The sequence below is a fragment of the Argentina silus genome (assembly GCF_951799395.1).
Source record: "Argentina silus genome assembly, chromosome: 7".
In the NCBI taxonomy this organism is placed as follows: domain Eukaryota; kingdom Metazoa; phylum Chordata; class Actinopteri; order Argentiniformes; family Argentinidae; genus Argentina; species Argentina silus.
The window spans coordinates 10,450,878-10,522,544 of record NC_139661.1 but is presented as its reverse complement, the minus strand read 5'-3'; the positions used below and the strand labels follow the sequence as shown (position 1 = coordinate 10,522,544).

The 71,667-nt window shown below is 42.3% G+C and overlaps 5 protein-coding genes across 7 annotated transcripts in view; 2 read left to right on the top strand and 3 right to left on the bottom strand.

Annotated features, from left to right (window-relative positions):
• adgra2 (adhesion G protein-coupled receptor A2) overlaps positions 1-9,526 on the top strand; it is a gene marked incomplete at its 5' end in the record, with an annotated part of 34,397 nt that extends 24,871 nt beyond the window's left edge. Inside the window, 16 exons of the mRNA XM_083674208.1 lie at positions 481-552; positions 639-710; positions 1,094-1,257; positions 1,778-1,991; positions 2,240-2,404; positions 2,492-2,690; positions 2,860-3,009; positions 3,117-3,278; positions 3,524-3,724; positions 3,843-4,032; positions 4,266-4,474; positions 4,630-4,754; positions 4,866-4,989; positions 5,073-5,221; positions 6,046-6,135; positions 6,281-9,526. Coding sequence (XP_083530334.1) covers positions 481-552; positions 639-710; positions 1,094-1,257; positions 1,778-1,991; positions 2,240-2,404; positions 2,492-2,690; positions 2,860-3,009; positions 3,117-3,278; positions 3,524-3,724; positions 3,843-4,032; positions 4,266-4,474; positions 4,630-4,754; positions 4,866-4,989; positions 5,073-5,221; positions 6,046-6,135; positions 6,281-7,700 — 3,706 coding nt within the window. The 3' untranslated portion in view covers positions 7,701-9,526. The remainder of the gene's footprint in view (positions 1-480; positions 553-638; positions 711-1,093; positions 1,258-1,777; positions 1,992-2,239; positions 2,405-2,491; positions 2,691-2,859; positions 3,010-3,116; positions 3,279-3,523; positions 3,725-3,842; positions 4,033-4,265; positions 4,475-4,629; positions 4,755-4,865; positions 4,990-5,072; positions 5,222-6,045; positions 6,136-6,280) is intronic.
• An 821-nt stretch (positions 9,527-10,347) lies between these two features.
• Positions 10,348-21,910, top strand: rab11fip1a (RAB11 family interacting protein 1 (class I) a). 2 transcript variants are annotated; one of them, XM_083673671.1, is made up of 6 exons: positions 10,348-11,224; positions 14,068-14,495; positions 14,605-15,517; positions 17,198-19,138; positions 19,641-19,746; positions 19,941-21,910. In XM_083673671.1, exons 1-6 carry the CDS (start codon positions 10,875-10,877, stop codon positions 20,148-20,150), a joined length of 3,948 nt encoding a protein of 1,315 aa, XP_083529797.1. In that variant the 5' UTR covers positions 10,348-10,874; the 3' UTR covers positions 20,151-21,910. The 2 variants fall into 2 exon arrangements, with proteins under 2 accessions (XP_083529797.1, XP_083529798.1); XM_083673672.1 differs by lacking the exon at positions 17,198-19,138.
• A 1,795-nt stretch (positions 21,911-23,705) lies between these two features.
• prlhr2a (prolactin releasing hormone receptor 2a) lies at positions 23,706-25,279 on the bottom strand (the record flags this gene model as incomplete). Its single annotated transcript, XM_083672711.1, has 2 exons — positions 23,706-24,342; positions 24,822-25,279. The coding sequence occupies 2 exons, from the start codon at positions 25,277-25,279 to the stop codon at positions 23,706-23,708; spliced, it is 1,095 nt and encodes a 364-aa protein (XP_083528837.1).
• A 10,949-nt stretch (positions 25,280-36,228) lies between these two features.
• got1l1 (glutamic-oxaloacetic transaminase 1 like 1) lies at positions 36,229-39,729 on the bottom strand (the record flags this gene model as incomplete). Its single annotated transcript, XM_083673300.1, has 8 exons — positions 36,229-36,368; positions 36,463-36,605; positions 36,689-36,854; positions 36,997-37,147; positions 37,266-37,483; positions 38,564-38,687; positions 39,054-39,235; positions 39,543-39,729. The coding sequence occupies 8 exons, from the start codon at positions 39,727-39,729 to the stop codon at positions 36,229-36,231; spliced, it is 1,311 nt and encodes a 436-aa protein (XP_083529426.1).
• Positions 39,730-44,174: 4,445 nt separating this feature from the next.
• Positions 44,175-56,859, bottom strand: adrb3a (adrenoceptor beta 3a). Of its 2 annotated transcripts, none has more exons than XM_083674149.1 (2): positions 54,987-56,859; positions 44,175-46,273 (listed from the first exon to the last, which is right to left on the bottom strand). In XM_083674149.1, the coding sequence occupies exons 1-2, from the start codon at positions 56,248-56,250 to the stop codon at positions 46,227-46,229; spliced, it is 1,311 nt and encodes a 436-aa protein (XP_083530275.1). In that variant the 5' UTR covers positions 56,251-56,859; the 3' UTR covers positions 44,175-46,226. The 2 variants fall into 2 exon arrangements, with proteins under 2 accessions (XP_083530275.1, XP_083530274.1); XM_083674148.1 differs by having other exon boundaries at positions 54,908-56,856.
• Between the last annotated feature and the right edge of the window lie 14,808 nt (positions 56,860-71,667).

The window sequence follows — 71,667 nt, the reverse complement described above, 5'->3', positions numbered from 1 at the left end:
TCAGAGGGGCATTAGGGCAGGGACCTCTTTGACAGTGTCCTTACATGCAGACAGAGCATGCCTGGGTCTTAGAGTGCTTTTACTCCTTCTTTGGTGATAAGCCTCTCCAGGGGTCTGCATGGCTTAGTGATAAGGTAAATTGACAGGCGACCAGAGCATTGCATAGCCAATTGTGTAGCTTTTTACTGTCTTAAGTTTTGCTTTGGATAGCGAAATGAATGGAAACTACTGGGAAAGATGCAGTCCAAGCCACTTACGTCACTATAAACAAATCACAATAACAAGCAGAAGTCTATTTTAACTTTTTGGCAAATGTGCTGCAGTAGCATTTTTTGTCTGTTCCAGTGAAATCACCGAAATAAAACATATGCTGATTTTAGTGCAACATATGTTGATGAACTAAATACGAAACAAATGTATCTTGATGACCACCAAAATGACAAATATTCAATGTTATACCCCTATTTTTATCTTTCCTAGCGACCTGTCCAACAACCGTATTGGCTGCTTGACTCCAGACATGTTCCAGGGACTCACCAACCTCACTAAACTGTAAGGCACAAAGCAAGTCCAATAACAGTTGGTCTATGCCTACTGTACCTATGGATTGATTGTTGCATTGTGTATCTGTCTATTAGGAACCTATCTGGAAACATCTTATCTACCTTGGACCCAGGAGTCTTCCAGGAGCTTCCTTCTCTCAAGCTGGTGTGAGTACTGGTCACTGCCCCTCTCTCACAACTCTCTCTCAAACATACCTCTAATACTCTAAGAATATCACTGAAATCACTTTTTAGGTGTTTGCTTCAGACAGTGTTTATAATAAATATGAACGCAAACCAGGCAATGTGAGCACAGTATTCTCCCTACACAAAGACTTAGTGAGGCTTTGGCTCGTGAAAAAACCCAGCAACAGACACCCTTTTGTCACATCTGACATGTTAATCCTATAATGGACCACCCGAGAATATACTCTTAAATATATCATCTTAAATGTTGTGCAACATGTGCCATTAGAGTGCAAGTGTGCAACCTCCTCAGAGTTATCTCCCATGATAAATTATGTTGTAAAACTCCCTCCTGTTTTAATCAGGAACTTCAACTCTGACTTCCTGTCATGTGACTGTGGGCTGCGCTGGGTGCCAGGGTTCTTCCGCACTAGTTCTGCCCGGCTGGGGGATGAGACCCTCTGTGCCTATCCCAGAAGCCTCCATGGAAAGCCCCTTCGTGGACTGAGGGAAAGTCAGCTGAGCTGTGGTCAGTGTCTGACAATAAACTAAATGCATATGAATGAGGTGGTTTACCGCTATCACTCCTCAGATACTTCAAAAGCTGGAGTATGTGAATGACAGACATATGGTGTCTCCTCAAAATGAGGAGTTTTTAGATGTCCCAAGTATGTTAGTTGCATATACAGTATATACAGTGTAAGAGACTCAATCGAACAGGAAAAGACCAATGTTTGTACGTGTTGTGTCTTCTGATGGCATCTCTGATCTACTGTATTCCTACCAAGAAGTCTAGTTCTTCTCCTTGGCTTCTTCACTCAGTGGGCTGTATTTCCAAGTGCATCATCTCACTGTGTTTGCCTGTGTTGACAACTCTGCTGTGGTTTGCCTGTATGAATTGGTGCTGTCTGCATCCAATATTCCGAAAGCAGCAGACTCATAATGGCTTCCTCGGAAACATTAGCTAAGGTTTAGCAATAAAAGAGAACCAGAAATAACCCAGAGTTATTTTTTTTGGTCTCATCTGCCTTTCCCTGTGGGTCCCTCAGACGGGCCTCTGGAGCTGCACACTCTGTCCCTCCTGCCCTCCCAACGCCAGGTGGTCTTCAAAGGGGACAGGCTGCCCTTCCACTGCACCGCCGCCCTGGTGGACAAAATCACTGCGCTGCACTGGCGCCACAATGGTCAGCTGGTGACCTCTGACCTTGAGCTGGGCGTCCAACTGGAGAGCAGTGTGGTACATGACTGCACCTTCATCACCAGGTACTACATCACTGAGTTGCACCTTTTCACCACTCTCATTGTTCCACTCACCCCACGCCTGTTCTTTATATCAGCTGTGGTATATGTTTATTGCACATATGAAATGTGTTTATGATTTGTTGGTGATTTATGAGGCCAGTATTTGGTTCATATAAATTTATGAAAATTAACATATTTTGTTTAGTTTTGCTGATAGGTCATGTGGTGTATGTGGTGATAGCAGTGACTGATCTGTCTCCTCTTTTCAGTGAGCTCATCCTGTTCAACGTGCATGTGGAGGCCAGTGGAGAGTGGGAATGTGTGGTAGCCACTGGGCGGGGCAACACCTCCCGCAGTGTTGAGATAGTAGTGCTGGAGAACAGCGCCTCCTTCTGTCCAGAGGAGAGAGTAACCAACAACCGGGGGGAGTTCAGGTAAGGAGGAAAGCACAAAATATCCACAAAAGTAACTGTCTCTTTGCTTGAATGCCCTTCATCATCCTACCTTGGCGTTGTTCCCAGGTGGCCAAGGACACTGGCAGGTATCACATCCTATCAGTACTGTCTCCAGCTGCGTTACCCATCCCTGTCCATGGGGGGCGGTGTAGAGCAGAAGAAGGCATCGCGCTACTGTGACCGCTCAGGGAAATGGGAGGAAGGAGACTACTCTAAATGTCTCTACACCAACGACATCACACGTGTCCTCCACACCTTCATCCTGGTAAGAGCCAGCCTTATTGTGCTGTCCCAAGTTTGTTTACTCCAGTGCCTCACCAACTTCAAACCAAATACTGTGCTTAGGATAAATACATAAACAGTTTAAATGAAAGTTAAAATGTATCCTCACATCCAGCATTTACTAACAAGGTACTTTCTCACTCTTTTTCCAGATGCCCATGAATGCCTCTAATGCAGTCACTCTGGCGCATCAGGTGCGCACGTACACCCTGGAAGCAGCAGGTTTCAGTGACACCGTGGATGTGCTCTACGTGGCCCAGATGATGGAGAAATTCATGGAATATGTCCGACAACTTCGAGAGGTGTGACGACTCTGCTCTGTAAAAGAGGTTGTTATAAATATATAGTATTGCATGTCACCTTTTATTCATATTTTCCTTGTTTGTGTGTGTGTGTGTGTGTGTGTCAGCTGTCTGAGGTGCTGGTAGAGATGGGCAGTAACCTGATGCAGGTGGATGATCAGATCCTGGCTCACGCCCAGAGAGAGGAGAGGGCCTGCAGCTCCATAGTCCGCTCTCTGGAGACCTTGGCCTGGCCTCAGCTCCACAGTCATGCCCAGGACCTCTCCATGGTAGGACAAAAACTCATACTGTACTGTACCCTCAAAACCGTTAACATACTAAGAAGAGGTACTAGAAGTCTAGGATCATGTCCTCCTCAATTTCAATCTATTGCCCTCTATCATGAGAATTGTCATGGATTTATTTCATGTATGTCTATGTGTATATACAGTAGGCTTCTGTAGCCATAACAGTGTAGGAAGAGAGGGTCTTGTAGCTTTCAGCTAACTTATTTCCAACTGATTTTTTTCCAAAGGTCTCCAGGAACATTGTGATGGAGGCCCATCTCATCCGACCTGCCCACTTCACTGGCATGAGTTGCACAGCCTACCAACGGCGTGAAAGCTTAGTGGGCAGTCTGGGCATGGAGGGGGCAGAGCCCACCCACGAACAGCAGCTCCGCTTCCGCTGCACCACAGGCACCCATAACACCTCCCTCAACTCCTTCCCACTGAAGGTGAGCAGCGTCCCCTTCACCCACACCTGAGCATCACCTCCAAATTCCATGTGACCAAATATCTTTGAAAACAGTTTGAAGAGTAATGGTCTCTCTCTTTCTCTCTCTCTCTCTCCAGAATTATGTGGCCCTGGCGTCTGTGTCTCTCCCTGCCACTCTGTTCCCTCCGGATTCCCCCTCAGACTGTAAGCTCCAGTTTGTAGCATTCCGTACAGGACGGTTCTTCCCCTTCACTGGGAACTCTAGCAGTCCTGGAGAACACGCCCGCCGACGCAGTGTCAACACCCCTGTCATCTATGTGGGCCTAGGTAAGGGAGCCGGCTGGTGGGAGCTGCTGGGGCACTCTTTCTACATGAATTGAATGTTTGCTCCACCAACATAGCCGCAGATATGGTATCATGTGTCATTTTTACATAATTCAATTCATTTTTTATAAACAAAGTGTCATTTTTACATAATTCAATTTATAATTCAAAAAGTGTTCTAAAACTAAGATTGTCAGCTGGTGACAGTGATGATCATTTCCTTCTTTGCCTGGCAGATGGGTGTAGCATGTGGAATCACTCAGAGCCCATCATCGTGTCCCTGCGCCACTCGTCCCCGGGAAGTGACCCCGTGGCAGCCCACTGGAGCCTGCAGGCCCTGGAGAAGCATGCCGGGTGGAGCCAGGAAGGCTGTCAGCTGGCCCACACTGACAGCACAGCCTCCACCCTGCGCTGCTCTCTGCTCAGCAACTACGCCGTGCTGCAGGTAGGAGAGGCATGCCCTGTTCAATCACTCACGAGATCCTGGCTGGATAACTTCATTGAAGGACTGTGTTCTTTTATCACTGTCCTCAGTAACCTGTTTAAGACCAATCCTATTTGTACTTTTATTTCATTACCCTTATTTGTTTTTCCTATAAGGTTCCTGATTTCCCAGACTCACTACCCATCCCAGGGAGGGTACTCCACCCTGTGGTTTACACCTGTACTGCAGTACTGCTCCTTTGCCTCTTCACAACCATCATCACACACATACTACACCACAGGTACTGTGTGTGTGTGTGTGTGTGTGTGTGTGTGTGTGTGTATACGTTCATGTGTGTTTGTTGTATTTGAATTTGAGTCCATCTAATGCACTTTGTTTTCTCCTTCTGCAGCTCTATTCGAATATCCAGAAAGAGCTGGCACACATTACTCAATACCTGCTTCCACATCGCTATGACCACAGCCATTTACGCAGGGGGCATCACCCTGACCAGCTACCCGGTGGTGTGCCAAGCAGTAAGCTCCTCCCCTCTCAGCCTATGTTTTCTACTATGTAATGTGTGTGGGTTCTCTCTAAGATCTGATGTGATTCGTGGCAGGTGGGCATCGCGCTCCACTACTCCTCCTTGTCGACTCTGCTATGGATTGGGGTTAGTGCCAGAGTCATCTACAAAGAGGCTGTCTGGAGAATGCCACGGCAACCAGATGGAGAGTCTCCTGTTCCACCTACTCAGCGGCCAATGCTCAGGTCAGTGATGTCATAAGGGTGAGACAGAACTTGCCAGAACACTCATTGTCAAACAGGTTTTTGCTTGAGATGGATGAGGGAGTTCTTTAAATGACTGGATTCATGTAAATAGACACCCAGACTGTGTCATATCAAAGACCACCATTGTGTGCAACAACCAAAGCCCTTCTGTTTTTTAAGAACCTTGGAGGAAGCTAAGCAGAATACTGCTAAGGCACAAAGGAGCTGTAGTGACAGATGCACAGAGCCCAGAGTGTGGTAGAAGTAGAATATATGAGCAAAGGATAACAGAGGTTGAGGAGAATATCATAAATCTGGGCAGGGTGATACAGGGGGCCCACTGTTCCTCATTAATGCCCCCCCCCCCTCTTACCCCTATCTGCCCTGGTGCTCCTCTGGTTGTTGCCTGGCCCTAGGATAAATCACCCCCCCCCCTACCCCCCCCCCCCCCCCCCCACACACACACACACACACATACAGTACATCCCCTGTGGCATTTTGCCCTTTGTTACACTGTCTCAGCTCAGAGAGGTAGCCCAACAAACAGCTCTGTTTAGATCACAGACAGCTATCTGCAGGGCCTTGGAATCACACCAGCTTTAAATAGTTCACATATCCTAGCCTACATGGAGAAAACAACAAAAATGACAAGAAATTGGAAACTTCTTTGTCATGCAGTCAAACATTTTCGATCGTTTTTACTGCATGACAAACCTATCCCATTACAATGCTACAGTAGATCGCTTAGTGAGTTTCGTTCTCAGTAACTTCCTGTTTGGTTTTTGGTCCCTCTCGTCTAATGTGTGTGTCTGTCCTGATTTCAGGTTCTATCTGATAGCTGGTGGCATTCCTCTGATTATATGTGGGATCACTGCAGCTGTCAACGTCAATAACTATGGGGACAACAGCCCTTAGTAAGTTCTGTTCATTTTACCCACTGGCACATTGACCCTTGACACTGTATCTTTTGAACTGGACATGTATTGGAGATATTTGAATAGACAGAGGTATGCTTGTATTGCTATGACCTTACTGACTTTTTTATTGCCTTTTTTATAGCTGCTGGCTGGTGTGGCGGCCTAGTTTGGGGGCCTTCTTTGTCCCTGCAGGCTTAGTGGTGTTGGTGACTTGGATCTATTTTCTGTGCACTGTGTTCCGCTTGAGGCACCGGGTTTCCAAAGAGTGCGCAGGATCCTCCCTGTCTGCCCCTCTGCCTGAAAGCCAGCCAGCTCTGGGTGGTAGCACTAGTGTCCTGTCAACAGACTCTGTGGTGGGAACCATGCACACAGGGATGGCTCCAGAGGACCAGTACTCCCTGAAAGTGCAGTTCCTGGTGCTGGTAGCCACCCATTTCCTGTTCCTGACACTGTGGGGCTGTGGAGCCATGGCCATGTGGTTTACAGAACAGAGGAGTCTGTTGTTCAGCTGTTTCTATGGAGTGGCTGCCATAGTGTTGGGAGTGTTTTTGGTGGTGCACCACTGCTTCCGACGCCTGGATGTGCAGGCCTCCTGGCTGAGCTGTTGCCCAGGGTATCGCCGCTCCCAGCCAATGGCAGTCTACACACACACCTGCACCACTGGAAGTGGGGTGCAGACCACTTCTGAACAGGGATCGCAACTTTTTATAGGCTGCCATCCTCCAGGCGATCCCCACAACTCCTCATCGGCCAGGTCGTCCTCCACCCCCAGTGGGATCAGTATTGTGGGCCCTGGGCCCTGCAAGCTCACCAACCTGCTGCAGGTGGCACAAGACAATACCAACAATGCTACACGTGCCCCTGCAGGCACCAACACCAGCACCAGTACTGAAAACAACACTAAGCCAGCAAACAATCTGCTGCCCACGATAAGCTCTGCAGCCCCTGTGCAGCCTCAGAGGAGGAAGGTCAGTGGCAGAACTAAGCAAGGGAGCAGCCAGTATCACCACCGGGGTGAAGGCAGAGGTCATTACCGTCTGAAAGCCCTGAGGTCTGGTGGGGGAGGGGGCAGTATGGGAGCACTAGGACCCACAGGTATAGAGCAGCACAACTCTGCCCATCCAAGTCACAAACAGGCCACTAGTGAGAACGGCAGCCTCCACCACAGCCACTCAGAGAGCCAGGCCAGCCCGCTAACCAATGGGAGGCGTGTAGGAGAGGTGGTGGCCACCAGTCCTTCTGAGGGTAGTGATGGGGGCAGTAGTGGCAGCCGTAAGCCCTTTCCCTTACTCCCATCTGTTGCCAGCAGGATGGCTATGCAAGGTGCTCAGAGGCGCAGTGCCAGCCGAGACAATCTGAAACTGGCAGCGGCTGCTGAGCGGGATGCCAAGCGGTGCTCCTACCCTCTCAACTGCGTCACCACCACTGTGCCAGGGACTGCCCCTAATGGCACAGTGAAAGGACCTGTGCTAGAGCTGGAGCATGACACAAGTGGCACTGACCAATCCCAGAACTCTGTGGGGATGAAAAGTGGCATGTGGAAGAGTGAAACTACAGTGTGACACGAACCCTCTCACAGCACCGCTCTACAGTGGACCTTGACAGACATTTGATATGATTGGATTACAGTATGTTGTAATGGTCTCTTACACCTGATTTGAGGTTGAAAAAAATCATAAAGGCAACCAGGACCTTAAACTTGTACTCTTGCCTCTGTCACATGAAAAATAAAAACGGTTTGGGTATGCCGCGAAATGCAAAAAAAATTAATAAGGCCTGTCTTTTGTTTGTCATATTTCAAATCTAAAATGCTCATTTATTGTACTACATTTCACAGGAATTCTTACAAGCTATAGTAAGTCTAAAATTGGCATAAGATGTTGATTTTGGATACCTTAAGGAAAAATTATTGTTTCATTTGTATTCTTTTTCTATGCATACCAACTATAGCACAAAATGGAGTCCAAGATTGTCCATTTCCACAGTACAACTATACGCATCTCCTCTGTGAAGTACCTTTTGCTCTTATATGTTTTCTTGTAGTTTGTGTAATTATGTATGCACTTGTGTGTGTGTGTGTGTGTGTGTGTGCGTGTGTGTGTGTGCGTGTGTGTGTGCTCGAACAATTGTGAATGTGTGGATCCAGAAAGCTAGAGAGAGAATATGCTTTTGAACATGTAAACCTTCATTTTTTACAACACATTGAGATACTCATCAGCACTGAGAGGGAACTCCCCATGCCTGATAAACTCATAAGCAGGACTGACAAATGTCATGGCCTAGTAGCATTGGGGAGTTTACAACTGCCCTATCCTTTTCTATCCTTTTTTGCTTTTTTGCTCTTCCCAAATGTACCTTGTCTCTGGAGTCTCAGAATTACATCTAAACATAGACTGCCCCCTCCTGGAACTTAAACAGCACTGCTTATGCACTGTAAGGGACTCCACCAGATGTGCATGTTTCAATGCTTTATCATCTAGTATTGTAATGGCATACAATTTTGCAATAATGCAGTTTTGATCTTCAGTATTGTCATGCAATACATTTTATGGTGTTTACAAAAAATTCCCAGCCCATCTTAGTGAAGCTTCTAAATTCAAACGTGTTCAGGGAAATGATTGTGCCAAAGAGTTAGAATTTAATGTGTTTAGCAAATGGAATGAATTCCATATAATGTTTATGCCATGAACATGTATCCTCATTCTAGACCAGAAAAATCCCTTTCGGTCAAGTAAAACATGAAGAATCTAAGCTCAGAGTTGTTGTAATGTTTCTACAAAGTAAAACAAAATAGATTGATGTGCCCTATATGTAGTTGAAAGAAAAAAACAGTGGTAGTGGCTGGCCACAACATGATAACATTACCTGTGTGATATGCCATTTCATTATGTATGAGTGCCTTTCAAATCAGAACCGTAGGTAAATGTTCAAACAAATAGTTTACTGTAACACCTGCAAGCCCTTGTACAATTAGTTGAAAATGTAACTAATGATATGTATGAAATGGCTTTCAGTGAAAATTTATATTTAGGGAAATGAAAAATAGAATTTGCAAAACAGAGTCCAAAACGTGCCAGAACACAATGGTAGAATGTGTCTGTTTTTATTTTCTGTCATGATTACCTTGATCATTAGCGTATTTCATTCATTTATTAACATTCATCCCATTGGTCCTTGAATGAAGTTATGTGTCCACTCTCATCTCGAAATGAAAAAGGGAGATTTCAAAATGTGTATGTATATTTATATTTTCATTTGTCACAATGATACCAGTAAGGAATATTTGTTACAAGAACCTGTTTTTAATTCAGTAATATATTGTTCAAGAAATTCAGACTGTGCCTTATAAGAAATTCTGATGCAACATGAAAATAAAAAATCAACTGAGTACCATGTCAGTTTATTTTTATACTACAAGGGATGGATTGTTTCTCTTATTATTCCTACATTCCTGAAATGTAGGCCTCTGAATGCATTAGCTGAGCTGAGCTCTCCCATGAAGTTTGGTTTGCCCTGCCACTTTATTTGGTAAACAGTTGAAGGATGGGGCTGGAGAAATGTAACCACTTTAAAATACATAGATGGAGGTAAATGCAAGGGCTTACCATCCATGAGATAAAAAATATATAGTTTTAACTATACATTGAAGCTGTACATTGTTTGTTTACAGCAAAACAAGCGTATATTTTGCGTTCTGCTTGGGTAAGGCAGTTGAACCAGAGTTGAACTAAGCTCGTGACTCATGAGGCATTTATAAGTTATATTCTTCAATACTCAATGGTTATATCAATCATTTTAAAGACAACACATTGATGTACCAATAATGTGTACCCCTAAATCATCATCAATTTAATTGTAGTCTGATCCCCCTTTCGGCAAGTATAGACCTTGCCAAGAAATACACCTGTAATCCACATTGTTATATTCTGCATGGCTTTCCCTTGAGGCGCAAATAAATGAACACCACCATAGAAATATAATTCATTCTATAGAATTCTGTTTATTTTTTTCTATGGCGATGTCTTGGCTTGCAACTGTCGTTACTTTGGCAACAGCGCCGCTGTCCAATAACAGAGGGCATTGAAGTTATTGACGCACATTATAGCCAATCAGAGAGGAATGTCTGTGGTTATGGGCAGGAACGACCCTTGTTGATGAGGAAGTTTATCGTTCAACAAAATCAGTAATCTGATCGGGTGGGAAGGGAAGCTTGGCAATAGCCCGATAGTATGCTATGAAAAAGGATGTAGTTATTTCACACATTTGTTATTAGCAAGTAGAGTATTATTTACGTTTATAGCAAAATAACTGATGATGATACTTTCAGATTTTTGTGGGAACGATATTTGAGCTAGCTAGCTAGAGAGCTACCTTGAATGCTAACATAACGCTAGTTAACCAAATATATTACTTGCACCTGTGGTAGTTAGCTAATTGATCTTATGAGAAAGTGTAGTCTGCTGCAAGCTGGTTTTCTATCGCTCGTGCTGGTTTGTCGGCGTGAAGGCCTACTAGTAGTGTAGTAGCTATTCGGCTAAAGAGTAAACTGGGGAGGAGTGTGTTACGACATCACGGACAGGCTAACGTTGCCACCCTGCCTGAGTCGTCAAACAGACGGCAAGCTAGAGATAGCAGTCTTGCTCAGTCGCTCGAAGTGGATATAAAGGCGTTGAGTTATAATTCTTAAACTATAATTGTAAAATCAGTCTGAGTAGCTGTTTGCCAAAGCTTTGAAAATGTCTTTGGCTGATCAAAGCCAGCAGTGGTATCCCACAAGTATACAGGTAACCGTGTTCCAAGCTCGGAATTTGCGGATTAAGGGCAAGAATGGAACCAATGATGCCTATGCCATCATGCAGGTGGCCAAAGACAAGTTTTCCACTTCTGTTGCCGAGAAATGTGTCGCACCGGTATGGAAGGAAGAGGCAACGTTTGACTTGCCACTCTTCCACCATGGCAATGCTGAACGCTGCACACTTCATATCATTGTAATGCACCGTGCTCAGGTCGGACTGGACAAGCTCCTAGGACAAGCTGTGATAAACCTTCTGGATCTACACGACAACAAATCCCGAAAAAAAACTGAGTGAGTAACTCGTTTTACATCGTCACCAGGGTCGAGGCGAATTCCTTTTCAATTCAATTCAGGAAGTGTTTTGAAACCCCAATTCCAAAGCTTTTTATTTTCAATTTACAGTAGAATGTAAAAAACACAGTTGAGTTGGTGACTATTGTCTGGTTATACAGTATAACCAGATATTCAGATGTGTCCAATGTATTAAAAGTAATTGAAAATGATTGCCCTTTTTTGAATTACCAAATTGCAATTCAATTAATTTCCGGAAAGGAATTCACACCAACCCTGATTGTAATGCTTATACTACCAAATTCTCAGGTAGGGTTATTATCTTGAATTTACAGTATAATGTTTTTTTGTCAGTGATGACTCTTACGGAAGAAATACTTTCGTCATTTTTACTTGGACTGATAAAAAAAAAAGTCAGTAGCCAAACCATTGTCAAAATCACAGGAGTGTTAATGCAGAGATGATTGTAGCTATAGGCAGTAAATACAGTATTTTCTCTTGAAACAAACAGCTCTGATTAGCAGACAGTATGGGGAATTCCACCTCATTAGTGAAGCCTATCTGGTCTTCCCAGCTGGACCGGCTCTATATCTCATAAGGACTGGAGGAATATCACTCACATTCCTGGCATTCCCCATTTTCTTCCAGGCCTAGGTTATTTAAAGCAGAGTTCTTAATCACACCCAACTCTGTGTTTAATGACTAGGGCTGGGACAGACACACAAACAATTATGTAATATAATGGGTGTAGCGAGCTAAAAACAAAACAAACTGTTTTTCAAGATGAATTGAAGCAAATTATACACACCCTCATTTGATTTGTCTCTCTGAATAGGTTGAGAGGGCATGCAGTGACTAGTCATGGTTGTAACCACTGTTGTCCAATGCTTTCTCACTATTGGCTGTTTCAAGGGCAGCCTTTGTACAGTACTTAAGTTACCTCATTCACATGTTGACTGTACTCTCTTATCTGGAATCTTATCTAGTGTTTACTCAGTCAGTTTGTACAACAGCTTTTATAACATGGTTCATACTGCCTTGTACCTTTCTCTCTTAACATGTCTCTTTTACCCTCTCCCCCTTGCACTTGCTCTTTCTAACTCCTTTTCTCTCACAGAGGAAAGGCTATCGGGTGTTGCTGTTTTCCCATTGTGTAGGTGTTAGATTACTGCCCTACTTCAGTGTAATACTGATATGTCAGGGTTTGACATTGAAGTTAGGTACTAGGTTCTCCTGCATTGGAGCACTTTGTCATCGCAATGGAGCTGAATGTTTTCTCAGCACGAGACGAAAAAAAACGTGTCTAGGTTTAAGTAGTAGATGTTTAGGCTATAGCCTATCAATATATAGAATAAAGCTTCTTCCTTCTCCCAAAGACACCAAACATCAACATGTTTAGCTGAATGAGTCATCACATGTTAATCATTATATTGCATGGGGAAGTGATTGCACCACTTTGCCTCACTGAGAGAGCTGGTCCAACAGGACCGTCCTTTACTCTCGTATCAGGGGCGAGGTTTTGTTTCTCTGTCAACACCATCGTGTGTGCCATGTTAACTCGTTGTTTCCTTTAACTTCTCCTTCGTGAACCCATGTTCAGACTAGTGCTACAGAAAGGAGGCCTACGTTTATATAGGAAACTTTCTCTTGAAAAATGGGACACACATGAACAATGTGCAGTTAATAGTTGCTGTTTGACTTGGCATAGCCCATATAGAGTGAGAGCTAAGGAATGCCTGAAGTGCAGCTTTAATTACACCTCTTAGAAGGCTTCCCTACTGGTCTGCTAGGCTTCATGGAATGCAGGTTTACTCCCATGCATATTTCCCGGAGGATCCTGTCTGGATTTTAGTTTTTACGCATTTGTGTGTTGTAGTGCAGAACTTTACATGATCTAGGCTAGGCCTACATAGCCTAATGTCTGATAAAGACCTAGGCCTGGAAGAGGGTAGGCAGAGCTGCTACAGGTCTAATGAGTAACATTTGAGCAGTCGCTCTTCATGCCCCGGGGCAGTTTATTTGTTCATGGTGGTTTTCTCAAGCCTTCATTTCTATGGAAGTATGAGGTCATCCAGGAGGAATGTGTGATATTAGATCCTGCTTATCTGTCACAATTCTGACCCTCTGGATATTCTCCTCCTTGTCCTAGTTGACTGTAAAACCTTAAACCTGAAATTCAATAATGACGTTATCTATTTAACCAGGTGGTTCACACCCGTACTAGTATCCTGAAGGTAAACACAGCCCCTCCTCAAAGCATAGTGTATCAATAAAGAGCTTGAGAGTTCAGCTCACAGTGAAGCTTGGCATAACGTTACTGGATCAACCTGTCTGCTAATCAACCGCCAGAGATGTGAGCAGCACTCTTTTGTTGTACAATGGCAGTCTCTACAATCACAGAAATGCACACAGTGTTACAGGGCATAATTGCTCGTTTTGTCATGATTATGCAAAGGGCTCTCCAGAACACTCTTACCTTTCCTTTGTGCAGAGTAATGCTGATTTTGTTGGACAGGGAGGAGATCAGAGCAGAGCCAGAACAAAGCTATAATTGTCTGCTTTATCTGTGGTTGACCTGATGTTCCCAGTGGGTGCTGGAACAAGCATCAGTACCTGTCAGGTAGCAGTCTCAGGTCTTAAGTAGGGCTGTGACGATCATGGAATGTAGGCTGTTGTTTTTGTCAATTTGTTTGACCACCTTTTCTATTCAAGGGAGTTTTCTTTAACAAAACGTAATGAACAGTCATTATTGGTTCACTGTCATTCAGCCAATTGATATGAAACTAAGTAGATAATACTGATAATTTTCTGACTTTATCCTATTGTCTTTTTGTCATTTTTAGTTGGTTCAAACTGCTGGATAAGAATGGGAAGGCGGACAAGGTCAGAGGAGAGGTGCTGTTGGATATACAGTTCATGAGGAACAACATAACAGCCAGCATGTTTGACCTTTCAATGCAGGATAAGCCACGCTCCCGTATCGCCAAGCTAAAGGACAAAGTCCGTGGGAAGAAAAAGGACAGCTTCTCTGACTCTGCCTCTGCAATTGTACCATCTGTCAGCCAAGTATTGACAGACAGTGAAGGTGAGGGGGACACCCACTCTGAATCAGGGGCCAAGAAGAAATCCAAGCTCAAGTCCCTCTTTGCGCCTAAATCTAACTTGCACCGTAACATCTCCCAGTCAATGTCCACACTGGGTTCTCTCCCTGAGAAGAACACCTCCCTCAGTAGCAGTCGCTCTTCTGGTCTCAATGTGGACTCTCCTGAAGGTAAGCTCCCTCCTATAAGCCCTTCACATTTGGCTTTTCTCCATTGTGTAGTTGAGTAATAATAATTGACATGGTTCCAATAACATCTTCCTCCACTCTTTCTCCACAGTTAAAAAGAAGTTCAAGTTCCTGACTCACAAGCGCACTGGCAGCAATGACAGCAAAGTGTCTCAGGGCCCTTTCTCCTTACTGGGCCGATCCAAGCAGAGTGCTAACGATCAGAACAGCCTGTGCATCAACGGGAGCCATGTTTATGCAGAGGAGGCAGAGCCCAAGACTGGATCCACTCTCAGCCTCAACAGCTCAGGCCAGGGTTCTGTGGAAGATGTGCGCAGGCACAACTCTGATGTCTCTGTAGACTCCCTCAAAGGCGCCTCTGTCCCCCTCTACAAGCGTGAGCCTGCAGATAGGGTTCTGCAGGAGCAGCAACGCCACCAGGAGGAGGAAGAGGGGAGACAGACTGAGGAGAGACGCAGGGCAGAGGCCAAAAGACTGCATGAAGAGGAGGAGGAAGAGGAACGCAAGCAACAGGAAGAGCAGGAGATGAGGAGAAGATTCCTGGAGGATGAAACTAGGAGGAGGAAGCAGAAGGAGGTGGAGGAAGAGCGGAGGAGACTAGAGGTGGAGGAGCGTCAGAGGCTCGAGGAGGACGAGCAGAGACAGCAGGAGGAGGCTAGGAGAGCAGAGGAGCTGAAACAACAGGAGGAGGCCTCAATGACTGACAGGCTGTCCTCTCTGTTTGGTATAATCAGAAAGAAGGATGAGAAGAAGGAGGAGGTGCAGCCGAGTAGCACTAAGGAAGAGGCACCCAAACCAGCCCCCCGTAGCTTTTCCAAAGATTTGGAGGTTGCCAGCCCTCACCACTCCACCAACCCATTTGAGGAGATCTCCCTCAGTCCAGACCCACCAAAGCCCTTTGAGGAGAGCAAGGCAGATCCCCAGAAGACCCTCCGCAGCCCCCAAAACCCCTCGGCCATGGTCTTCCTCAACCGTACTGCTAAAGTGTCTGCTGTCAAGCCCAGGTAGGTGTCTTATTGCCCTGTCTTCATATACTTGTCTAATATAAGGGCCTTGAGATCTCAGCCCACTGCTTTGATGAACCTTCTCACAGCACAACAGCTGGGGGGGTTAGAATACACAATGCACTTCATTACATATCTGGTAACATTAAACAAATGTGATTTTCTGTGTCATTTTGACAATGGGCTACATATTGTTCATGTAGATGTGGTTTCCACTCCTGTGAATTCAGCTGTAAGAGAATTGAGGCTCATTTAGTCACATTAACTGTCTTGTTATCCCTAGTCATTTAGCCATATTCATCATGCTACACCATTGCCTGAACTGCTGTACTGATCTACTCCTGATCCGTCTCTGCTTGTAACTCTCCTTAAATCTTAAAATCAATATTTGTCTTTCTTATTATCCAACACCAGCGCTTTAGGGGTTTATTATTTTCAGTTACATATGGTTGTTGAGGATTAGTGATTCATATGGTGGTATTTATTTAGGATTCACTGTCTGACCAGATTCACTGTCTGACCAGATCATCATGTCTGACCTGACCATGTCATGTCTCTCAATCTAAACTGGCAACAATTAGCCAACTGTTTCCTCTTTGTTCATCTTTTCTGTCTTAAAGCTCTTATAACATTGACTAACATGAGCTTCGATAGCCAGAATCTCGCATTACAACTGCCGCGTGATGGACCTGTCTGGCCAGTTTGGCCACTGTGCTGATTGGTCTACTGTGTGGAATCTGGGCGGGTGTGTATGACGGGGTGGTTGGTATGATGTAGGACAGGTTGTGGAATGATGAAGTGAGCTCACACAGGGTGACTAACTAGCATTGTGACAGTCTGCTTAGGCTGCTGAGGGCTTTGTTTTTCCACTCATCTATCTCTTGTTTTGGGTTATTTTTAATCATTGTATCCAAATGGTGAGTGATTCATGTTTTCCTTCTACGTCATCCACAGTATGATTCATTTTAAGAAAGGAAGATTGTTAGTTTTATTGACAGTCTATAAAGATTTATTGAGTATGCATTTTAGATATAAGTTTGATCCTTTTACCAGAGCATTGTAGTGTGGATAGTCGTGTGGTGAGTTTGCAGAGGAAAGATGCAAGCTGTATCCGATAGGCCTTGTGATACCTGCTAAAAATGGTTGGTTAACAGAACTTTACTGTGTTTAACATTTACATTTTAGACATTTAGAAGACGCCTTTATCCAAAGCGACTTACAACAAGTATAGTTTAAGCTGTGTCATTCAACTCTACTATATCTGTACAATCTACTTTGTGAGCATTCCCTTCATTCCATCATAAAGACCTTATCAGGTGTGATGACTTAACCCTTGCAGGAAAGAATGTCAGGGAATACCTTCTGTATGTTTTTAGAGGTTGACATTTTAAGTGTCTTAAGTTTGAAATAATGAAATAACATTTGAACATCAGAGAGAAAATTCTCTGGATTCATAACTCAGGGCTATCAGGAAGTTATGAGAATGACATGTTTATGAAGAAAGAATTGTTATTGACCAAAGGTCAACCTGATAAGATATTAATGGAATTAAATAGCCAAGTATTGTGAGTCTTCCAAGAGGTGTTGGTTAGTTCAGCTGTGGTGGACAGGCTCATAGTTTTGGGATGATGTGATGGTCAGACACTGACCCTTCAGGCTTTTGTTTTCACTCCCTGACAGATTGGTCGAATCTCTGAAGCCTGAAACCACTGACTCAGACTCCGATAGGCAGCAATCTCCCACTCTGTCCTCCACTGAATCCTCCCTCTGTAGTGTCCCCTCTGAGTCCCCTGGTATGTTCTCCAACCTTCACTCCTCCCTGGCTCCCCCTAAAACCAGGAGGAGCACTTCAGAGTCCCCCTATGGCAGTACTGAGAACCTGGATACCCAGGGATCCTTCACAACTGCTTCTGAAAAGAAGCGGAGAGCTCCTTTGCCACCTATCTACCCAGCTTCGACCAAGAGTGAAAACCGCCAACTTGCATATGGAGCACATCATGACATGCCCAACCAGATGCAACCACAAAGTCAGGCAGCTTCCAGAGGTGCTTCTGCTAAACCCGCTGCAAGTAGCTATCTGGTGCCTATTAGAGAGGTTGAGAACATAGAAGACACTGCAATGACTGGATCTGGCAAAAGACCTATTCTACCTCTTCCAGACTATGATTCCCTGTTCCCTCAGAAGAGGCATGGAGTACAAGGGCAGACTCGATGGGACCATATCATCGCAGAGGTGAATCAGAGACAGAGGGAGTACCCACCTCAACTTATTGGTGAAGAGATGTGTGTGGATTGTCCAAAAGAGCATCCACACATTGATAAACCCTCCCCCATGCAAGAGAGGGCTGCAGGGCGCCTAAATCAACAGCAGACACAACTTCAGGAAGCTAAAACTACCTCTTGGAAAAAAGTAGGGACCAGCAGCATGCAGGCTCCCACCCCCCCTAAACCAGTAGCTGCAGCTTCCCCTAGACTAGTGACAGTCTCCAACACAAGGCAAGATCGAAGCACTGTCCAGGTTAACCCACCTGTAGAGCAGCCCAATACCTTTGCCTTGGGTTCTACAGACCTTGTTGTTTCGAGCAAAAAATCTCCCTTAGCAAAACCCCTGGAGAATGCAAAGAAGGTGCTGCACACAGCTGTTACAGCCAATGATGGCAAATCTGTACTACCAACAGAAAAGCCGAAACCTGCATCACGAGTAGATAGGGATTCAAGTTATGCTGGTGACCACAAAGGAATGACAATCAACATTCCCAAAGAGATTCCCACAGCCAAACCAAGACAAAGAGTAGTCAGCAAAGAACCAGCGAGAGAAGCAGATCCAGTCAGAAATGAATCAGCGAGAGAAGCAGATCCTGTGCTGACATCACCAGGGTCTACCACTGAAGAGCAAGAGAACATACGAGTGATGGGGGCAGCCGTGACTGACACTTTAGACATGAGAAGGAGTGGTCCAGTGATGGCAGAGAACACTGAGAGCGACATTGACAAAAAACAAGAGACGTTTACTGAACCTGACCCTTTCTCCAGTGGTGAGGCCCTCTCCGAGGACTCATGGGCACAACCAGAACAAAGCCATAGTGGACCTGATGACCTGTTTACTGGGAGGATGCAGAAAGATGAGGAAGTTGAAGAACAGGGAATGACACCAGATGACTTGGATAAGGTTTTCATGCCAGAGAATCCAACAGACCCGTTCTCCAGATTTAACAACAATGACTCCGAAAAACAACTTGAGCAGAAAAAAACAGATTACTCAAACACGCACAGTCCCGCTTTACAAAGGAAGAAACGAGCTCCCCAGCCTCCCACCAATTCAGATAATTCACATATGTTAACAACTACTGGATCTCACAAGCTGGAACTACAACAGGATGCTACAAGGCAGAGTAATCTCTATGGTACAGCAAGGATGCAAATCCAAGCCAGGGAAGAACAGTTGGCAGCTGATCCTTTTGCCTTGTCCTCCTCCCCCATGTCAGTGTTGGCAGAACCCACCTCCCAGCCTGGGGTTCTGTCTGGGGGCAAGAGCCTACTACAGGCCTGGGTCTCACCTGAGGTACAGCCACACGCTGTGATAAGTAGCAATGGAGGTGGGCCAGCCTCAACTCCACGCAGGTGAGACTGAACCCCTCTGAGGCTACGTACGACCAACCTGTGGCAAATTGTATTACAGGACATGAGTGATTTTCCCCTGTTTGGAATGAAACAGTGAGTTGTGAAATTGCCATCATTCAAATGACTCAAATTTGTTTGAGGAATTAGACCTCACAATTCTAATACTTGTACAGCACAGTATGTGTTTTTTGAGTGTAAGATTTTTGTTGCAAAAAGTTAAAGGGTATAATGGTGCTTTTGGTTGAAAGTTGGTATGAAACGATAACTGTTGGGAAAAGAGTATTGTTTTTTCTGTGCACCCCTATATGATTCTAAATATATACTTGGCTTGCAGTGAGGATTGGCTGAAAAGGCAGCTAGCTTAAGAGTTTGAAGCACATAACAAATTAGTTTTCTCTGTTTTTCTCTTTCCTTCATTCCAACTAACCTGTTGTCTGCCATGACACATTTCTATGCTCCCCAAATGCAGTGTTGTATATGTAATATATGCTTCTTTTTACAGACCTCACCCAGTGAAGCCTATGAGCTCCACCGAGAGCCAGCCTCCCATCAGCACCCCTGCAGTGAGAGAGCTAAAGACTCATGAGAGCACACTGGGGAAGATGAAGGTACAGCATGTTGATACTGTATGTGTAACAGCTCTATGAAGCAGTTAGCCCAATCAGCCATGTTAGTTTAATCTCCAGATTTTCTATCCACTCTTTGTATAGTTTGATGGCTTCAATGTGTCTGCATGTAACCCTCATAACACCATGAAAGCAGAATGTGATATATGACACTGTGACTGTCCCAATTTCCTTAGCTGACAGGCACAGTAGTGGATAGTGGGCCATACACTCAGCTGACACAGGAGGAGCTGATCACACTGGTGGTGAAACAGCAGTCTGAGCTCTCCAAGAAAGACACCAAGATCGTCGAGCTGGAGGAGTACATAGACAACCTGCTGGTTCGTGTCATGGAGGAACAGCCCAGCATCCTGTCTAGCCTCGACTCTGCCAAGCAAGTCCTGTAGGGTGCAGGGAGTGGGCTAGGGATAGAGGGAGAGATTAAGGTTTCAACTCAAGCTCCAACTTCAGTTTGTGTAGTTTTCTATTGCTGTCACTGTGTGTTGGATAAAATAATCTCTGAAGGTCTTATTTCCTTCTAGCATATGCACTTTTTTTTTTCTCCAAGAGTCGGACTGAGACTCATTAACTAGGTTTGTTTCAGAATGCTGGAAATTGTTTCTAGAAATAATGAACTAATGATCTTGCATGGCTACATCATGTAAATGATTTGAAAAACTTTGGAACATAAATTACTTTTGTTCAAACACTAAGGTACTGGAATTGCTTTTGATACTAAATTACTGTATGTGACCTTTTTCTTGTTGTTGATTTGTGCTTTATTTATACAACTGGTTTAGCTTTCTTCATTATTCAGAATAGAACTGGAATATTGTTGGTGTCCATCTCATTTGATACACTGTTCCTTGCTTTGTAGTCATTCCATGCTGCCTACAATCCGGTGACCTTATATTTGTTATACTAAGGTATGTGCTCATTCCAAAGCCTTAGCACTTCAACTATAAGATTCTGGTTAGAAGTGTAGGAGTACAGTATACCTGATGTTCTTAACCACCTCCTTGGTTGTTTTTGGTAGGATTATGTTTGCCATTGTTTTTTATTTTATTCTCATAACGTGCCTTGGGGCTGCCGCTATTCTTGCTGTTGTCAATCAAGCACAACAGTTGATCAAATACCGAATGGGGTGTATAAAGATTAGGGCGGTGCATGGTACATGACATCTAGCATTACGTCCATGTTGCATAAAGCTGGTGACATCCTGGACACACAGTGGTCCTTTTTTGTTTGTTGAAGCATTATCGAACCTGTTAAATCTGGCCCAAGACGGGTTTGAAAGGAAATGCTTATCCTTCCACATTCCTTACTTGATCTTGATCTTACCTCAATTTAATGTATCCAATGTGCTGCCATCTCCCTTTATTGCTGCCATCTCCCTTTAGTTATTTGCTGAGAACCTGGCACTGTGTAAAAGGAGAAGGCCAACATTTTGTAAAACCAGTGATTGATCGAAAAGGTCAGCCATGTAGTCCAGGTTTGAGGTAATAGGGTGGATTTGCGTCACTAATATTTCTTTTATGTATTTATTATTGCTTTACGTACTACTATATAATGACTTTGTACTCACTTGTCTGTGCAGAGCACAATCTTTTTCTCGTCAAATATATGCAATTTACTAAATGCACATAATCATGTAAAATATTTATGCAAGTTTAACCAATAGTACGAAAGAAAGAGAATTTAGAAAAATCTCCCAATATTATGACATTAAGCATTATGAATGTGGTTTAGTACTGTTGCAAAAATGATCCTCACCATACCATGATAAATTTAATATTTGAATGTAATTTACTGTGTACGATGAAAGGATCCTGCTACTATGCCTTCAAGTAATGTCATAGCAATAAGACGTATACCTAGTAATATAAAATCCATTAGAATGTCCTGAATTGTGCCTTCAATGATTTTCACTTAAGAATGTACTTTTGTGATTGCTGTAAATCTGGATTTCTTGACAGTTGTACTTTTTTTACATTGGCTGGAGTTCAATCTTAATGGATCTGCTGAATGTATAATTTAATATCAGAAGATATGTATTTGTTGTGTCCCAAATTGATACTAGTTGTAAAATTGGAGAATTTCAAAAGAGGGTGCCAGTCTGCACATTTATCTTATATTTTCAATTGAAATAAAAGGACACGTCATGCAATCTGGTGTTTGTGAATTCTATTGAAATACTGCAGGGTAAAATGCATATGTAACCATGTAAAGATGGTAAGCTCACTCCTCAAGTTGCAATACCCCAACTTGTGCCAACGATTTGTTAGCTTTTCGACGGCATAGCTGGTTTCCATCAGGTATTTTGGTGACTGTCGTGTGTTAGCAGTACAGAGGACGCAGGTTAGAGAGAGCAAATCTCTGGCAATACTGTTTGTGTGAATGTTAAAGGAAAGACCAAAATGGGACTCATTGTAGACACATGGGATGATGATACTAAATATGACTCCCTAGAAATAGTAACTTAACATCTATTTCCATTGTTCTTATGCTGGGTCATTTTCAATAAATGCATCATTTTCCTCAAAGTTTGCTTGACACTGAAAGCACAGAAGAGTGTAATGAATGAATGGCTGAAAATGTATCTGTGATAAGTCTTGCCTGACCTCTAGAGGATATTGAAGGTATTTGTGTGCTATACAGAAATACCTATAATGTTACATACATAAATTAAATCAACACATTACAAAACCAATGAGAAGTCAACTATCCAGTTGTCACCAAATCCCATGAGAACTAAATTACATTTGAATCATTCAGGTTGCTCAAATAGTAATTCTCAGAATCTGCTGCTGGCTTTGTTCCATTTAATCTTCACTGATTCCATTTAATCTTCACTGATAAGAACATGTTCAAAATTGAATTTAACGAAACACAGTTGGAATATTTTGTGAAATAACTCATTAAGGGTCCCATTCTTCCTTGATTTTTTGTCTATCTTCACCATTGAACCCATAATGGAGAGGGACTATTTGTATCCATTGATTTGTGTTTGTGAATTTGTTTTCAACTCCATCTCTGGGTCATAGATCTTATTATCTGGGGTTACTCATTTAGTTGGTGCTCTTTGATGTGTCTCTAAGTACACTATTGAATACATCAAATCCACCCATACAGAAGGATGAGACAAAAACAGTACTGAATGTGTGTGACCATGGCAACAACTCTTCTTTTCACAAATCTTTTTATTTTTTTATGTTCTTTTGGAGTAAAAACTTGGAATAGACAGCTCCATACATTATTGATTACAATTCGATGTTTTTAATAGATATGAAGTGACATTTGAAAAGGGCATTAAAATCATGAACAATTAATTCACAGCTTTTTACAATAGAAGTCGGTGCATACATCTCCCCATATTGTTTTACAGTTGCCTTATTTTATGCATGATGTCCTAACAGGACCACATAACCAAAGAAAGTTAGTCTGCAAATGCTGTGTGTTTAACCTAGAAACGCTTAAAATGAAAACTATTTAATTTTTTACTCTTGAAATCAATTTCAATTATCTTTGTCATATCATCTTTGCTCAGAGAGCTTGGATGCTCTTCTTGTGTACATGTCAACCACTGTCTGAAGGTTCCAGAAAGGGCTTTAAGAATAAAGCACATACAAATCACCAAACAAAAATGATTATTCAACCATCACTGCACATGAGGAAACAGCATGATTACTGTACTGAACATGTCTATACCTTGTTACATACTGTACATTGACAAATCTTTATGAATCACAGGAAACATAGATGCTTTACAGAAGAAAGGGTCAGACACGAATCTTGAGTTATTAGGAGAATGAACATAGTACCATAATGTGTATTCTTATGCTTGAAACAAAGCTCAATAGTAATCTAACATACACCGTGATCTAAAGTACAGTACAGATGAGAGCGACCTTGCACCCCTGAGCTATTAGCTCAGGGCAAGTGTGTGGGTGGGTTGAGGGGCTTCACAATACCACACTGGCTGTGGCACAGTTGTTGGCAGGGATACCAATGCGGCGGTGGCAAGTGAACATCTTGCGCAGCTCGGCACGGAAGCGGTCGTGTAGCCAGGCATAGAGGAAGGGGTTACAGCAGGACGAGCTCATGGCACACAGGTGGCACAGCAGCTGGATAAGCAGGAAGTAGCGCTTGTGGATGAGGTCAATGTCGATGTCACGCAGCACATTGAACACACTGATGGGCATCCAACAGACCCCAAAGGCAGCCACCACCAGGGTCACCAGACGGAAGGTCTTGCGTTTGCGTGTGCGCTGGACCTCGGCCTGACTCTGGGTGCGGTGGCCGGGCACCACACAGTTACGCAGCTTGACAGAGATGCAGAGGTAAGAAATGCAGAGGGCAGACAGAGGCAGGACGTAGGTAATGAAGAGGGTGCTGTAGGCGTAAGCCAGCCTCTCCCTCTCTTTGCCCATCCAGAACTCCTCACAGATGGTGAAGCCCTCGTTCTTGAACTCCACATGGTAGGTGTGGGCCACGGCCGGGGCCACCAGCCCACAGGAGAGCAACCAGATCCCAGACAGGAGGTAGGTACACGCCAACACAGAGATGCGCTTCTTCAGAGGGTGCACTGTGGCATAGTATCTGAGGAGAAGTGGGAGAAGTTAGACAACAGTCGTTTCCAAGCCTGAAAATATGAAACTTGTAATTTCATACCTTCGGTTTTGAGTGCTCTTTTTCATCTAATCATAATAATTTCATGTGAATTTTCCTGCTGCAGATTTAGTCTGTTACTGACATACAGTACAGTACTGTATGAATCATCTCTGAGTTGTGCCCCATTATGAAAAGCAGTCACATTATGCTGCCTGAATACATTACGTTATTCTAAAGTGCCTCCTGTTGGAGTCCTTGATTACACCTGATTATTCCATAACTCATTACACAACTACCCAAACATCATCAAGGCATTTGTACTGTATATGCAAGCTAAATTATTAAGGGAACGGAAATGCAATCAAGTCAACCAATAGCTTTCACCAAAATGACCTTCTATGAGTGTAAATTAATGTGAATGAATGTGAATCAACCCCCAGGTTGAAGCTAAAGCCACCCTAGCTTACCTGTCTACACCAATAGCAGTGAGAGTGAAGACAGACACATAGACGGTCACCGGCTGGATGAGGTACACCAGGTAGCACATGAAGCGGCCAAAGACCCAGCCACGTGGGTTGAAGGCATACGCCAGTGTGAAGGGGACACAGGTGGCACACATCAGCATGTCAGAGAAGGCCAGGTTGCCAATGAAGAAATTGGTGACATTGTGCATCTTGCGGGTGTGGCAGATGACGTAGAGCAGTAGGTAGTTTCCAAACACGCCCACCAGCACCACCAGGGCATAGCAGGGGATGATGAGCAGCTTAAAGGACTGTAGTAGCTCCACCCCCACAAACTGAGGGCTGCGTTTGGAGGAGCCATTCTGCAACGCCACCTCAAAGACCGGCTCACTGCTGTTCCCCTCCGCACTGGCTACACACGGGAGGGCCATCTCTGCAGCCCACCCACTGCCACTGCCCTCCATCCCAGCAGGCAAAGCAAGTTGCACTGGAGAGTCAGAGAGGTGCCTAAATAGATAATACACAAATGAGACGATACAATATTATATCACTCCACATGGTTCCTGTAATCTTGTGTGGTCAGGTCAGGTCCATACAAATACCTCATTTTGGAGCCTTTACCCATGCTCTTATCCTTTCATGTCGCATAACTATTTCAGTAGCACATGAGAAGAACATTTATTTTTGAGCGGTCTGACATACAATGTCTGTATGCTGTTCAATTAGTATAATGTGTACATTGACTGTAGATCCACTAAACTCAGTATAAATACAATGTAATTTATAAGTTAAAGATGTGCACTGTAGAGTATGAAGTGAAAATCTGTCAAGAAAACACATTCACTTTTCACTAAACAAAGGCATGTTTGATTAGAAAATGTTCTGTATTAAGAGTGCATAACATGTATTGACACAGCACATACAGTAAATGTGTCTAGTCATTTGAATGGCTGTAATTAATCTAGAAATCCATTCAGTTTTTGCTTTGAATTGTGATGGAAATGAGTAATTCAGCACTCAGACAAAACTGTGCAGTGACACATCTGTGAGGCAGAGATGCTCTTTAATTCAACAAGCCTCCAAATGTATAATCATGCTTTGCTTAACAACAACAGATTTATTGTGCCCTGAACAGCCAAAAACCAACACATTGTGTCACAACCTCATTAGAGTAACGTTCTACATGACTGCATGTACCTCGAGGTATGATCATACTGTTAAAACAGAAACTCATTACGGTATTACAGTAAGAACAGAAATGCAGATGGTGTGAGTTTGAGGAGTAAAAAAAATAAAAAGGTGTATCTTTGTGACCAGCTTGTCAGGGAGCATTGTGCATTGTAATCCTGAAAGGCAATGATGCACTGAGGCAGAAACTGTAAACATGGTTTTTCCAATTAACATTGGGATGAATGAGGGTGGTAATATCGGCAAGTCTTTTCAATCTGCCTAATCCTCATTCAGTGTGTTCATAAGAGGGAAGCTGCCCAAGAGAGAGTTCAAACCACTAGAGCAGACAGACTCACTATTCCTTCTCACATTGTAAAGGATTACACTTACAATGCTGAGTTTTCCTCAAAGGCCTTGGCTTTAGTGACATGGATTAGTCATGCTTCAAGCACAAAGTGTCCAGTGACAAGTGATGTATGGATATGTCCTATTTTGAACTGAGTGTCCTTCTCTTGTTGAGGCACTCTTATGTACATTGATGGCTCTGCTGCAATGGTAACGAATACACACATTGTCGCTTGTTGGGCAGGAAGATACAGTATGTGGTATATGGATGTTTCCTCTCTGTCTCGTCATTACACCAAAGATCAACAGGTGGTCTAGACAGCCTCTTACTCTGAGATAGTCCAGGCTGGATCACTAGATGTTCTAAAATTTGGTCAAAGCAAACATAATGTATGATGCTTCAATAACTAAATTCAGGGCAGAACATTCCAACAAATGGTATTATATGATTCAATGTGATAACTCAATAGACGAAAACCATCTGCATCAATATAGGCACATTGTGAAATGTAAAAAACACAAACACAAATGTTTGTTAGTTATAATATACAGCATCGTTCCCTTTTCCTCAGATCAAAATCGGACACAGAAAATATAATAATAATTGTCTACACTCATGGTTAGAAAGGTCTAAAATCATGGTTCGTCCACTAACTATCATTGTACTGTATCGAGAGCTCTTATCTCTTATTTTGACACTGGGACATAGGATTATCTTATTTCTTTACAAGTCCAAATTGTGTTTTATTAAATAAAGATCCGAACTTTGTACGGGCACAAAGTAGACAGCATATTCAGGCACTGAATAGAGGGAAGTCTAGAGAAAGAGAACTTAATTTGGTCCTAATTGCCCAGACTACCCTAGTTTTTAAGGGATTCCCCTTTCGATTTCAGGCAACATACACGTCTAAAGCTTTTCGACTGTATTAATGTAAATGTCTGTAAACCTTACCTTTGCAGCTGCCGTAGTCAAATATCGGTGCGAGACAGTGATTGTCAACTTCAACACATTGACGTGAACAAGGTTCCACGCTTCCCGCGACTGAGGTGAGACAAGGATGCAGCATGAAAAAACAACAACATTGATACAGAATAACCTTTTGTCAATAGAACCTTATTCAATGGGTTTACATGATAGCTTGCATTGCTTCAAAGTATGTTTTAGCATAATACTGCCATTGTGTCTGAAAGGCATAACAATGTACAACATATACGCAGCGCTCTCTTGCAGTGTGCGTTGTTGGCAACAGGTATGCGACAGAGTTGATACTGTAGGTCCACTCAAGTTGAAAACCAGAGAATTAAAGGTCCAATTTCCAAAGCACTGAGCAACCATCTGTGCGGTGTCGGTCGACTGTCCCTCAACTGTATGAAGACAAAACGTACTACCAGCTCTTCTATAGTGTTTTTTTATAAGGAGTCTTGGTCCGGAGAATCCACCTGACTGTATTACAGTAGATTAAACATACAGCCTACATAACTATTTCAGGCTAACTATTCAAATAGTCTCAGATGTTTTCCTAATCAATTAGGTTATTTAAACAATACATATATTATCTTTTTAATCTACTTGTTTTACTTTGATTTACTTCAATAAGCAGTTCTATTACATTTGTAACATGTAAATGTATGCCCTATGCAGTGCACTTCTTCCAGTAGGCTTACCTTGCAAGGCTTCCCCTCAAAGACTTAGTCCAGCGATACAAATAAATTTCTGTATATGTTGGAGGGATTTACTATTGGTTGTGAATTAATGGACTACTGTGATTTCCGGACACCAGGACTAGCTGTGATGTCCTGGGTGACCAGGAGTGTATTCAATGTGACAGTTGCATTAATATCCTGCATTAACAGCATGTTTATGATCAATAGAGGTTAATTCTTTCTTCGCCTACGTGCTCAAACACACTGTCCCTGTCTATACCACCTGGAGTGGGGGCTAGTGAGAAGAACAGCGAGTGTGAGGTTTAAGTGTTGATTGAAAGTATATAGGCAGGAATCCATGTAGTGCTGCATAGCAACGGCCATTGCACAGTGAGGCTAGTGTCTGCTTTGTGTGTATGTATTTTGTGTGTTTTGTGACTTATGGTCCTCCTAAGAGTGAGAAGGCTGTACCATGCGGCTACCTTAACAATCCAGATCTGTGTTCTCCTAGATTATATTAATTAAAATGAGTAATCTGCAGTTGGCAGCCATGACATGCCGTTATTTTCTAACAAATAGTTGAATAGGTTAATTAAATTTACTTAGTTGTAATAATTAAAGTGCTTAGTTGTAAGATTTAGATGAATGTCTGTCAAGACATTTGTTGACCAAAGGGTACTCAATGATCCCACAAGCTCATGTCCTGTTTTTTCCTAGTGATGGATGTGGCTAGTGGTGGGGAGTCGACCCCAAAATAGTAAACCCTCGACTCTTTGGAGTCTACTCCAATTTTGAGAGGGAGTAGAATCGACTCCCGCTGGAGTGACTTCTAAGTCCACTGCTAATTCATGTCTGAGACGACAAAAACAGTAGATAATGTCTTGTAGAGAATGGCACTCTTCTCCCAACGCATCACTAGCCCAGTCAAATTGTTTTAAAGCACATACTGTGACATTGCAGTTTTAGTCATTTTTGGACAATTTGCAATTTTGGAGTCCGAGTCGAGAAAGAGTCAACTCCATCGACTCCTAAAGCACGAGTCTGAGTCGGGGCTGACTCCCAAAATCCTGGAGTTGTACACCACTAGATATGGCAGGGACAGCCACACAATCACATTGTTCTGACTGTGATGTCTCAGACATAGCCATAGGCATCAGATATAATGAACACCCCAGGCACAAAGGTGTGAGGAGAATAATTTACTAGCCCAGAGCAACAAACGTAGACAACAACACACAAGGGGTGAGAAACAGATTAGAATCTCAGTTATTCTAATATGCTCTAATAAAAAATGGAAGGATTGTCCTTGTTGTCCTCAATACACAGTGTGCATGTTTGCCCAGAAATATAGAACTTGTTGCTTCCGGAGCTTTATCACCATTAATGTTCTTTAATTGACATGGATTTTATTTGTCATCTTGCATTGTGGGAGCTTATAGTTCCTGCCTGAGGGCAAAACCTTGTATTCAAAATCAATGATATGGACAGTAATTACTGTAATTACTTTCTTAGCTTGGCTTGACATGTACGATGGTTTTTCAAACTTAGCCTGTGGGAATGGATAGTGTCTAACACCGATGTCTCACTGCAAATGTATCAGGTGGGCAATTTGAGGTGTCACACTTATTATCACTCTCATGCCTAGTCTACTAATGGTGTGATTTCCTCGTAAAAACATTGTAATGACATGTTGTTTCACAGTAATATAGTAAACATCTTCTATAGCCTGATATACACTCAGATCCTTGAAAGAACTGCCTTGTGCTAAGTTTTTGTTTGAACAACCACAGACTATTCGTCTCCTGTAGATGTATTTCAATATTCCTTCATAAGGGGTACCAGACAGGTATAGTTTATCAATGCATTCCCCTCTCTGAAACTGTACAACATGTGCACGTTACCTAAGCATAGATAGTCCAACCTCTTTCAGGATTTCCTTTCTTTCTCTCAAACATGTCACAGGTAAAGGCCATGGTTATAAATACTCTCCTCAGTCACAGGGGAGGAAATAGTGATTTCTTGTTGATTCCAATGCCCTTTGTATTAGAGTTCTATTTGATTGAAGGAGCAGGGCATAAGTCTGAAATCTACCACTTCTGGCCGCTGTGGCGAAATTCAGTTTGAAGTTCCAAACAACAACATCCTCCCTAATAATAATAATAATTCAAAGAGGCAACCACCAGAGACAAAAAAGCGAAAATCTGTGAGTCCACTCCCCTAAAATACCCTTGGCCAGTAACAACATGTTTGTATACAAACCGAATGTCATGTAGGACACTCCATTATAGAAAGCACTTTTCGGGATCAAAACAGTGATCATGTGTAAATGAAATATTTCTTTGAAGGGATCTCATTCTTTGATCGCTACCGATTAGTCATTACAACCATTAGGAAGCCTTTTAGAACACTTGAATACATATTGCACCGTTAAGATGTTGACATTCTTTCTGCTACATGGTGTGATCTAGCTTAATAATTTTTGCTCTGCCATGGATTTTTCAATGCAATCAATGGTATGCATGTATTGATTTATGAATGACAGACAGGGAGACCTTTCCATTCTCATATTGAGAGGTTAGTGTATAGTATTGTTACTGTAGATCCACAAAGCTCCAGAGACTTTTAGAGAAGGACTGCTAATGTGCTTTATGTTATTTTTTTATTGGATGATTAGTCTATTGAGTAGACGTGACAGGTGACAGTGTTATTCAATACAGTACCACTATTTACTAATACAGAAACCACAGAAATTCAAATCGTTTTCCAATTCGATTAAAAAGGGAACACATTTGAGTTTCTTTTGTGATTTTCATTTTATAGCATTTAGCAGACATTTTATTTTATGTACAGTATACACTCACTGAACACTTTATTAGGAACACTATACTAATACTGGGTAGGGCCTCCCTTTGCTCTCAAAACAGCCTCAATTCTTTGTGGCATTTATTCCACAAGATGTTGGAAACATTCCTTTGAGATTCTGGTCCATGATGACATGATTGCATCACGCAATTCCTGCAAATTTTTCAGGTGCACTTTCAAGCTGTGAATCTCCCGTTCTACTACATCCCAAAGGTGTTCTATTGGATTCAGATCCGGTGACTGGGAAGGCCACTGAAGAACACTGAACTCATTGTCATGTTCATGAAACCAGTTTGAGATGACTTTTGCTCATCATGCTGGAAGTAGCCATTAGAAGATGGGTAAATTGTGGCCATGAAGGGATGCACATGGTCAGCAACAATACTCAAATAGGCTGTGGCATTCAAGCGATGATTCATTGGTATTAACTGGCCCAAAGTGTGCCAAGAACACATTCCCCACACCATTACACCACCTCCACCATGAGAATGTGTACAGGATAAAGTGTTCGGTGAGTGTATGTTCAAAAGGAATGCCGAGGCTGACAGAGCTGAACTGTGAACTGTGAGAACAGATAACATACTACAAACAGAGTGCATGGGGAAAAGCCAGCATTGCCACTTGTGTGCTGATTAAATGGCCTCTGGACACGTTCTAGGGAACAGAGGCGAAGTATCCAGGATGCCTTGCTGCCGGTCATTGACTCTTTCATCTGTACCCCTGCAACAATCAGATCAAAGTACTGCTGTTTATCAGTCTAGAACAGCAAAATGGTCACTGTTGGTCCACCATCTGAGTACCTGCCCTCCCACATCTCTGCCTTCAAAGAGATGGAGTTTGGTTGTGGGTACTTGATGTAAGGAGGTCCCCTCAGTTGTCATTCTATGATCCATGGGCATAAAGGGGGGGATAAAGCTTCCAATATATTGAATATGTTCCCATATCAATCCTCAAAATCTGAACATGTATGTGATTAGTGCAGCTCCCTGGTGTTCAGTGTCTATTTCAAGTCTGGAGGTCTCCCAGGGTAAGTCACTACATGTGAGGTGAAGTTCTTTTCATTTTCTTCCCTGCATAGGCTCACTCAAAATCTCTTTCAAACCCAGTACCCAGTGTTACTGATCCACTCTCTGAATTGAGAGAAATACCCATTTGAGATCAAGCACAATGTTGCTGAATAAATCAAATGAATATCTCTTAGTTCAGTGTCTCTTGGTGCTATCACCTTCTATGACCAAAGAGAATGCCATTAGGCTACTATCGTTATTGATATAAGATGCCTTTACTTCAAACACAAATGTCACCAATAGGCAAAGACTTAATATTTGCACAGACAAATTATTTGGTTACAAATGTGACTGGCTATAAGCCTTTCCGTATTGATATAGTTTCGATATTAAATTATGCTGCATAACAGACTCACAAAACATTATTCCTAAATTCATTAGGCTATAGGCCTGCTGCATTAGGCTACAGTCCTACAGCTGAATTTGTAGCCAGACTGAAAATGTACCGGAACATGTAGTGCTTATTTGATTCATTATCAGCCTTGCTTCTTACTGATTTGCGTTGATTTCTCAAAATATTATTCTCAAATTCTTTAGGCTATAGGCCTACTGCATTAGGCTACACTCCTAGCTCTCCACATTGCCCGCTATTATGAAGTTTTTAATTATGAATTGGCGTCACAACTCCTAAACAATCCCCATGGCAAGACCCATCATTCACCCAAGTTTCATCAAAATAGCCTGTATCTCTGGCAACTATATATGTCAGAGGTAATTGCATTTTGTTCTCAAATTGTGTAATGGCTACTAATCATTGATCTCTGCACCACTGTCCATAAGCAACCCCACTCCTGAGGTCCCACTCTTAAGCTCTTGTTTAGTCTTCACCACTGCTGAGATAGGGAATGTGAGAGATAGACAACGTGGCAGGTACTCTGAATTACTTGCTTGGATACAGTGAGATGTCTGGCCCCATATATGACCTGCTCAAACTTTGACCAGCTGTGATCAGCCTGACCAAATACTGCTTAATTAACTCTACCTCAACCCCTCACCCTGATCCTCTCTCACTGTCCACTAAATGCACTTCAGTTAGTGTAGCCTCAGAGGAGAGTAGGTTTCCAGGGTACATGTATGCTTTTTGAGACGGTGCAGCAAACCAAAGTGCTCTTGGACAAATTGCTAATGGCCGGGATTATGGTAGATGTTAATTACGATCATTGTTCACCCTGTCATTGTTCACCCTGGCAAAAGTGGTCCATTGCTTCCATTATGGGTCCTCTCTTCACCTTTTTCTCAGGATGTTTTTGTGATAACAGCAGTGCATTTCATTTCATTGTAAATGTGGTTGAGATGGATCTCGTACTAGACATCAAAACAGCCTTTTTAATTCGGTACTGTAAAATGACAGACAGCAACAGTATCTAGCAGGTTTTTATAAATGTTATATCCATTATACAAAGTCAAGAAGAGGAATACAGTTTAAAGTGATATACAATAACATCTTATTTTCTAATAAAACTTGCCTGATTTATTAAACTTGCCTGATTTATTTAAGGGGATGCATCATCAACTGCACTTTTTATGTAGAATGACCTAAAGAATGACGTAAATACAAATACTGTACAAGCATCTTAAATAGATATGACTGTGCGTGAGTATTGTCAGTGTCAGGAAGCACAGACAGGTATGACGACATTTCTGAAGAAGCAATTCATTCAGTAAACCTTGTTGTCTTGTAATTGGGAGCTGTGATCTGCTATGTACACAAGGTCCTCTGTTGGGCACATATATCTTGGTTTTATATATGTTGGGTGATATTAATAGCTGCAGAGTTGCTGCCACAGGGCTGGAAAGCATCTTTACGTGTCTCAGTGAAAGATTAATGTGCACTAGCCAGAGGCTTATCAGCTCCTATTATTTTCCTCAGGTTGTTTTCATTCTCTTGATTTAACATATGATAGATTGTGTTTGATCTCTCAGTGTCTAGGGCCGCAGAACACTGCTGGCATACAAATGACATGACCAAACAAAGATAAAAAACTATACTGTCCTCTCTCTTGATTTCTACCGGTTTTATCTAACATTATTTTTCCTCTTTCAAAGTGCTCCTCCATGAATTATTGATTTAATAACATAGATTTTCCTACAATTACACGCAGGCAGACTAGACAAAAGCCACCACAAAAGTGTCAGAATTAGCTTTGTGTAGGAGTGAGGGGTGGTTTGATTTACGTTGGGCTGAAACCATGTTTTATTTGAGGCGTAGGCGTATGTTATATGTCTTGGTTGCTTCTTTTGTAAGTGACATGGTGTCTTCACGCTGTCACACTGCTCACAGAGTCATACTGAATTTATAGACATTGTGTTAAACAGATATGTCAGTTTTCAATATTAGGATCAAATAAAGCAGTAAGAAGGGAACAAGGAACAGGATCAAACAGGAAGGACTCCAGAGAATTAGGTCTCCTGTCAGTAGCAACCTTTCATGAGAAGGGCCTTCCTAGCATTTAATTGCCATCATAGACTACATTGTCCTGAGACTTCAACTTCATGTGGAATTGTCTCTTCCCTCCTGATATGGCTACTGGCATGCAGTATCATCTTTATATTAAACTAGAAATGTTTTGATGTATGTAATATTGCAATTCACCATTCACATCATCTGCTCTGCCCTGATTAGCTTGCAAATTAAATGTGTTCCTGATGGAGCTCATTTCATCTCACAATTCATTTAATCTAAATCGAATTTGTTCAGACCTAAGCAATGCCTCCTCTCAGCAATGGATGGGGTGTTGCTCAAGGGTACAATAACAGTATAGATTTTCATGTGCATAAATTGGGATTTGAACCTGCATCTCTCTAGTGACCATTTGGCAAAATTTGAAGAGGATGTATTCAGAATTATTCTAATAAAGCTGAGACAGACCATGGGAGGCATAGCCTTATCCTCAGGGGTGGTATAGTCATATGTTTCCAGTTTGTATGTGTCCAGTGTCATAACTGCTAGAAATGGGGAGATTTGGTTGGTTGTCTGAGTGGAATACAGAATTGAAAGAACTCACTATCCAGCCTCTCACCTAGCTTTATAAGACATGATATTACAATGTTGTTACTAGAGTTATTACAGCGTTACTACACAAGTACTGTATAGGGGTTACCGATATGTTGCATGTCACTGTTCTCTCATGTAATGTTTCTTAAAGCATCAAGCTTCAGTGGGGAATCATATTTTGGATGTAAAGATGTACTGGGATTTATGACTGTATAACACATCTAGTGTTTTATGTTTTAGATTGGGAAAAATTCCAGCATAAACAAAACACAACTAATATTCAGATAAATAACAATGTGCATTTATTTTCCTCAAGCCATGAGCACCACTTTAGTGTGAAAAAATACATAATCACAGTATATCTTGTAGATTTTGTCATATGGTCATGCATGTACTGTTTATTAGTTTCACCTTCTTTGCAATGTTTACTGCTGTTGCCAATAGCATCTCCAATAATAGGTATAGCCGGTATGCATTTCAAGGTACCACACACAACAGGCTATGGTACTGTATATACAACTTTCCTGTAAATACAGGAAATGACATTTGCAGAGTCATGCGGTATCAATTCATGGACGCAGGACAACATAGATACAAGAGAGTTTAGCATTAACACAAAAATACCCACAAAACAATAATTTCCAAAGGTATTCTAGTAGGCTACTGTACATGCTTGGAATGACAGTTGGGCAGTGTTTTGTTCAGCACACACCAGTTATGCAGTGGAGAGGATTAGTAGCTCAAGGGTAATTCAGTGGTAGATTAATATGATTCAGCCAGACTGGGAATTTTTCCCAGACACTCGGCTTAACATTCCTACTCTTTCCATGAGTGCCATCATAATAATCTGATAATAATCACAATCAACCAAGTCAGTGCCTCTGTTTCCCATTCCAACCAAAAGATGGCGCACTTTACAGTATGTGAACATGCCCCATTACTGGGGCATAGTATACATATACGTATACCATGGGGCATAAGGACTGGACCACAGAGGAGAGAATGCTCCCTTTTGAACCACCACACCAGCATTGTATTACTGTATATAGTACAGTATGCAAACTACTGTGCAGATAGAACAAGTCAGATATGGAGTCATAATCCATATTACCTGTGTATTACTGCGCATGTGTGAAAGCTTGATTTTACATTCTACATTCTATTGTTGTGTTGTTTCTTTGTTAAAATAATAACTAACAACTATGTAAATATACAGCACCAACTACTGTAGATTGATGTGATAGAATACAAAGGTGCTAAATCCATATGATTTAGTCAAGCTGAATAATGCTTTATGGAGACTGTGGATCTTACAGCTGGGACCCTGAGGTCAGAGAGGAGAGGTCAAAGCCAGGTGGATGGACTCAGCAATGTAGTCCAGGTTACGGCTATTGATTGCACTCACATTCAGACACCCATTCGGAAACAGGTAGATGTGTCTCCTCTTTGTTAGGAATTCTACTTGTTGGACTGAAGGAGAAGAGAAATTACAATTTTGTTTTTGATAAAAGAGTGAACATCTCCAATACTAACATCAATATTGCAACACAGATTGTATGCTCACCATTCAGTCCAGTGCAACAGTACAGTCCACCTTGCTGAATCAGGTGATCCCACCTTCCAGGAGATCCTTGAAGCCTTAGCTTCTCTCTCAACCTCTCCCTGATTAGCATACTCCTCTCCACTGTGGTCTTCACTCCCTCCTGCCTGGAACACAAGAGGGAGTTTAACAATTCAACTTACTGTACAATTCATCATTAATTTGTAAAAATACACTCGCCGTATCTTACCACTCTACGAAATGTGCTGGGTTACTGAGCACCATAGCAACCATGCGTGCGCCTCCCACAGATGGCCGGGACCACAGCGCCCTAACGAGCTTCTCTGCTTGAGACTGCACAGCTATCAGAGTGGAGTTCTGCTTCAGGACACACAGCAGATGTCCAACCCGCTCTCCTGCAGTAAGGACGAAAAGGAACAACATGAGGAGAGCATTGCATGTCAGCACATTACTGAGACATTTGATGAAAATGTGAGAGCTGTCTGTTGGTAATAGAGCAATACATAAAGTTAACACTTGAAGTTTGAACTATCATACCGTACAGTCCAAAGCTGTGGGAGAAGGACTGGGCACACAGAAGCTCCATCCCTAGAGATGCACAGTGTCGCACTGGCCAGGCATCTTGTTCAACGTCCCCATGACATAGGCCCTGTGCAGGCAGCAGGAAGAAGGGGAAAAACCTACGCCTCTGTGAGAGACAGAGGGAGAAAATAAGGGTTAGGCCTACTGTAGACAGCATCCACTCCAAAGAAACAAAATAAATTCTATATTTAAATGTTCAAACAGTGGGACCTTGTAGCACTTACCACCATAAGCTGTGTGATGAGTTTCCAGTGCTTTTGAGAGAGGTCTGCTCCAGTAGGGCAGTGAGCAGAAGCAGACAGAATGATGACACTCTGCTCTGGAGCCTTTTCTAGGTCTTCTAGAAGCTTCTGCACACACACACCTTGATGCTCCATATCCCAATACCGGTACTGACGGACATCCTGGATCCCTACTGCCTCAAAGATACCCACCAAGGAGTCTGCAGAAAATAACAAATGCAAATGCCTTGTAAATTATGCTTTTCTCCACAGTATATACCTGTGTGTGTGTGTGTGTGTGTGTGTGTGTGTGTGTGTGTGTGTGTGTGTGTGTGTGTGACACTCTGGTAGTCTCTGTTTTACAGTGCTGTGTCCTCGTTGCACACAGGGAGAACTTGGTGTGATCACCTTCTGTGATAAAAGAGAACAATTATTTGGCCGCCATTAGGCTACTATTATACTAAGTCTAAGGATATAAGACGCCTTTACTTCAAACACAAATTTCACCAATAGGCTAAGACAAAATATTTGCACAGCCAAATTATTTGGTTGCAAATCCGACTGGCTATAAACCTAGTTTACACAACTCTAGTTTTCGTATTTATATAGGCCAAGTGTCGGTATTAAATTATACTGAATTACTGACTTCAATCACAAAATATTATTCCCAAATTTGTTAGGCTATAGGCCTACTGCATTAGGCCACACTCCTACAGCTGCATTCATAGCCAGACTGAAAAGTCACCGGAACTAGTAGTGCTTATTTGATCAGTTTATCAGTCTTGCTTCTTAAAGCTTTGCGTATATTTATCAAAGTATGATTTCAAAATTCATAAGGATATATGCCTACTGCATTAGGCTACACTCCTAGCTCTGCACTTCGCACCCTATTATGACATTTTTAATGATGAATCAGTGTCACCTCGAAACTCCTAAACAATCTTTATGACAAGATGCATCTTTAACAATAGTTTTGTAAAAATTGGGCCAATCAGTGTAACTTTGTATAATAATTTTAATGTCGCATCTGTATGGCAAGAAACATCATTCATACAGGTTGTACTCTAGTTTTCAATGACAACAACCTATCACTTTAGCCGCTCCGTCACAAGATGAATCGGCGTCACTTCGAAACTCCTAACACCGGATCTTTATGGCAAGACGCATCATTCACTGCATTCGTCAAAATTGTCCCAGTGGTATCGGACATAAAGCATGTGACCTACAAACGAGGCAGATCCACAGTACAGTGGTCTGTTACAGTACATTTCCATATGGATCTAGTCACTACTAGTACTTACCATCACATGGGGAGGAAAGATAGACTGGTCCACACCAGGCAGTGCTCACATTGTACCAATATTTCAAGAGCTCAGCCCCCAGACGCACAGCCCCAGTGCATCCGACAGTCTGAACTCCCAACACCTACAACATATAGGTGTAAGCACAGGGCAACAACTTAGTTTAGTCACAGTCATCATTCTTTATCTGATGACTCTTCAGCCAAGCATATGGCTCTTGTTGATTGGTAATGCAAACAGTATAATGTATAGCCTACTGGGGGAATGGGCTGGCTGTGTAAATTAGGTAGGCCAATGTGTAATTACATGCACTGTAGGTAATTACAGCACTGTTGAATTTGTTATATCTGTGTGTGCAGCTGGTCTTGACTGATGGCAGGCTGGGTGATGTATACCTCAGGTTGAGGTAAACATCACTGAGTCATATATAGGCTATAGACAAACCATGATGGTCAAATATGAAGTCTTATTGAAAGTTTAGTCGCATTACCCTGTTCTCCACAATGGCATTGCAGTCCTTGCCCAGTGCCAACTCTGTTGCCCTCCTGGTGAATTCAGGAAAGCCAAAGGATGACTGATATTCTGGATAGAGAGTAGGGTCTTTACCAATCTGTTGCTTTATTTTCCCAATGAGAGGAAGCACAGATGTCTGGCCTTCCTCATTGAGATACTCTGGACATAAGTAAAGAAAAAAACATGACCATGTCAATATCTTTGACACCTGACATTCTTGGTGTCTTTTCACATTCCGAATGAAAAAACCCTAATTGGAAGGTAAATTGGCAAGCTGGAAGAAGTTGGCAACAGTGGTGGTTGTGCTATGTGCTGGCCAAGCCGCGTATGCAGGCTCAGAGGACAAGATTTCTATACTATATGATTTATATACTACATCTCTAGGCAAATTTGCGCAGTGCAACTGCAATGAAGACGACCTGCAATGAAGACGACAAACACCTTATAAAACGCAACTGAGACTCACCTCTTCCCGCCAGGTAAACCTTACTGACATGAGTATCTCTGTTAAAGTCAGAAAATAATTTTGTTTCAGGATTCGGTGCCGCAGTAGGAGTGTCAATAAATACGGAGAGAAAAGTTATTCCCTTCTCTTGTGGATTGTCGGTGGTCCCTCCCGTTGCACCGCTTTGTGCATTGCCGGTTTGCCTCATTTTGAATCATCTTGCTCTGTCATTAAGCTCCGAAGTCTTTTGTTTAGAGTTGTTGCTAAGCTACACAATAAGCAATCAGCATACTGTATCTTGGCAACGTTTGTGATGGATGGGGTCTTCTCTCATAAAAACGGCTTTTAGAGCGACAGGTCAATTCGAGACATTTGCTCCTTTAAAATCTAATTATGCAGTCCTGTATGATTTTTAAAAAAAAAAATATTTATTTATTTTTTACTATATTTATCAATAAAGAAAACAAATGACAATACATAAAGGCCACTTAAGCGTTTATTGATAACCATGAGAATTTGACAAATTTGAGACCTGAAGATAGTTTGTTACACAATGTTGCTTCCAAAAAGTCTTCAAAAAAATATGGTTGGAAAAAAACTGCTAACAATTAATTGGTTAATTCATGGCTAATCCTTTACTGGTTTGCCACTCACCAGAGGGAGTGGAAGTTGATGAACACCTGGCCTCCTCTTCCTCAAAACCCACTGTGTGGAAGCAGATTAGATATGCATTCAAACAAATGTAAGACATTGTATGTAGGACCTATTAGGCTATGCCACTGAAGTTACAGTTACATGCTGCCTAGAGATAAACAAGGGACCCTGTCCCGAACAAAGTTTGAAGATGACTGGTGGCATAAGTTTCTGAAACTGAACTAAAAAAAAAAACTTGAATTACCATACATCTTCCCTTGTCTAGTCGAACACATTGTGATATGGTTTAAATGCAGTAAACATCCATTTAGCAATATTGTTTCATCTTCAACATCTAGAGGTTTTCTGTGACTATAATGAGTCACCATTGGTTGGCATTGGTGGAGGGTAGCAATTTGCAGAGAGCACACTCCAATCCTATCCTGCATTTCCACCACATTCATCTCATCATTGGCCTCTGTTCCTAGACAAACTTGCACATCCAAGGGGCAAATGGAACTCATAGAGCACACAAAACAAAGTAACTTAAATTAAGTTTCAAATGCATTATTTACTTTAGTCTGAAAACTAGTCATTTAGTCTGATACTGTCATTTGGTGTTTGTCACTGCCATTCAGATGACAATTACATTCTCACCAATGTTGATCATATTGCATAATCTATCGGATCATCTAAAAAACTGACCGCTGGGATGAAGAATTGTTGCTCCATAAGGTCATCCTCCACTTCAAACACTGCTGTCCTCTTAACTCACAGCCTAGTGAAGTGGCAGAGAGCACATCACAGGCTTATGATACTGCACTGTGCACTTCTCAATGTTATTTGGCTTTGACAACTCCATGGCATGCTCATGCTTATGATTAAAAACAATATGGATTCCTCTCTCCAAATGTTTAATACATTATAAAATTAGCTGACATATTTAGCCCAGTAAAATAAGATAGCACTAGAAAATCTTACCCCAAAGCACACAGACTTAGATGTCAGATATTGATGATGAAGATGAGATATCCATGACAACCTCCAGAATGTGCTGTATCAACTTATACTGTATGTGAAACCATGGTCACTCAAACTGCAGTGTACTTTACCGTGCCAGTACCCAATGTAGTAATGGTTGCCAATCATTCCTTGTTGCAGGTGTTGGCTAATTGGGTAGCTGATTAAAGGACTTCAACAAATAATGAAGGTAGGTTATTATTATAGCCTGCCTTATAGTTATCATTAGTGCAGGACGGTCAGACCTAGATAGAAATGTAACAAGTCAATTGGCCACCATTGCCACCAAAAAACCCTCAACTAAACGTAAACCTACAATGAAGTGTGTTGGGTGAATTTTAATAAACTCAAGGCAGTGAATTAATTAACTTGATGAAGTCTTGCTGATTGTCCAGAGCTCTACTGTACGCTAGATGGCACTGCATAGTTGCTCTCTCCAGTTAGGCACTTAGTAGACTTGTGCCCCTGGTTCTTTGTAGAAGCCACTCCTTTCTGCCTATTCCAGTACACACAGGCATCCATTTGATCTCGGTGGGCAGTGTAAAGATGAAACCTATGTTTATTTTCCCTTAAAACTAGACCTCATTTAATCTAATTTTGATGCCCTTAGATTTAGGGATCTCAGTCTGGTAAGCTGCAAAGTCTCAGTTTTGTGCCAAAGAACATATTTTGTGTTTTCTCACATGCACAGTGCTTGTTCTGAATGACTCTCTCTGCTAAAGAGAAACCTGGTATTTGATGAGCACCACCTGTATATGTGCACAGAAAGGTATCGGTGAGAGCTAATACATTAATAACAACCAAACTACGGTAAATATATTAGTCTGTAATACACATATGTACTTCTAAATTATTACAATACCATTGAATGAGTGATTTGTAATTTGTAAGAGATGAGCACTATAGCCTCCTTAGTAGCCTGACATATATGCTACCTGACACTCACGTACTGTCATCATGTCCAAGGTCACTTGGCATGTATACTGTAGTCAACTGATTGACTTCACTTTTAGAATCCTTAATTACCTATCACTTGAGAGGTATCAACGTTGCAAAAGTTTGTTGGCCTAAAACTGAGGACTGTGGGTGGTCTAATGAGATAAGAAATCGATTAACATTAGGCTATCATGAACCATACAGTCAACATTTTAGCCCGAATTTGATGTAAAGAATTAGCGACAAAAATCCTATTGCATCTCTTAAAGAGATGGCTTTTTGAATACTCCTCCAGACCGATCAAGTTCAAGTTCAAGTTTGACTTTATTTATCCCACATGAGGCAATTAGTGTGAATAGATTATTTTTTGTGTATCACATTTTTCATCTGTCTGTTCTTAAGGTTTATTAGATACATTTAACATCACTGTATGACTTTCATCTGTTGTACATACATGTAACTATGCTGCGTCATCTGTGTCTTTGCAGGGCACACTGATCCCCTATGCTCATCATTGATATGTAGCAAAGTTGTACATTACAGTGCCATACCAGCCCCCTCTTTTTTAGATGCTATCTGCTATTTTGACAACACTTTCATGTTAAGAGGGGCTCAACCCTGACATTGAATGTGTACATCGTACTGTACATTGTCATGGGGTTACATCTACAGTGTATTCGGAAAGTATTCAGACCCCTTCGCTTTTTCCACATTCAATTCCTTTTTTCCCTCATCCATCTACACACAATACCCCATAATGACAAAGCCAAAACAGGTTTTTAGAAATGTTTGCTAATTTATGAAAAATAAAAAACTGAAAAATCACATTTACATAAGTATTCAGACCCATTGCTATGACACTTGAAATGAGCTCAGGTGCATCCTGTTTCCATTGATCATTGTTGAGATGTTTCTACGACTTGATTGGAGTCCACCTGTGGTAAATTCAATTGATTGGACATGATTTGGAACGGCCCACACCTGTCTATATAAGGTCCCACAGTTGACAGTGCATGTCAGAGCAAAAACCAGGCCATGAGGTCAAAAGAATTGTCCGTAGACATCTGACACAGAATTGTGTCGAGGCACAGATCTGGGGAAGGTACAAATGTTTGCAGTATTGAAGGTCCCCAAGAACACAGTAGCCTCCATCATTCTTAAATGGATGAAGTTCTGAAACTCTGATAGAGCTCCAGAGTTCCTCTGTGGAGATGGGAGAACCTTCCAGAATGACAACCATCTCTGCAGCACTCCACCAATCAGGCCTTTATGGTGGAGTGGCCAGACGGAAGCCACTTCTCAGTAAAAAGGACATGACAGCCTGCTTGGAGTTTGCACCTAAAGGACTCTCAGACCATGAGAAACAAGATTCTTTGGTCTGATGAAACCAAGATTGAACTCTTTGGCCTGAATGCCAAGTGTCACGTCTGGAGGAAACCAGGCACCACTCATCACCTGGCCAATACCATACCTACAGTGAAGCATGGTGGTGGCAGCATCATGCTGTGGGGATGTTGAGACTAGTCAGGATCGAGGGAAAGATGAACGGAGCAAAGTACAGAGAGATCCTTGATGAGAACCTGCTCCAGAGTGCTCAGGACCTCAGACTGGGGCGAAGGTTTCACCTTCCAACAGGACAACGACCCTAAGCACACAGCCAAGACAACGCAGGAGTGGCTTCGGAACAAGTCTCTGAATGTCCTTGAGTGGAGAAACTCCCCAAATACAGATGTGCCAAGATTGTAGCGCCATAATCAAGAAGACTTGAGGCTGTAATCGCTGCCAAAGGTGCTTCAACAAAGTACTGAGTAAAGGTTCTGAATACTTATGTGAATGTGATATTTCAGTTTTTTATTTTTAATAAATTAACAAACATTTCTAAAAACCTGTTTTGGCTTTGTCATTATGGGGCATTGATGAGGAAAAACATTTTTTAATCCATTTTAGAATAAGGCTGTAACATAACCAAATGTGGAAAAAGTGAAGGGGTCTGAATACTTTCCGAATGCACTGTACATCAGAGTGCCTTACTTTACTTTAGCTACCTTTCATAAGCTGTTAAAGGTTATTTCAGTAGGTTGTGTGAGATTGATATAGCTTTAACGGCCCCCCACTCTAAGAAAACCCTATTTGTAACAGGAATTACCTGATATGAATCGAGCTGAACTCTTGAATAATTGTTTCCATCCCAAGCAGTTGTGGAGATAAGGATGTTTTTTCAACAAGAGTGTTTCTAACCCCACACAGTAACTGTGACAAAGTGAGGGTTTTGCTGTCCAGGGCATGCTCCCTGGAGTAAAAGACTCTAGCCAAATTCTCTCTCTCTCTCTCTCTCTCTCTCTCTCTCTCTCTCTCTCTCTCTCTCTCCCTCTCTCTCACACACACACACACACACACACACACACTTACATACACATGTTCATGAAAACCCTGTCATTTATTTCTGTTGTACAGTCATATATTTAGTGAGAGGTCTATAGAGGTACCACTTGTCAAAATTCATAATGAATTGTAGTTCATAGTACTGAAGATTATTTTTGTGAATCATATTACTCTCATTTAATGCCTCGTCATATTCACCCTGCTGTATGAAAATAAACATGTTTTTGACTTGTACTGTACAGGTATGAAATTGTATAACACCTACAATGACACACAGTTGCACACAGTTGAATAAATATGGTAGGAGTGAGTATGCTGCACGATATGTAAGGAGAAAGTGTTACTTGATCACACAGGCATGCAGGCAGCATGTACACAGTATATCTTGTTTTCAGTGAATCAGGATGGAGAATATTCCAATCACAGGTAATAAGGTGAAAGGCACCATGTTTTATTTACAGCTACTTATCTGTATCTGTGTTGTTGCCATAAATCATGATTCATTCTACAACTTGGTCACAGAGTACAGGAACATCAGATTGTCTGGGATAGAGCTCAGAGGTAGAGCAGGGATGTAGACCTGCTCCAGGAGTATTGTAGGTAAATCAGATTTTTGTGCTGACCTTTTCTGCATTGAAAGACCTGGAAGACAGCTATCATTGATCCAGTGAGTATCTTTAACAGAGCATTAATAAGAGCACATGAAAACCAGTATATTAAACCCTATTGTAGGTAGATATTGAGCTCTTCAAGACAGCCACCATGCCACATGAGTCAATCAATAAAATGTAATTAGATGTAGTGGTACCCATAGTACTCCTGGACCAGGGTTGTTTGCTCCTAAAATATAATTAACTTTTCCTGCAGAAGGATTTTTTTTTATAGCAGCCAAATTAATTTGTTAACTAAAGGAAATTGAACATGATATATCCAAGTGTGTGTTGAGGGCTGTGTCTTAATCAACAGGTGTGTGTTTGATATGAGTAATATACAGACAATCTGGATAATGGAGTAAAAGCCTGAAGCCTGGATGTTTCTCCTGGACCAGGGTTATTTACCCCATTTCAGGCAGACCCCTTTCATTAGGTTGATTTGCAATGAAAGGCTTGATTATGTGAAAGTGAATAAAAACCAGTTACGGACATGACCGCACTGTAAATACATAGCATGATATTTATGTATTATTCCATTAACAATTCTTGCATTTACAGATAGAGTGGGGATATAATAAATAAATAATTTAGCATTAGATAATGTACAACATTTATTTTGCCAATTTAGACCATAAGTCACACACACATTGTGCTTGAAAGTCTTTCTACAGTGTATTACTGATGCACACCCTAGGAAGAAGAGTATATCCTATTGCACACTGCATGCTGTGAGCGTGTAGGTTGCAGAGTGGTGAGTTGATGATGACGGTTTAGTGCTGAGTTGCAGTGAACAAACATCCCCAGGCCTACCATTATGTGGCAGGGTGTTGACATAGTGCATCTTTAAGGTTGTCTGTCAGGACCTGGTGCTACACCCATATGTCCAGATCAGCCAGGCCATGCTGGATCTCAACTGCCCGGTCCTGTACTCCTCCTCAGGGGATCAACAGAAGCCAATCAGCCTTATCCATATTCACCAGGGCCAACGCATCTCCCATCCCTTTTAGTTGTCCTCTACGTCTCCTCTTGGCCATTCCAATCCCTGCTCAGTCAGCAATGATGTTGGAGTCTGTTGTTGTTTTCAATAGATTCCAAATCCCTCATCCGTCCTTTTCCTGTAATGTGAAACTGAGTGCATAAGGAGAAATTAGCATACTGTATGAGCACTGGTGAAATATGATTCAGCTCTACCTCCAAAAACACATTAATAAATATTACATTTCAAAAAGTAGATTCAAAGTACATCTTGTTTTGTTTTCCTTGAGAAGAGGGGTTGTCTCAATGGAAGATATTGTTACAATCAGGTAGAAGGCAACACTGATACAGTACAGTACAAAGCAAATACAACATTCATTTGTTTTAAAAGATTCTTTTTTGCAAATGATGGTAAGGAATTCTTAACACTGAGATCCAACTCTGAATACGTTCCAGCAGTCACATGTAATCCTGTCACTGTCATGTACATTTGCTTTGCAATATCAGACGTTCATCCCATTTCGCCCATGAAATCCCAAACACATGGTCCTTTTACTTCTTTTACTGTTGAAGCATCCCAACACTAAGGCCAACCTACTGTCTTATCAAGAGACCATTGTTTCCTTGACTTGGCAAGTGGCCGGTGTGAGAGGTGACCCTGACATGTTAGGCAGAGGTTGAAATATGCAGCCCCCCGGTGCATTACTGAATAAGAACCGTGTGTGATTGTTTTTACCCCACCAGGCACTAGCGCTCTAGCCAAGATTAGAGGTTCAGTGCTGACTAGAGAATGATAACAGTGGATTTTACTGCTTATTTGATTTGATTATTGCCCATCCTATTTCCCACCAATCACTGAATGGACGTGTGTTCTTCTGACAGGTTTCTTGCGCCCCTAACTGATTCCCTGCCTTACATATGCTTTCTTTCAAATTCCTGAAATTCTGATCCTGTCAACATAACTGTACATGTCTCCACAGGAAAATAAAAAATAAACAATGCCTACAAGTGCTGTGTTGGAGAAATCGGAAGAGAAAAAGGTGTGTGTGTGTGCGTGTGTGCCCGTGTGTGCATGCGTGCGTGCATGTGTGCGTGCGTGTGTGTGCGTGCGTGTGTGTGTGAAGGCTCAAATAGGTATTTGTGTGACAGGTTTGTATACAGTATGTCCGTGTTTTATATGGGGTTCAGTGACCGGGGAGAATTACGGGGGCATTACATTTGAAACACATCACAGAACCTGAATTGGAAAGAATGGAAAGAATGAACGGGACAGATTTAGCCTTCCTACTCCATCCCAAGCTGGCTCTAAACCACTTTTTAAACATCTGGTAGATAAGCAATTACCAAAGGCGACACTGATGGTATTTCTTTCATCTTCCATGTACTCCTTTTTTTTACCGAAATGAATGTCGTCTAGCACTAATCACATGATTGAAAAGGAGGGTGAGGTAAGTCCTGTAGAGAGAATTAAAAGGCTGTATGTTACACTACTGTGCTTGCTCGTATGCTGTAGTTGGATCATCCTAATATAAAGCCCAGAGAGTGAGTTCATGTCTCCATCTGAATGGATAGACTTTAGTTCAGCATGATTTTCAAAGCCCAAGCAGATCCATCCATCATTTGAGCTAAGTGTACCTGTCAACAGGATAAGGTGGACTTTGTGGTCAGTGATTGAGGTCGCACCCGTGGCAGATTTTAGGCCAAAGGTTTATTTATTAATTAATTCTCTCCAGTGGGATATCAAGTACAGTACAGGATGTTGATTTCAATGATTGATGGCACTAAACTATTTCAGTGAAATTTTTGGCGTTTCTTAAGAGCCATCTGGAACACATATGGTTTCTCCACATTATGACCCTTCTAAATCCTTAATTTTTCTCAAAAGGAAAGTAAAGGAACAATGAGATGCTAAATTATGTTACTTCTTTCTTCTTTACTCAGCTGCCCTTAGAGCTCATTTTAATGGCATTGTTCACCTGTCAAAATAATATTTTGAGTTTCTTGAATTCTTCTCATGAATCGTATTATACTATAATATAATATGTAATATAATACATGTATTCATGATTTCAAATTCACACCTCAGTTTGATCCTGTTTCTTACAAAGGTTTTGGCTGCTTAATTTATGAGGTGGAAAAATATGGCAAGTTATATGGCAAGTTATGGGTTAGTGCCTTTTATTATCTCTGAAATCTAATCGTATCCATTTGTCCCATACTGACCTACTTATCCAACTCCCAAAGCCCACCATTTTAAATCACTGATGCTGTAGGATTTGAGCAGATATTCAGCTCTCCTTTGAAAAGAAGTGTTAAAGATCGTTCTCATGTCATTACAGTGTTGCTCTGATCCTGCTCCTCATTTCATGCTCTCCAAGGCTTGATCTCCACTTAATCTAACAAAATACTAATATTGGAGAAGACAGCGTGTGGAGTTCAGTCAGTGGCAGTGTTTGCATATTTATGCTTAGTCCGTGATGGTGGACGGCACATGAAAAGAGTGCTTCTGCAATGGCCTCTCTTAGAGCGGCATCAAAACATGCCTCACCTCAACAGATTAGACTGGAAATTGGTAGCTTTGTGATTATAAAGAGGTACAGTATACTGTAAACTACCACATGGTTATGCTATGTGTAGATTTCCCTACGCAATTTACTGGTGCTGGTATTCATTGTGCAATTTTCACAGCATAAAATCACAGCCATATATTTGAAATACAATACTTGTCACTCACTGTAACCTGGGAAAGTTACCATTGTGTTAAAGCTTATACAACGCCGTTTAGTAGACTGCTGTGATTTATTAGAGACTGGAATTGAAAAGCTGCATTCATCTGTCAACATATCAATTTCCTGTTTCACTTGTTTGACAAATAGAACTTAATTGCTGAGTGTATTTTCTGTGGCCATCCTGTATGCATGTTATGCAACTTGAATGTGCAGTACAGTACAGTATGTATGTTAATGTGTTTCATGCATCATTAATTATTATTATCTAACTTTATGGTACTCCGACAATAATTTCCCAGATAGACATGAGAATGCAGAATAGCATTTGTATTACTCATGAGAAACTGCCGTATTATATGTTTACGGGAAATCAACCATTATGATTTATTTCGGAATATTTCCAAGGCATACTTTGGTATTTTAAAGTCAATAATCTAGTTTGAGTGACAATTTGAAACAGAGAGGCTCATGCTGTATATTGTTAATTCAGATTAAGTCTACAGTACATACTTTCAGACAGTATTTAGATTCAGTATTTACCAGGGATTTAGATTTTACACTTAGCTTATCGTCATTACCAACTCAGCATTAATATCATTGTAGATACATGTATCACCAATGTCAGTTAAAACATTGGTGTTGTCACCTAATGTGTGTATAAATATTTAAACAGTCATTTGAGGTAATGCACCAATTGTGGCGAGAGCCCTGGGTCACTCAGTATATTAGGCTAGGCTGCAGATAGACATATTTCCACCGTCTCTCCGCCTGGTGGATTCTCTCCAAGAGCTATTTCTTGCCGATATACAGTGCTTGCCATGCCAAACAAGTGGAAGCTGAAACAACAACACAAGTTCACAAGTTGAAAGGACAGCGTAATGTGTCTTTTTTCTAATGCATAAGTAAAGCGAGTTCAGACTGCTTAAGTCATTTTCACTCTTAATCCAACTACAACATTAGCGCATTAAGAAGGCCTTCTTTGCTTGTTATGACACATCTGAACTGTGGTTCCTTTAAAGCCAATAATGAAGTGAAAAGGCACAGTGATTTATTAGCCCAGTGACAGGGTTGACTGGACCTCATGTGATACCCTTCCCTGGGATGGTTTTGCTTGTTTGGTTTTTCAGATGAAAACAAAGAAATGGGGAGGCCCAGTTATATGACTGTATGTAACACTGGAATAATGCAGATTGTGTCTGCATTCCACACAGTAACTTCTGTAGGTTTATTTGTTTCTCTTGTAGATCTTTAGAGTAGTCTTTCATGAGCTGAGTTTTGGGACTTGGGAATTAAACAATCATGCCTTAAAATTCTCTGTTGAGGGACATGGCATTTAGATTTGGATAAATTCTATCTGACATATTTGTTTCTGGATAGCCCCAAGGGCTGCCTCAGTCTCAGTTACATACAAGGCCAGAGTTTAGTTCATCAGCCATCAGATATACACAGCCGACAGAGCACAGTTCCATGAAGAACTGCATTAGGGTCCCATTTGTCGGCCATGGTACTGTATGACTGAGACAGCAATTTAGGCCATAACCTTTTATTGCCAGGACAAATACAACAGTCAATTCTAGTGAGCTAATGCTTGCAAATACATTATATCAAATCAACCCCTCTTCTGTCATGCTTTTATTGTAATTTGTATTCACATGCTTTGCCTGGTTGAAGCACAGACAATTGCAATTTTACTAGCTCCCTATTTTTGTCCCTTAAACTTCTGTTAAATCTCAATGTGGCAAAAAACCCACTAATTTTAAATTAAAATCTATTCAGATAAATTCTATTTGATATAAGCCTTTTGTCAACTCCAACTCAACACCATATCTACAGTTTTGCAATTTTCTCAATTTCAGTCATCAATTATTGTAAGTTTGAAAAGGAAATGAATCTGGATGTCTATACAGAAAGCGAAAATCGACCATTCTTCCGGACTAACTGGTATTTTGCTTAGCTCAGTAGGCCACTATGAATATTAGAAGTAGTGTTCAGAATGATAAATCTTAATTTCTCTCTGAAAACAAATACACCACTGTCAAAGCTAAAGACAAGTTTAGGACAGAAGCGTTTGTGTTCTGCCTCTAAGTGTTTTCACTCATGTTATGTAAACTGTCATGTCCTCCTCCTCCTGTCCTAACACTGAGCTGAATGCAGACTGCAGTGCTTATGAAAGAACACAAGTGTGTGACAACTATAACAAGTTGCTGCAGTGCTGCTGATGAGGGCTAATGTGGAAGCAACTGTGCCCTTTCAGATCTAAAAACAACATTACGGGGTTGGATGATAAAAGTGCGGAATCCTGAATGGTTTGCTAAAGTAATGTGATATTTCGACGGGATGTTACTTATTCGTCCGTAGAATCAAAGATCTGTACTGACTGAACAACAAAACAGGGTTTAACTAAATATGATGAATTATGTATCTTATGGGGATCATTTTGAAATGGTTTAGTTTTTTTATGGAAAAAGTTCTCCTTAAATGTAAATACACTACTAAACTACATAGAATGAATAGAAGCCTCCACACCATGTTTGCATGTGTGACAGAAACACTAAACCACTGAACATGTTGATATGGGCACTAATGAATTGCAAGACTAGCAGACTCTCAATGAAAATAGAGCATCTGTTGGCAACATCACCGGCCCTTCTCTCTAATCATAAAGTAACTTAGGCCCATGTTCAGCACCATTAACCTCATTTGGGGGAAAAATAACCTCAACTGCATGGAACTGTACATGTGGAGTTGAGTTTGATACAATGTATCAGAAGTAATTGAATTCATTAGTTGAAAAAAAGATGGTGTTTGTCATGCTGTAGAAGAAGTAAACTGATCGTAGACAAACTGCCAACCCCTTGTGTGGCTAACCTGTAATGTCCTACAGTATACTGTATGTCTAACAAACTGCCTCTGCTGACATCACCCACGGATCCTCTGTGTAACCTGTGGCTTGTGCTCCCAGGGGGAGGGAAATAATGGTGCTTAACTGTTACTGCTTTCCCCAATGTCATCTCCTTGTCTCCTCATTGTTTCTCCTCTGTCTCCAGTGGGTGTGTGTCACCTCTGTGACCTTCACACACAGGAGACAGACGAGGATGAATGAGGAGCGCATGGTCTCTCACAGTCACGCCAAAGTTCTCATCTTGAAGAATATCCTCCCCAATCTGATGACTGCCCAGTACCCTAGCTGATGTTGACCGGCACAGATCCCTGATTCATGCAGTGCCCAGGCCGTCTAGGGGCTAATGGGGAGCACATGATTTGTCATACACATTCGATAGACTCCTAGATAGACTATCAAAGCCACAGCCCCGTCTGAGACAGCTCCTAGAATGATCTCCCTGACATTTTTCTAATCCAACTCAAAGCAGTGCAGTACACTGAGCCTTCCCCTCGGGCTGATCAACTACAGAACATACTGGGCTCCTTTTAAGGAATACTTTTATATGCTCCTAAATGTCTCCCACGTTACAGTTCAATTGATTGCATCTGTAAAAGCATACAGAGATGGCAGCATCTGAAGGAAAACTTTTGAAGATGTAAATAATGTTTGAATGAAACAATTCTTGCAGTGTCTCTGGCTGATTCATATGGCTAGAGCTAGGCAATCATTAGCTATGAAACTTTTTGAATCCAGTATATGCAAGTGTGAGAATAACGTATAAAAAGCTTAATGAGTCCTATGCCCCTGAACTCATTGAACAAGACCAGAAAAGATAACACAGCCCCCCCCCTACACTTCCACTGTAAAAACAGTATTTAACTTCAAAGAGCAATGAGTGACTGCTGATTTATTTTGGTTTGAATTAAAAGTGACAGCTCATGGTCTAGTATATGGAGGGATTCTCTGCAAATTGCAGCTGAGCAATATTGGATTGAATCAGTGAGACACATGTCTAGCTGTCCAACCAAAGCTGAATCATGCTCCTGTGTGAGCTCTCATTGGCTATTTGTATAGTAAACAGGCTCTCCCGGTGAACGGAAGTCTTGTGCCCCAGTGATAAAGGTTTATCAGCTGCGGAGGGGGGGTGTTGGACAGGCATCAGTGAGGCCGTAGTAGAGGCATACTGCAGCAGCCGCTGAACTCACACTGTTAAGAAACTCCTCCAAAACTGCCATATATACCAGCCCTTTCGCTCTTAGACATTCTTGAGACATTTAAATTCTGTCTTATGTTGATTTGTTTGACTGCAGTTTCAGTACTTATTTCAGTTCTTATTGTACTGTCCTAATATTGCACTCATGTGTTTTCTTAGCTAGTATTAGTCTTCAGCTACTTAATTCATAATTAACTTGTTGTGAAGGTCAAATACAGTAAGTATATAAGTGTAATACAATAAGAATTGGTTTATACACCAAGGGTACATTGCACAGTATCCAGTGACTGTGGTTCAACTGAGGATTGAGGAACCTTGCACATATGTTAATAATTTGTATACAGTGTATGTGACATTAGGTGGATTCCAAGATTGATTACAGGTAACATAATATGGTAGCAGAACCTACAGTGTTAGTTAATCTACAATTTTAAAATTAATTATGGAGGTTCAGAGATTATATTTCACATTCCGTAATGTATTGTTTAAATATTCAGTAAGTATTTATTTTCCTACATTGCTCTGAATCTATTTTAATCAGACACAGCACCTTGATCAGAATCAGAACATTTCCAAATATGGATTACCTCTGTTACTCAATGTACATGCTCAGTGGGCTCTCTGAAAATCTATTCTATTGGGTTAATTACTTTGACAGAAGGATTCATAGAGGTTTTATGATATCAAAGGCACCCTTTCTCTGCTGTACTTCACCCCAAGGGATATCACTGAAACCTCTGTATTGCTCTAGGCTCCTGATGTCTTAATAGAAATGATACAGAAATACTGTAGCATCTCTTTAATAGTTTCCATTTGTTAGCAGAGAGGAATGTGATATTGGGTGTTGTGTAAAAATACCCTATTCACCACTTACAGTATTTATGACAACATTTTTTATCTGAAATACATGTTATAAATGCAAAGTTACACACACACACACACACACACACACACACACACACACACACACACACACACACACACGCACACACACACATCTCTCTCTCTCTCACACGCATAGTGTTGGAGCTATTCCTTGTTTTGTCTAATTTAATTTGTATGATATGAAGTTGCAAAGTTATTATTGTTAATTTTAAACTATTAGTCTAACGTGTTTATGCATTGAATTGTTTCTTTATTGAATTTGTGATGTTTTTAACAATTTGAATCCGTCACAATTGAATTAATTGTGTCACAATTGAAATTGTTACTGTTTTGCAATATAGTGAAGGGACATAAGTGAACAAAATGCATTCTTTAATTTAGTTAGGGGGTGAATTATTTTAAATTTTGTAATAAACTTTGATACTTGAGTTTTGAGAATTGGGCGTCTCATATTAGTACAAAGAGCTGGTTTGTATCTCTGCAGTTTGGAGTTGGAATGGCGTATAAAGTTATTTTGACAATCATCAGTATCAACATAGAGTGGATGTTCTGAGAAAAGAACAGTAGTGATTCCCCATGTCTTCAGACCAGCCGACGCTAAAGATAAGGGGAGCCCTAAACATAATGCACATGCTTTCATGCTCACGTCAGACTTCTGATGTAATTTTTCTCCAATGAACGACCACAGATATGAAAAATCTGAGGAGTGGTACACAGATTCCCAGACATACCTCCCTGTCTGTTCTGCTTAGTGCTTAACTGTGAATCACTAGACGGCCTGAGCTGTAATCAGAGCTGAGATGTCCCCACAGATCTATTTCATTTTGACCACCCTAAGCCGATTAAAGCCTAAAGACTAAAGTACATATCTGTAGCTAATCTATCTCTACCAAATATTACATTGTCAACAAGTGCAAATGTAGTTACTGTAATTTGCACAAATGAATACCATTACATAATAGTGTCCATTAGTGTGAGGACTTGAAGATACTGTCATACCAAAATTGCCATAATGTTACTTAGATGTTTCAGTGAATTGAGACCCAATAAATAAATGGATTTAATCAGAAACTTACAATTCTGTTTCTGGCTCTGAGAAGTCACTGAACTGTGTGCTGCCGTTGGAGTATGGGGGTACTGGGGAAGGCTCCTCACTTTTGTAGCTGCTCTGACTGCTGGCCAGGCTCTCATCCCCCTCAGTCCTGGCAGCAGTGGGCTTCTGGAAGGAGCCGGCCGCCCCTGCCTCAGCCGATCCGAGGAAGCAGGGGCAGCGAGTCCGCAGCTCCTTGTAGAATGTGTTCAGTCGTGGGGTGGCCAGCCAGGGGCAGCCCAGCAGGTTCTTAAAAGCGGTGCGGAACTCAGGACTCCTGCAGTAGATGATGGGGTTAAGTCCCGAGTTGATGTAGCCCAGCCAGTTGAGCAGGCGGAAGATTTCCCCTGGGGGCACATTTCTGTTAAACACGTTGATGATGTTGGCCACAAAGAAAGGCAGCCAGCAGAGGGTGAAGGTGCCCATTATAATGCCCAAGGTCTTGAGGGCCTTGTGCTCCTTGACAACCGTTAGCCGTGAGGGCCTTCTCCTGGAGTTCTTCCTGCGGGCGGAGCTGCTGCTGCTGCTGGCCGAGCCTCCATAGCTCGAAGGCAGGATGTTGTTGCTGAGGTGGCCTGGCTGCATCTGCGGTGCTGGACACTCCGCCTGGAAGCGGAGCCGGTTCTTATCTATTAGCTGTACCTGTCGCGTGGCTATTAGGAAGACTTTGGCATACACAAATATCATAATGAGCAAAGGGATGTAGAAGGACACCACAGAGGATATGATGGCAAAGGTCCTATTGGTCACAAAATCACAGCAGGCAGGGTCCTTATAGCACTCCATGGCATCTGGATCATTCTCTGCCCGCCAATACTGGTTCATGATTGGCACAAAGGAGATCAGAGCAGACACAATCCACACCACACACACTATTAGCCGCGCACGCCACTTGTTGAGCAGAACCTTGTGTCTGAGGGGCCTTGTAATGGCAATATAGCGGTCCACTGCAATCACGCAAAGCGTCTCAATGCTGGCTGTCACACAAAGCACGTCCACCGAGGTCCAGAGCTCGCAGGAGGTGTCACTCAGCTGCCAGTTCCCCGTCACCACGATGGTGGCCCCGAGAGGCACCACCAGGACTCCCATGATGAGGTCAGCGCAGGCCAGAGACATGATGAAGATGTTAGTCATGGTCTGTAACTGGGATGTGCGTGCTATAGCAATGATGACCAGCAGGTTTCCCACCACTATGGTAAGGATGATGATGACCAGGAGTATTAGACTCCAGGGTCCAGCTGCAGGATGGTAGGGTCCTGTGCTATTGACCATGGGGACCATGGTACTGTTGACGGAGTAGAGCAGAGTGCTATTTAAATTAAAATCCATCTTCAAGAGGAGAGGCCAGTAGTCCAAACCTCAAATCATATATAAAGTCAATTTCTTGCTAGCATTTCGAATGATTTGCCCAATACAAATGCATATGAATATGCTCTCTCTGTCACATTCTCTAATTTCTGTTAATTCAAAGGAGCAAACCTTATTCTCCTGCTGACATTTGTATTAAACAGCTCTTATGTCACTGATCAGTGTAGCTACTGCATGTCTCCAAACACCAAAAAAGGCAAGAGAAAAGTTCCTCTGCTGTAGATAACAACAACATGGTGTCTTGTCAAAGCATCCAATATGTCCAATAAGTAGCAAAAATACTTTACAATCCTTTTTGCTTATTTTGAGTGGGTTTTATAAATCCCTGTAGGATAATGAAAAATCAACCAATTAAAGTAGTTGAAAAAAACTTTTTCAAAAGAAGACAAACCCATGTCCAGTGGAACAAGTCCAAGCGAACATAGAAGCTGGAGCGCTTTTGGCTGTGTGTTATATGATAGCAATGCCACTGCCGAAGAGAAGGCAGCTGTGACGCTACAGCAAGAACCACAAGAGTGCACCAAGTGGCTGCCCCCTCCCTCTTTTGCTCTATCTCCCTCCCTCTCTCTCTCTCTCTCTCTCTCTCTCTCTCTCTCTCTCTCTCTCTCTCTCACACACACACATTCACACACACACACACACACACACACACACACACACACACACACACACACACACACACACACACACACACACTCACACATACAGGGCTGTAGCCCAGAGTGCAGGTCGCCCTCAGCCTGCACTGGCTATAATCGCACCCAGGCCGAGGGGAGGAGTTGTGAAGTGTGCCTGCCTGTGTTCTGAGACCCTGCCATTAAAGACACAGGGAGAACTGCCCATACAGTTACACACACTGAATAGAATAACACTCAAACAATCAGGCCACTCATGACTGCAGAACAAATGCCAAGAAAGATAAGATAATCACCATCATCCCCACAAAACCTTGCAGAGAAACAACATACTGTATATTTTATGGCTGAGATGAGTTAAGGTTTTGGAGACATCATCAGAGACTCATTTAACGAGGAATCTTCTCATTTAAACCATTTTGTTTTGCTCCAGCATTGCCGGAGGTTAGATTACTGTACTGTACAGTTTGTTTATCCATTACTTTTTGCTATCACTTGATAGTTCCTACAACTTGACTGACTTGTTCACTGCCGGCTCCACGAAGTAGACACAGATATGAATCTCTCTTTCATTCTTATGCCTTGGAATGTATGCAACCTTTTCCCCGATTCACTCTAATTCCAGGCTGTTTTAAGCTGAACAGTAGCAGAGAGAAAAATTGGCCAACTGTCAAGAGCTAAATTAATTTAATTAAATGATCACGGTACGGTTGGACGATCAACATTAATCTCTTACTGAATGAAGAAAATCCTGGATATAAAACCTATACAGTCCATGAAAACATTATTTTATTGTTGGTTGTCAATAGATGTTTAGCCTAATGTTCCTTGTTTCTGCATTTTCATAGAGCAGATAACACATTTTAGGTTTGGAAATATTATCAACGGTATATCACACACTTTTAGACCCCCTCACTCACTGGAAAATACTTTCTCTATTGAATTTATACTTTCTCTGTTTATCCCTAAGAAAAGTAGATGACAGGTTTCTTGACAGCATGCGCCTCAGTTGTTTGTTTATAAGGTCTGACACAACTTGTGGTTAAGTCTATCTAACAAGTGCAGACCACAAGAAACACACAACATGAGACACCTCCAGCTGAACTGAACAGGAAATCATTGCCCTCCTTCTGACACTGAACACCAGCACTAAAAATAATAGATTGTTATCTTGCTACGACTCACGCCAACACATTGAGGAAGAACAATCAAGCAAATGCCTGGCATGCCATCTGATACAGATACCCACGGGGTGCTACGTTGAGTTCGTGTCATTCCATCTTTGGCCAGTTCTTCAACAGCAGTTTCCGAATGGCTGTTCCTGAACCACTGTGTATCTGTCACTATGACAGAGTCATATCCCTTTCTCTGATTCATTGAAACTCAATAGTAGTATTTATGCACTTCAAAATAATATTTACATAATCCATGGCCAATGAAGCACTTTAAGTAAAAGTACAAAGTACAACAAGAATCAAATTAGGATTTGTATGTTTGAATTATGACTATGATAACCACTGTAATGTTGAATCATTTTGAGTACACAAGTGTCTAGAGAATACAAACAAAACAAGAGGGACTCCTCCACCACCATAACAAGTAATGACAACTTATGATGAGATAAAAGCATCACAAAATTCAACACAAAATGTTTCTCTTTTTCATCCGTGCAGCTGGATATTGAAGCAATACCTACTGCTTGGAAAATCTACCATAAGAGCTCTCTGTAGCCTATTCTCATGCACAAAGGTAGATACTATCTTGACATCTTTTGCCAACAATTTGTGCTATCATTGTCTGCCCCACAGCTGCACTTGCTCCAGGGAGTACTAGCTGGGTGATTTTAATAGAAGAGATATCAAACTTCAGATCAGTTGACTGGCATCCATTCTCAGAAACACATGGGGATTTTTTGGGGAAGTCAATTTAGGACATGGTTCAAAGGGAATGACTATATGTACTTTAAATTCCTTTGATAAAGTGTAGTTTAAGAAAAACATGTTCAGATTATTAAACGTACTGTATCAGTAGGCCTACAGAGGGGCTGCTTTGGTGACATTGATCTTGACCACAAGACGCTGTCAAACTATGTTCTCTTTAATACACAGTGTATTGTGCACTTGTGTCGGGTGGAAGTCTGGCTGTCTGCATCCGAACACATTTGTTACCTGGGCAATAAATGCTCTCTGTAAGGCAAATGTTCCATTAGAGGGAAACTAATAGGTTGCTTCTAGATGTCTAATTGAATTGTATTTTAAGCATCTACTTCTTTCTGTCATTATGATACATTGCGACCAAATCTCTTGGTGCCCTTTCTCTAGTCCCTCTCTCCTCCCATCCAGCCTCTAATGTAATTCTATGTCCAAGGCACGTTGGTACTGTTCTCCTCAGAGAGGAAGCAGTGCACTGGGTGAGAGCATAGAGGGGAAGTGCACTGAACACTTTTTAAACATGTTGACGAAGGACCCTGTTTGAGGGCACCAGGAGAGAGTGGCTGTGCCCTGGGGCTGACAGCTTGACAGCCGCTCATTTGTCTCTGCGTGAGAAGATGCCATGGATGAATCTGGAGCTGGTTCTAAGCCAGCGGGCATGGAGACTGGCACAGGCTGAGGTGGTGATGGAGCGATGGGCCTGATAGGGGTATAATTTTCTTACCATTTCACACTGGACAGACTCTTGACAACTGCATGCCCTATCTGTATGTGATTTATTTTACTCAATTGTCGCTAGGGAAACTTATGGCATGCTCTGTATTGCTCATTTGCAACAACTGTTTTGAACTACGTTATTACAAAGACATGCACTTTATTATGTTTTGATGAATTAAGATCTTAACCTTTTCAAATGATCATCAATGCTCCCACTTACTCTGGTGCATGTGTGTTTAAGTTCTGTCTACACACTTGCACTTCACGTAGAACTAACTATCTGTGTCAAAGACAAGGTTTGAGAACAACAGCATTCTTCAAAGGCAGGAAAGCCAGTTTACATAATGTAGAGCTCCACAGGAGCTGCTCAGTACAGTCTAGCCTGTTCTAAATCACAGAAGCAGTCAGAGAGCCTTAGAGAGCCTGTTTATCACACTCCTCTCCCTGCCAATGCCATGGGAATTTTTCCTTTATTACCATGGAAACCTTTAAGATCATGGGATCCAATTATTAGCTAGTGCTTTTACAGACTGTTGGTGTCTCTGTTATTAGACAACAAACTTAAGTGGCCTGAAAAGTAGATAAGGGGCCTGTGGAGAAAAAAGGGGTATGTGGAATTTTTCTAGTTTGTGAATGTTAAATGGTAAGGCTTTCATTGTTTGTAATGTGCATGTAACGCGTTTTATTCTGTGTCTCAGATGGACTCATGAGGCATTTACTTGTCAGCATGTCTTTCCTTGTCAGCATGTTAATGCTGAAAGGCTACTCATTGACAGGTGTCTGGTCCCTGTGACCAGACGAGACCATCTGTGCTGACTCGGGTTGTCCCCTCACAGTCAGCTCTGAGCCTTGCTCTTGTTCTGGGAGCAATGGCATGTAAATAAAGCTCTCTCCAGCAAGCCTATCCAATAATTGCTCAACAATGCAATGAGCTCCATGATTCTCGAGGCATAAGAGGTCAGACTGTCCGTCTGTTTCAATATCACAAACGTAAAGTACAAAGCGTGTTTTACAGTGCATTCCTCATTTTCTGGAGAGATGTGCCATTAATAATATTCACTATTATTTCTCCATTGACGCCCTTTTTGAGGAGAAGCTGGTTTTTTGAAAATACTTCATATGTAAGTTATTTTCAGAGTAGTCAAGAAGTAGTAGAGGAATACATAGAGAATTACTGTACTGTATGTCCACCCACCAAGGATTTATGCCTGTACATGCCTGTTAAACACTCAATGAGTAGAGGAGGATCCATTCTTATTTATTTCAGGTTTAAACATCATCCTGGCGCACAAAATATATTCCACATCATGTTTACTGCAACAACTCTCTTGTCCACACAATTGACACCCCCCACCCCTGCCTGTGAATGTTCCTGTACAGTCAAATCAGAAAACAAACTAGCGGGATTCCTCTTTGGACTGGCGGGTGTAGGTGTGTACCCTGAGGGGGTTAAAGCCTACGAGCGGGTAGCCTCTGTATGAGCAGATGCTGGATGAGATCATGCACAGTGGATGGGTGGTGGTGGTGGTGTTCTAACACAAAGCTGTTTAGCGTTCCACAGCTATCAGGTCGTGGGGAAATCATACTCATTACCCTGAGAGTGGAAACACATGCTGGGGTTTCTGAAGAGAGGACTGTTGTCCAAGAAACTCTGTGGGCTCACCAATGCTCTCCATCCCATCAAAGTCTTCCCTGGAGGGACGTCCAGGTCAAACTACATGATTATTTTTTCGGGGTCATCAGAGCATGTAGTTCTGATAACCACCAAAATGTACACATGGGTTTTCTCTGAATCTTAAGCCGCAGTGTATTTATAGTGGGTTTTCCGATGCACATCTTGCACATGTTGAAGAATGGTTGTCCTTCTTGGTAAGGTTATTATCTTACAGAAGAATCAAATGAGTGAAACATACAAGTAACATACCACACTGTTTGCTTGTGTTGGACAGTGGGTTAATGTTCTTGTGCATGCATTTATTTCCATGCACATATGCGTCTGTTCTGTATCTACTATATAAGCGTGTGGACGAGGGCTAACAATATCAACCAATGAGATTAAACGTTGCTGTTAATCAAGTTGTAACCAACTCAGGGAAACCCTCCTCCACAATGTCACTCCCTCAACTTCTAATTACTGTAGATCTAGAATAAGTGGGGAGCGGTGCTTATATTTCTGTTGGGAGTAACTAGGTATGACAGGCTTCCGCAGCTTCCAACTTCTTAATGACTGAGAGAAGCCCATGACCCAGCCAGGACAGTGCAGATAGAGTGGTCAAAGCACCACTAAATACAGTCATCTTTAGAAAGGAAACATGAGAATGCTGTTCCACTCATTTCAAAAGCAAAGTCATTGTCACAGCATGTCATTGAAAGCACCCATGTGGCTATTACTATTTGGCAGACAATTGCAACATTGACCGGTAATGCAGTTCACTCTTTGATTATTCCTTGAGGTTTGTGTAACATGTTTTCATTACACTCATCCGAGACAAATATTTCCCCTCAAACTGAGGCCAGCATTCCCTCACAAGCTAGCACGTAGTTAACACTGGCTACTAAAACCATACAATACAGTATACTCTAAACCATATATCCCCCGGTGTTGGGGGTAGGATATGGCCCCAGCTCTTTAAGAGGGTCACATCCCCCCGAACTTCCTCTAGATGAGTGAATGTGTCATGGAGCAGAGGAAAGGGTAGGAGGGCAGGGTTAGTTTTGGTCTGGCGCCAGCACAATGGCAGCAGATGAGCAGACGAGAAAGAGAGAGAGGCAGCAGACGAGAAAGAGAGAGATAGAGAGAGAGAGAGAGAGAGAGAGAGGAGAAGAGGAGAGAGAGAGAAGGGAGAGAGACGATAGGATACATTTTTCAGCAGTGGTGGTTCAGCTCATCCTCTGGGATACATCACTGGGGATGGTGTCAGGACCCCATTGGTCTGTTGCAGTCAGCATGACTTGGTGCACATTTATCATTGTAATTGCTTATTAGCGTTCATGATCTAACTGAATTATGGCAGAAAATCTGAGTCAAGGTGACACCACCAGCCATAACTTAACATCAGGGGAACATGACAGCCTAATAAAGCAAGTGAAAAGGTCAAATTTGAAATGAAGTTACCATGTCACAAAATGACTTAAATGACCACCCGTTATGAGCATCTCAATGTCAACAAGGAGGGGCAGAAGGACACCATTCTTAATTGAGCAGACACAACCTAATACAGGCACAATAATAACATTAAAGTTATGCTGGCAGTGTAACTTGGAGAAGTAAACTACTGTCCCATCAAAACAAAAATGGAGAAATCCCAATGCAAACTAATTTAAGATATGAGAGGTCAGTTAAGATTAGCTAGATTGACTCTCCCAACAATTGTTCGGGACTACATAGTTACTACACAGGTATAGGGGCAACTTAATGTATAAAAGCCACAGTTGTTACGCAAAATAACAACAGCATCCACGTATACCACAGTGTAGCCATGGTTGTCTTTCAAAACACTGAATAGTTGCTGTAATCAAGATGACTTGGGTTCATTTGAAGTTACCTTTATTCCTTGAATCTTATTAAGTTTCAAGACATCCAGTGTAGCAGAGGAGAGTCAGTGTGTTGTTATGCATACAGTACTATAAGATACAACTGGATTTGTAATCACCACCACTACCACCACAGTGGTCACTAAGAGGAGACTCTGGGGATGTTGGTGGTCAGACTAGATGTTTCTGTTCTAGAGTGGTGAGGGGATTTTGTCTTCATTCCCAAAGGCTCTAACTTTGAAAGAAAACATTTGCTTGAAAACTTCACAGAGTCACTTTATATAAGTTGCTCTGACAGAGTAATATTTAGGATCACAACACCAATGTGATAGTGTTTATAAATGGAATCTCCAAAAATGGGTACACTGAGCTGAACCCATTAGGCATTAGTCAGAAAGTGATCACATATGCCAGCGCAAAGTGGCATATCTGAGACAGGTTTCAACAGAATCTGAAATATGAACGTTCAAGATTTCCAGATATGGATCGTTTCTAGGAATTGTCTTGTAAACACTTCATTCTTACTCCTCCAGTGGCCAGATCTCCAGATAGTCTTCATATTGTATGTTCCAATGCATTCAGGCAAGCTCTTGTTTGTGCTTATTATACATGTGTATATTATAGGCTGGTAACTGTACTGAACAACAGCCATTCAAGCCCATTTTATTCTTCTGGTGACCTAAGAAGAGCCAAACTAAAACACCCATTTACACAAGACCCACACCCAGTCCTCAGCCTGCCCTGCGGTGGCACTGCTTGTTCTGTCGGAGACGCAAGGAGTTCTGTAGACATTACCTAGTCTGACATATTGACATGCTGCTCTAAGACATGCAGCAGGGAGAGAAAGAGAAAGAGAGATTTAGACGCTAGTTTTCCAGTCTGATGTCAGACTTCAAAATTGTCAAGAGTACCCGTGCATGACATCACGATCATTCACTGCTGTCGATTCAGACTGGACCCCACCTTCACAACCACCCCCACCCCTTTTCTCTAACTGTTTAAAACGATTCCCCTTCACTTATAGCATAATTAATATGCGGGAAGCCCCTAGATATAACATGTTTTCACAACAGCAACATAAAGACCCTTTATTCAACCCCACAGAGCCTCTATTGACTGGTCTTGGTCCTCAGTGACCATACTCTCCTAAGCTGTAACTAAATGTTTCCAGTGACTTGGCTGGAGCTCGAGTATGTTTTGTGCACAGTGCACAGACCAGAGCAGAGTACGGAGTAAGGTCAGTGTGTGTGTGTGTGTGTGTGTGTGTGTGTGTGTGTGTGTGTGTGTGTGTGTGTGTGTGTGTGTGTGTGTGTGTGTGTGTGTGTGTGTGTTTCACAGGAGTGTCCAAGGTGGGGAATGTAGCAAACCTCAGCAGAGCACCCCACCACCCACATTAAGTGGCCTAGCAATTACAAGCTAGGTTTTTTTTTAATGATAATTGTACTTAAAGGGGCCCTATGCAGAACAACTCCACTGTACGTGTGGAATGCCAGGTCAGACAGTGCCATGACCGATCAGGGGAGAGATAATGGCAGGTGCCTCAGGTGACCTAGTGTAAAGTGCCACTTGACTGTACTGGAAAAATGAATACCCTGTATCTACACACTGAATGATGGACCTCAGTGTGTAGATACAGTGGATACACACCCACACACACAGCATAACTGCTGTAGGCTATGACTGCCTGATCAAACACCACTGTGGACTACTCTAACCCAGATCCTGTCACCCAGCAGTAAACCCTGTCCAGCTAGTGGCACATGTTTGTCCTTAAATAGCCTCCTCCACCCACCTGTGCCTATCTACCTCTCCATCTCCTCAGCAGTGCCTTCCTGAATGCCCTGTCTCTGTCTGCACCCATGGCCTCATACCACTCCAGGGATGGGCAGGTCATTGGGCGCCTTCTCATAAAAACAAGTTCAGAAAGTTCAATTTTGTGGTTGGTTTTATTGAGAGTATGTGTAGCTCACTGTGTGTGTGTGTGTGTGTGTGTGTGTGTGTGTGTGTGTGTGTGTGTGTGTGTGTGTGTGTGAGAGAGAGAGAAAGAGAGAGAGAGAGATGGACATAGTCGATTGTGGGGTGGGTACTGTGTATCAGTCAGACTCCAAGTAGCACTAACGTTGGTGTTGTAGGGCGTCAGGGCGTCAGGGGCCTTATCTCCCACTGTGTACAGGCTGATTATCTGGCTGTCTGAGAGCACCAACGCCTTTCGTGGCGCAGGCACCATAATGACCCAGCTGATGACTAACAGCGTGTCGATCCCTTGCACCCTTGATCATATAGTGGGATGAAGGGTATGACTTTTTATTGCTATGCACTCCATTTCAAACCCCATTAAGCCCACACACAGGCAGAGATACTGCAGGGGAGGTATTACAGAAGAACCCCCAAACTGGATTTAACCTTTTTCTTTCACCCTCTTTTTTATTTGCAGACCCGTGAGAATTCCCTTTTATGGCATGTATTTATTCAGCTCTAATTGCCCATACCCTTGCCATATCACGTCCCCATCAGACAACATTAGTCTTACTTACTTACTTAGTACAAACCCCATTATGACCAGCACTGCCACAACAGTAGATGTATTTTACACTCAGCAACATCAGTTCTTTCACATTTTCAAATGTTGGCTTTTTTACTACAGTATCTTTTACCTTATTACCTTATCTATTACCTTTGACAGTTAGGATTTGTTAAATCCTCACCCTTTTTCAGTTTTGCCATGCTATTAACAAAATGGTTGCTCATAAAATCAGATGCTACGTAAATAGTACAATTGTTGTAGGAATATCAATGTGTGGTTTTATCAATTGCTTAGAATTTTTTTTTTGCAGAACTCGATATTTCAAGGGAAATTAGTGCAATTAAAGAATGTTTTGCTCTCTTATTTTACATGCCTACCTCATACATCAGAGAGCCAGAGAGAGAGACTGGTCAGTGAACATACAGTCATCTGTTTAATGTCTATAAAGTAGAGATATACTGTAGTCTGTAGTGCATTGGTCTTTACAGTATCTATCTACACTGATCAAGTGATTCAAAGTTTTGCTCTGAGCTGTCTGAAGAGTGTGGGCTCTGCCCCTGGCGCCAAGCCGTGCATATTGTAATAAGGCTTAACTGTGCTGATTGCAGATAAAGGTAGAAGGGGAACATGGGAAAAAGGAGAGGAAAGGGGATTGCATTATACAAGGAACCAGTGAAAGGTCTTTAGTTTTATGCTATATTTCATAATCTATTGCCTTATATTGTACATGCATTCTGTGATGGTATGTTTTCACTCTCTGTGGTTCTCAGAAAACGTTGTCAGTCTTTCTCAGTGTTCTTATGGTGATCTCTGGGGGCTCAGAGATAAGGAGAGGAGGGGGGGCTTGGTTGGTTTTTCTTTTGTTGCTGAATGTTTTCGCTGCACGCAAGTCCCTGAACATGCTCAACTTCTTAACACCCATCAGATCGAGAATAGGAGTGGTACATCAACACTGCTTTGTGATACAATATGGCCTGTTTACCTGCATGAACAGGAGAATCCAGCCTGGCCAGTTAATGCTTCAGTTGAGCTGGGGAGACAGATGGAGCAAAATGGAGACCGAGAGTTGAGAGGACGGTGTCGTAAGGTGGGGGTGGCGAAGGCCAGGCATGGCAGCAGAGAGAGAGAGAGAAAGAGAGAGAGAGAGATAGCTAGGGTTATGCTGTAGGTTGAGACAGCAGGGGGTGACAGGGAAGAGAAAAAAAAAAAACATGAGAGCGCGGCCTTTGATGATATCTCTGCAGCCCGCTTCCCTTTGCTTTGGAACATTACTCAGATCGCAAATGGTATATGTAGGCTGATGGCAAGCTCAGACCTGTTCCTCTGACTGCTAAAATAGAACAGTCAGTCCCTGTGTACTGTATGGTCCAGCCCTCATAGAGGCCAGCAGACAGGTTGCCAGCCCAAAAATGCAAACAGGACATCTCACTGCACTGGGGAAACAGATCCTCATTATCTGCCAGACAACAGCAACCGATGCCAATTTATGGTGGGCAACATTCACTGATCTGCCAATATATATATTTTTTTTTCATAGAGTTCCTTTTTAGCACAGTTTTCAATAAACAATGGCAAAAGGATGCTCTTAATGCTGATATGGCAAACATCAAATTAGATTTTCTATAATTTCTATAAAAGGAATGTAAGGTTGACGCCCATCAGTGCATTATTGGAGGAATATGTACCGATACAGATATTTCTGTAAAAGGCTAATATTGGCTGATAATATTGATGCTCCGACATACAGTGTCTGTAGGGCTCTACTGGAGATGCCAGGCTATTCATCAGCCATTACAACACATCTGAGCTGGCCACTGAACCATGGGATATGAACAGTAACTGCCTCCAGGTTTTTCAAAGATTGACACGGAAATGGTGCTCCAGTGTGAGCTGTTCTCTTTTGCAGATACATGTGATTGAGAGAGCGAAAGAGCAGGGGTATTGCAGGGTGTATGTGTCCAGAATTTAACGTTATCCCTTTTCGAAGTCCCATCTATACTGTACATGTAAAGAACAGGGTTTTTCTCAGTGCACTTTTAAGCCATCATGTAGCAACAGAGAGACCCTCTACTTCCCAAGGTGTACAGTATTTGCTTGGTAATTACTGGGTTTCACATTTCAATATGGCTTGATCTGATTGGTATCCTGACATCACCATGCTTTCTCATCAGACCCCTGTATGCAGATTCTAGCAAACAAGCTGTAATTGGTCCCGCTAAACAATTTTATCATCCTATTCCGTGAGTTTGACGTAAGAGATGTCATTTGGGCCAGTCATAAAGTGGTGCACTGGGATTTGGGACTGGCTGCGTGTAGCAGGCTAGGGTTACCCAATGTTCATTAGAGGTAAGAACACCAACGGTAGAAAAGCTGTAATGCAATTATATGTAATTGAGACTTCTATTAGCCTGTCTAATCACTGGCTTATCAGCTGCAGACTAATGACAATGCATTCAGGTGGGCATACTGTAATTCACTCAACTGTCTAGCCATGTGTTTTTGTTAACTGGTCAAAACATGGGTCAGCTGTTAGCTCAGGATATTGAGTGAACCAGGGTTGGAAATGTGATTGCTAATAATATGAATCAAGAGGCCATCTATTGTTTCACATTAATGAGTACCCGGAGCAATGTGATACATGCTCCATCCTCCGATGTCTAGATGAGATGCAGGTTGAAAAGATGATACAAGTCATACCATACTGTCTGTCCCCTCAACACCAAGTGAAAAGAAACATTAACACACAGTTCATTGTTGTAACTGTCTGTCTACATTATTTGTCATCTTTGCAGGACTTGTTTTTTTTTTAATGTTGAGGTCGTGAAATTGTCAGGCATCTTAACCAGACGTTTTTTCTCATGGCTCCATTCTCTGTGGGCATGATGCCCAGTCCCTCTCTCTGTCCCCTGCCTGCACACATCCCCACTTCTTATTGCAGCACCAGTTCTGTGATGACAGATTACACTGGGGGTCATGAGGAAACTTGTCCCTTTAAATGCTGATCTTACAGATGCCAAATAGCACAGAAAAATTGAATGGGCTGAGTGGAGCCAAGGGGAAGTTGTTCATTGAGATATGAGAGCAATTGCTTTTACTTTTGCTAGTCTGACAACTCCTTTTGTGTACCTCAGGCTTATCAGTCTGCATTACCCATTTTACAGTGAAAATGAGCTCTAGCACTTCGTCTACCAAAATAGGATTGTGGTAAGAATGGGGGTTTATGTTTATGCTGTTGGCAATTTCCCATTCCTGTGATGTGAGCCTTGTCCTGTTTTGCCTCAGTTAGTGTTGTTGTTATTGTTTTCCTTGCATGTCATGAGCAAATTGTTTTGGTTCCACGGTTGGCCTTGAGACAGAGCATACTGCTCAATACATGCGCTCAATTAGGCCTATTCAGGGGGCATGAAAAGGGTTGGAATGACTCACTGGAGTTCAACTAGATTGCTACCTGAAACTTTAGATTGAGTTTGGTGCATTCCCATGTCTATCCCGTTCACCTTGATTTGGCCTCCCTGAGCACTATGGTGGGGAATGCAACATGTGAATTAAATGTGGGCTCGCTGCTTGTAGCCAGGTCAGATCAACCATCCAGACAGTTTCCTCTCACACTTGCCATAGAGGTCTGAACAGCTCATTCAGGGTCATCTATCATCCTGCATTCTGCCGGAGGCGTAAGTTTACAAGCAGACACGACTGACCGTGGCCGGACGTAAGGGTACACTTATGCACGTGGGTCTGTGCGTGTGTGCGTGTGTGTGTGTGTGTGTATGTGTGTGTGTGTGTGTGTGTGTGTATGTGTGTGTGTGTGTGTGCGTGTGTGTGCGTAGGGATATGTAGCTGTGTGCTCAAAAAGCCACCTCAACAGGAATGGTTTTGTGATGAGGAGTTAAACAGAGTGATTTCATGTGTGGGCGTAGAGAATCTGATGGATGCAAGCAGACAAAGTGAAAACAAATATTTGTCCACTGGCCCTTTTTCCATGCTCAGTTGAGACAGTGGACAGTTGCTAAGCCAGGAATAGGAGAACTTGAGCTGCGCATGGAGATGAAGAAGAGGAAGGGGTGAGGGAGGGCTGGTGCTCAGGGACTAATCTCAAACTAAGTCTGCCATTGTGTGAATTGTCAAGACCACCCTGGAACAGAGGCGCTGTGGATTGAATGAACATTTTTGGATTTTGTCAAGAGCCACTTAGTCTGAATGAGGTGAAATGAGACCAATACACCAACCTTACTGTATTGTAAGCACTGACTGGTCTGAGGGGTTGAGATGGTAAACAGGTACAAGGCCAATACTGACATTATGTCACTCTGTGAATGTGGCCGGATACAAGGGGGTGCTGCCCCCCCCCCCCCACACAGATGCTGAAACATCTCACTGATTCTGGTTACACTCCTGACAACATAATTAGTCAGTGCTATGACGGTGCTTCTGTACACAGGAAGGTTGTTAGCTTGGTACTCATAAATAGCTTGGTACTCATAATTCTTAGGAATTAATTTAACTCTTGCTAGCTCAACGTTAATTCCTCAAGTTATTTTATACCTTGTGTACCTCGGTTACGGATTTCACTTGGAAAGACAGTTTTGTAGCTTTGTGTGCTTGTGGTTCACGGACCATCTGAGCCCTTAGCTAGCTTTGACAAAGCACATTTTTATTCTCACCTCATGCAGAAAATATGAATGCCCTGTTCGCAAGAATGTTGCTAGTTTGGTATTTGTAGGTCGCGTACTAGTTAACGTTCTCTTGGTCCCTTGTATGAGCATCGGCTAACCACTTAGAAGATTGGCTGGTTTGTGTGCTCGTCGTCCTTTAACGTCTTGAGCACATGGCTAATCTGACAGTTGCTAGTTCCTTCACTTCGCACAAACAGAGCTAGCACCGTCTCGTTACCTCTGCTAATTTCATGGCTAGATAGCAATGCTACATATTGCACTCGTGGCAATTGACACACTAGCTGTCTCCCGCCATCGTAGTGAAGCTTAACTGCTGCACTATTATACTCATTTTGGTTGTTGCCCCCACTATGGCGTAGTGTGTGTGTCAACTTCCCTAATTACCACTGTTTCCTGTTTTTTCCCACAGAAAACATGGCTCCGGTTTCTACCCGAACCAGGAAATGCCGCCCCTAGAAGGCTACTCCCCAGGGAGTCTGCCCGAATGGATGTTGTCATGCCTAGTGGAAGTCAGACGTTCACCAAGTCTGCCCACCATGCCTTGGTTTACTCCGTCATGGACCTCCATTCTAGAGTCCTCGTCCTGCAAGCGTTGCGCACTGCTGGATACGAATGCAGGGTCAGGTACGTGGAGGGGGGTCATTACACCCTGCAGGGCGACCCCCCCATCCACGCACCAGCATGTTCCCATCCTCACTGAATGCCTTGAGGCTATCAAGTCTTCATGGAAGCAACCATTTTCGGCCAAGCTCGCGGCAAATGGGTCAAACCATTTTGAAGCCAACAAGAAAGAGAAGGTTGGGTGGCCGAACCTTCTTCTGATGGAAGCCTCTCTGGCCGAGTACCTCGATCAGAAGGCTGGGTCCTTTGCCTCGTCCAAGAGCGTGGAGCGGTTTGGTTACCACACCTATGACCGGATATACCACGCGGCGGCGCAGGCGGCCCATAAGGGGAACGTTAACATGATTCTGTCAGTCTACCTGGCGTAGTTGGCGTGCGACATCTCAGAGGCCAAGGAACTGGGAGCAGGTGTCAACACAGAAACATTTATGAAGCTCTGCCTCCTTGCGCACCACATGACCCGCACCATCAAGTCCATGGCCCAGTCCATCTGAAGGGTGATGTGTCGGCTGGGCTGTTTGTGGTCATCTTGAATGACCTGAAGTACAGAGTCAGGTTGAGGAACAAGGACAAGAAGGTGTTCACCTCCATCCTCCCCCAAGGACAAGCCCCGTTCAGAGGACTGGCCCTTCCCAAACCAGGTTGTCACTATGAGGCCCTCTCATCCTCACTTCAAGATTCCAAGGACTCAGGCGAAGGACCAGACCCTCTGCACTCTTTGTCCTCCCCAGGCCCCTTTGGGG

Excerpts from the sequence above, each read along its gene's own strand:
- rab11fip1a (XM_083673671.1), top strand. The coding sequence starts at position 10,875 with ATGTCTTTGGCTGATCAAAGCCAGCAGTGGTATCCCACAAGTATACAG. Across the intron at positions 14,496-14,604 it reads CAATGTGGACTCTCCTGAAG|TTAAAAAGAAGTTCAAGTTC; the intron begins GTAAGCTCCCTC and ends CTTTCTCCACAG. Across the intron at positions 15,518-17,197 it reads GTGTCTGCTGTCAAGCCCAG|ATTGGTCGAATCTCTGAAGC; the intron begins GTAGGTGTCTTA and ends ACTCCCTGACAG.
- adrb3a (XM_083674148.1), bottom strand. The coding sequence starts at position 56,250 with ATGGATTTTAATTTAAATAGCACTCTGCTCTACTCCGTCAACAGTACC. Across the intron at positions 46,274-54,907 it reads TCAGAGCCAGAAACAGAATT|TTTCACATTACAGGAAAAGG; the intron begins GTAAGTTTCTGA and ends TTATGCACTCAG.